The sequence below is a fragment of the Pollachius pollachius genome, assembly GCF_949987615.1.
Source record: "Pollachius pollachius genome assembly, chromosome: 6".
Lineage (NCBI taxonomy): Eukaryota > Metazoa > Chordata > Actinopteri > Gadiformes > Gadidae > Pollachius > Pollachius pollachius.
Window position 1 is genome coordinate 14,599,947 of NC_136939.1, and position 70,312 is coordinate 14,670,258.

The 70,312-nt window shown below is 45.5% G+C and overlaps 6 protein-coding genes across 17 annotated transcripts in view; all 6 read right to left on the reverse strand.

Annotated features, from left to right (window-relative positions):
* Positions 1-3,263: 3,263 nt before the first annotated feature.
* Positions 3,264-11,575, reverse strand: LOC307077331 (uncharacterized protein). Its single transcript, XM_079738718.1, is given in 7 exon segments — positions 3,264-3,546; positions 3,549-4,268; positions 7,077-7,140; positions 7,325-7,605; positions 9,583-9,646; positions 9,770-9,907; positions 11,462-11,575. Coding segments are annotated over 7 exon segments (1,443 nt in total). The 5' UTR covers positions 11,465-11,575; the 3' UTR covers positions 3,264-3,373.
* A 1,220-nt stretch (positions 11,576-12,795) lies between these two features.
* Positions 12,796-21,471, reverse strand: LOC307076905 (uncharacterized protein). Of its 6 annotated transcripts, none has more exons than XM_079738129.1 (6): positions 21,092-21,471; positions 17,360-17,454; positions 17,173-17,236; positions 15,361-15,626; positions 15,121-15,184; positions 12,796-14,576 (listed from the first exon to the last, which is right to left on the reverse strand). In XM_079738129.1, the coding sequence occupies exons 1-6, from the start codon at positions 21,396-21,398 to the stop codon at positions 14,023-14,025; spliced, it is 1,350 nt and encodes a 449-aa protein (XP_079594255.1). In that variant the 5' UTR covers positions 21,399-21,471; the 3' UTR covers positions 12,796-14,022. The 6 variants fall into 6 exon arrangements, 4 of the variants coding, with proteins under 4 accessions (XP_079594255.1, XP_079594254.1, XP_079594257.1 ...); XM_079738128.1 differs by having other exon boundaries at positions 15,121-15,187; XM_079738131.1 differs by having other exon boundaries at positions 15,121-15,187; positions 17,173-17,270.
* Positions 21,472-23,816: 2,345 nt separating this feature from the next.
* Positions 23,817-27,088, reverse strand: LOC307076679 (uncharacterized protein; the record flags this gene model as incomplete). Of its 3 annotated transcripts, none has more annotated exons than XM_079737762.1 (6): positions 26,427-27,088; positions 26,096-26,190; positions 25,909-25,969; positions 25,074-25,357; positions 24,827-24,890; positions 23,817-24,292 (listed from the first exon to the last, which is right to left on the reverse strand). In XM_079737762.1, exons 1-6 carry the CDS (start codon positions 26,719-26,721, stop codon positions 23,817-23,819), a joined length of 1,275 nt encoding a protein of 424 aa, XP_079593888.1. In that variant the 5' UTR covers positions 26,722-27,088. The 3 variants fall into 3 exon arrangements, with proteins under 3 accessions (XP_079593888.1, XP_079593889.1, XP_079593887.1); XM_079737763.1 differs by having other exon boundaries at positions 24,827-24,887; positions 25,909-25,972; XM_079737761.1 differs by having other exon boundaries at positions 25,909-25,972.
* A 1,956-nt stretch (positions 27,089-29,044) lies between these two features.
* On the reverse strand, positions 29,045-32,693 carry LOC307076607 (uncharacterized protein). Of its 3 annotated transcripts, none has more exons than XM_079737660.1 (6): positions 32,412-32,693; positions 32,070-32,164; positions 31,883-31,943; positions 31,035-31,318; positions 30,799-30,856; positions 29,045-30,307 (listed from the first exon to the last, which is right to left on the reverse strand). In XM_079737660.1, exons 1-6 carry the CDS (start codon positions 32,647-32,649, stop codon positions 29,508-29,510), a joined length of 1,536 nt encoding a protein of 511 aa, XP_079593786.1. In that variant the 5' UTR covers positions 32,650-32,693; the 3' UTR covers positions 29,045-29,507. The 3 variants fall into 3 exon arrangements, with proteins under 3 accessions (XP_079593786.1, XP_079593785.1, XP_079593787.1); XM_079737659.1 differs by having other exon boundaries at positions 31,883-31,946; XM_079737661.1 differs by lacking the exon at positions 32,412-32,693 and adding an exon at positions 32,343-32,402 and having other exon boundaries at positions 31,883-31,946.
* A 6,596-nt stretch (positions 32,694-39,289) lies between these two features.
* On the reverse strand, positions 39,290-51,154 carry LOC307077396 (uncharacterized protein). 2 transcript variants are annotated; one of them, XM_079738811.1, is made up of 10 exons: positions 50,774-51,154; positions 50,449-50,543; positions 50,262-50,322; positions 49,435-49,718; positions 49,171-49,234; positions 43,960-44,054; positions 43,434-43,500; positions 42,612-42,895; positions 42,365-42,428; positions 39,290-41,841 (listed from the first exon to the last, which is right to left on the reverse strand). In XM_079738811.1, exons 1-10 carry the CDS (start codon positions 51,066-51,068, stop codon positions 41,291-41,293), a joined length of 1,860 nt encoding a protein of 619 aa, XP_079594937.1. In that variant the 5' UTR covers positions 51,069-51,154; the 3' UTR covers positions 39,290-41,290. The 2 variants fall into 2 exon arrangements, with proteins under 2 accessions (XP_079594937.1, XP_079594936.1); XM_079738810.1 differs by having other exon boundaries at positions 42,365-42,431.
* Positions 51,155-69,491: 18,337 nt separating this feature from the next.
* The window catches only part of LOC307077326 (uncharacterized protein), a 4,182-nt gene continuing 3,361 nt past the window's right edge, over positions 69,492-70,312 (reverse strand). For both annotated transcript variants that reach the window (XM_079738712.1, XM_079738711.1), the window contains exon 4: positions 69,492-70,312. This exon is cut by the window's right edge and continues 1,918 nt beyond it. The gene's annotated coding sequence lies outside the window, so the exon portion shown is untranslated.

Below are 70,312 nucleotides of genomic sequence, written 5' to 3' on the forward strand. Positions count from 1 at the left end.
TTTGCGTTCCCACATACAGCCCCTCAGGATGTAATCCGGAGGATGTCCAGTTTACAGTGCATGTGTGAAAGGGCTACCTGTCAGTTGATCAACTAACATTTACTATTTATTTATTGTTTGAAAATTTATTTGCTTATTATTTATATTATTTGAAAATGATAAAACAGCACACGTGGCATCCGGCTTGATAACCTTCTGGGCTCTTAGGTGTTTCCATCTTTGAAATGTTCTCAGGTTTTTCTCGTGTTTTAGCAGGGCTCTGGTCGTTTCAAAAGAGGTCCAGGCATTTCAGCGCAGGAAGAATCGAGGACATTCTCAGTGGATCCAGGTCGTTTGCTTGCTTGCATGGCTGCAACGGTTATTACTTACCTACAGGGGGCATGCATCCACCAATATCCTCTTCCTCTTTTTTGGCGTCTGGGGTCTCCTGCTTTTCCACACACAAGAGGGAAACACACACAACATATTCATATTCTACAGAAAAGTTGTCAATACCCACTACGACAAATTGAATCATAAAGGTGTTTGATCTCTATGGAATGTGCTGGAGTTGTAACAGAGTAAGCCTTACTTTTGGATGGTGAATGAGAATGGGAAATTTCAACTGCACAGCCAGCTGCTTGCGGCAATCCAACCGCTCGCCACAGTCCAGGCTCTTGGCCAAAAAGGTATTGTACAAGTCAACTAAACTATTAAAAAATACAATATGTAACATTGACACAGAGGGCTTAAACTAGGTAGTACTACAGATTACACAACACACAAATTCACAGTTTAGGAGGGAGATGTCTCCTCCAGCCCCCTCCTCCCTAGACTTGAAGCTCAAGCGGGTGTCAAGGTCGAGGTCACTGAACGAACACCAGCGCAAAATGAGCTGAGCACAACATTACATGTGAGACAATTATTGTATATTGACAATAACAAGAGACTACGTGAAAGAGGATCAGCCTTCTAAAAGCAGGTACAATCTAGTCGGCAGCCTAGACTCTATGCTGCAATATGTATGTCTCACCTGCTGGCCTGAATCCACTGATATCCTCTTCAATCTTGATTAAAATTATTCCAGGGGTCTCCTTCTTGTCGTAAAGAGGGAAACACACACAAGACATATTCTTGCATTTGCACGGAAAAGTTGTCCACCCCCATTCTAGACACATTGAATCATAAAGGTGTGTTCTTTCCATGTGTGTGTTGTGCTTACCTCTGCTGGACTTGTAACGGACAAAGCCTCACTTTTGGATGGTGAATGAAAAGGGGGATGTACAACCACCTTGTGGTCCATCAGGGGCTTTAGGCCTGATGATGATGATGATGACGATGAGGAAGAATACATTACATCCAAGCCCATTCAGAGTTCAAAAAGAGGGCATATCGTCAAATTGCATTAGGCATGTGTTAAATATGTGCTAAATAACTTCTTGTTTGAAGCCGCAGAGAAAACAGCTCACTCCTCATCTCCCTCATCCTCGTCCTCAGCGCTTGGTTTTCTTTGCGGCTCTGAGTTATTTGTAAGCGAAGAGAAGCCGACCCTTCCGAGAACAGTTGGCTAATTTCAGATACAGCCGCTTTCGCAAGTACGTCCATTATGGACGAAAGCTGTTCTTGCAAAGTTGAGCCGCACGGTGTCATGTTTATTAACATATTTAACTCGAATACCGGCGAGAGGTAACTGTTACTGATATCAACATGAACCCTGTGATGTCGATTTTGCCCAGAACGGCATGCGCCCAATGGCCTTTTCCGGCATATTGCCAAAACTACTGGAAAACAACATCGATGAGCAAATGGGATGCGAGTGTGAGTGCTGCAGGGGGTACTTCTAAGAAAAAAAGAAAAAAAAGAAGCTAACAATCATATTTATTTTCACCCTGAGCAAGTTGTTGGCGTTTGAAATGTAAATCTGAAAACAAGGAGAAAGGAGAACCTGTGAAAAAGAAACCGCATCCAAGATCAAAATGTCGTCAGTTTAAGGAAGAATTTATTTGAATAGGATTCACCTCTACATGCTGTCACTATATCCCCTGGCGCTGTGCTTCTTTTGTGGGGAGAATTAAGTCAACAGTTTAATGAAGCACAGGCACATGTTTTTCACTAAATTGTGAGTATTTTCACCCTGTCATTGCTCATGTTTACACTGCCAAATAGAACGCACACACATTATTTATGTTCATTAAAATAAAAAAAACACCCAAAAATGTTTTGTGCTTGTTAAGAGGGTCCTCAGCTGAAAAAATACCATAGAAGGGTTACATTTGTAGAAAAGCTTTGAGAAACACTGAGCTAGACTATTTAGGTGGAACAGGAGAGGACAAAACTAGTCAGGGGGGCCACGGGAAATAGACAATCCTATCATATATATATATATATATATATAGATGTAAACACTGCTCAGATGAGTTTTATAACCTTAATAGAGCGCTTAATTTATTTAACAATTTAAGGTTGAATAAGCCTGCTTTTACAACGAACCATAGCGCACTTATTGGTATAACGTGCGACAGCTGAGCTGCCGTACATTGTTTTGTTTTTGTCGTAAACAAGGTTCCACTGTCGAGACGCATTAAGGTGCGCAAGACAGAACAGCAAGCTGCGTTTTTATATGCAATTAATAGTTTTGCAAATAATCTCTAATTAGGGAATGTGGAATCTGCCTGAATTATTTAAATTATCAACCACATTATTCTTACTGTCTGAGAAGACGTAAGAGTCTAGTATGCGTTTAAATTGTGTGCGTTTGTGCATGTGTTCCCCTTTTGTGTGTACTTAACATATATTAACCTTGTTTATATAATTACTAGTCAATGTACAAGGAACCGTTTAAATTCCTTCCTTCCTCTCCCTAACAGAGATGTTAAGATAGTTTAAATTGCATTCCAACTGTAGCCACAAAGTCTAATACTAAGGCCCTGGCAATCAACCTAATTCTTTGTTGTGTACATTCCTTTAACTGTCGTGCAGCCATGTCCATTGACCCAAAGTGTATTGCAATTTAACTCGGTCTCTCCCACCGTGGCTGACTTCAGCCATGGCAAATCCTGAATTCCCCGTAATGGTCACTCCCCCCCACCTTTGTTTCCTTTGTATTAACCTACGATGTGAACGTTTCCCAACAAGAAACATTTAAAGCCATCGTCTCATTGAATGTATGCTTGGTAAAAATAAAAAAAATGTAAAGTAAAAAAAAAAAGAAATTCTTCACAAAGACATCAACATTAATAACAGTTTATTTTTATGAATAGCAAAAAGCTGGAAAGCGTCTTTAATTGTGATAAAATCCTTAAATCCTTAAATTGTGATAAAATCCTTAAAAAGTCATTTCATCACATACAGGATAAAGGTGTCAAATTCAATAGAAGCTTCCTGTTGCCCCATGTCAAAGCACCCCTTTTCCCTTGTTCTTGATCATGTGGCGACGCAAACTGCTGGCGCGACTGTAGCTGATGTTGCAGTGGTGGCAAACACAGGGCTTCTCCCTGGATTGAATCCTCATGTGGATCTTCAGGCTAGAGCTCCGGCAGAAGCCCATCATGCATTGGTCACACCTTAGGGCATCTTCCCGGAGTGAGTCCTCATGTGGATCTTCAGGTCGTAGCTCCGTCTGAAGCCCTTGATGCATTGGTCACACTTGTAGGGCTTCTCCCTGGAGTGAATCCTCATGTGGATCTTCAGGTCGTAGCTCCGTCTGAAGCCCTTGATGCATCGGTCACAATTGTAGGGCCTCTCCCTGGAGTGAATCCACATGTGGATCTTCAGGTCGCAGCTCCGTCTGAAGCCCTTCATGCATTGGTCACACTTGTAGGGCATCTCCCCGGAGTGAATCCTCATGTGGATCTTCAGGTCGTAGCTCCGTCTGAAGCGCTTCATGCATTGGTCGCACCTGTGGGGCTTCTCGCTGGTGTGGGTACGCATGTGGATGGTCATCTTGGAATCGTTGGGAAAAACCTTGCCACACAAGACACAGGGCCGGCCCTTGCGGCCACCCCAAGGCCCAGTCAGCTCCTCAGTGCGGACAAGCATCTCGCCACAATCCAGGCTCTTGGCCACACTGTGGTCCACGGACAGCGAGCTGAGGGCCTCGACTTCGGACGCGCTGAAGAAGGTGTCATGGCCATCCACCACCAGTTGGCCCCCCTCATGTCCGTGGACACTCAGGATCCGCAGCTCCCTGTTGGGACTGGACATGTGGGAGGAGCCAGGGGCGTCGGGAGGCAGACTATCCGAGGTGGCGCTGCGTTGTGTGCTGCACTCTCTCATGTCATTGCAGTCTTCTGCAGAGAGGAAAACAAAGACAGAGACAAAGTAATTTCATTAATTCATTATTTGCACAAAAGGATACAGTACGTGCTTTGTACACACTTAACATCAAGTGTTTAGAAGGTGTACTGCAGTCAACAACACGCCCTCTCGCTCGTTATAAATTCTCCAGCTCTCCTTTACACTAGGGGCCTGGGTGGGTAAACTCCAGAGGGACAGATTCTGGCATTTGCGTTCCCACGTACTGCCCCTCAGGGTGTAATCCGGAGGATGTCCGGCTTACAGTGCATGTGTTTATGGGCTACCTGTAAGTTGATCAGCTAACATTTATACGTACATAATTTGATTGTTTGAAAATCATAAAACAGCATATGTGGCACCCGCCTTGATAACCTTCTAGGTGTTACATTCTTTGAATTCTCTCAGGTTTTACTCGTGTTTTAGCAGGGATCTGGTCGTTTCAAGAGCGCCGTAAGAATCAAGTAAATTCTCAGTGGATCCAGGTCATTTGCTTGCTTCAGGGATGCAAACACATGTATGACAAAAAAGAGAGAGCTACCCGAAGTCTGAAAAAAATATGACGGCGTTATATCCTATTAAAGCCTATTAAAGGCCTGTGCTATATGCCTTAATAAATAGGTAATTATATATAGTATATATAGCAGGTGATTGGCAGTGATGAAAAGGTCCTTGCAAAGAATAGCATTTTAAGCCTACTCCTACTACCTTTCATTGGTCAGCCTGAAGGCTGCTTTTTACTACTCCGTAAAGTGCTGTACGTCGACACAGAGAGTCCTCTCCGTCGTCGGAGATGTGCGCATCCAAAATATTTTAACTATCCGTAGACACAAAGGAGACAGACGGAGACGGCAAGGGCATCACTTCTCCTTGCACCTGTTTGCTTTGCACCTTACAAATAAGACACCAAATAAAATTTGAAAAGGTTTGGAAGTTTATTTACAACACTATTAACATGGTTAGTAGCAGTGTTGGGCAAGATACTTAAAGGGGACATACTATGAAAACAACACTTTTCCTGGGATTTGGGGTGTTGTTTTGGGTCTCTGGTGCTCCCACACGCATACAAACTTTGAAAAAAGTCTGTACAATATTTTTTGAGCATTGCATTTCTGAAGGTACCGCGCCTACAGTTACCAAACGAGCTAGTCAGTTTCGGCGCCCCCTCCTACGTAGGAAGGGGGCACACTTGAATATTACCTCCCACTTCCCCACTCATAGCTAAGATTTTGTGGACCAGCGGACGAGCAGCTCCGGCGGGGGGAACTCTGCGGCAGCCCTGCAGCTAAGCTCCAGGAGTACAATCCCTTTCTCTGCCGTACTGCCGCCGAAGCTCGAAGCCGTCCGGCCGCCTTCAGCGGCGGCAGTCCGGCAGAGTAATCCGGGAGCTGAACTCTTTTTATCGCTCTCCATAACTTTCATATAATGTGAATGATTTTTGAACAAGAATAGTGGTGCGTTCCAGGCAACCCGTAACCCGTATTTTCACAACCTTCTACCTGTGAAAATGCCCTGGAACGGAAGACAAACCCGCAACTCTCTACCCGTGAACTCGTACTAGACCGATTCACTTCCAGTTCCAGCTCGTAACTTACGGGCTAAAGACTGTCCCTGGAACGCAGCATGAGGTGTAGAGAAATGCTTGTCTTTATTTGAAGCACAATATAAAATTAAAAATAAAGTGTTTTAAGTTTTTCACTGAGCTGAAATGGAACATTTCAAACTAAAAAATTAAGCAAAATAAAAAAAATACAAATAAAAGGGCTTATGCGGGTAATTCCGACTCTCTGAATAACTACTCTCAGTAGTAGGGCAGGTTGGAACAGTAGGCTTAGTTTTTTTGAATGAAAAAACATTCTATGTTTTTACCTTGCTTAATTTTCCCCCTCTTTTGTCGCTTTTATTTTCTTTATCCGTTTCAGTTACTCTGGCGCTCAGGTCGTTCGCAATTTTAAAAAAAAACACAAGCAGTGAACAGGACCAGAGCCAATCAGAGGCAAAGAACTGACCGAGCTCTTTCTCTTATTGGTTTAGACCACAATATGATCCTACCATGAGTGTGAGTCTGATTACAGGAGAACACAGAGAGATGATGCGATTGCGAAGGAAATTCATTTTTTCACCCAGGCAGCGTCAGGTGCACCAGTGCGACCTACAAAAAATATTAGACGAACCCTTATATATTTTGGTCGCACTCTGGAGCCCTAAATTTGGATATAACGCGGAGCTCGGAGACTGTTCGCGAGTTCTTTGCAAATCAACTTGGATGATGTTGTTACTCTCTGCAGTCGCATTGAAGCCTTGATCATTCAACCCTAGTCCTTCTCGACCTCTTGTAATTTGAGTATTAGAGCGTGGGTTTTATCCACGTCACTCACTTGTGACGTTGTGTGTCCGACTATGCGTGCTTTCGAGTTTGTGTAAACAACACCCGCCCAACTCTACCTCTGATTGGCTTACCGTGACATGTTTCTCTACCTCAGCCAATCGTCATTAATACGATTGTCTCATGCCCACTAACCAAGGAAGAACAGTAAAGAGAGAGATCTAGTTGGTCTGATGAAAGAACTGGTTAAATTTTAGTAACGCACTGCATTTGGAGGTAACGGCAACGGTATTATAATGATGGGAAGATATTAGATTACCCAGGCACCTATCGACCCCCCCCCCCCCCCAAAAGAAAAATCTTCGGATGTGCACGAACCACACAGGTCCCCAAAATCGATGATGAAAAAGAGACTCGCGCAAAAAAGCATGCCGTTTGCATGTCTGTTGCTTGCATGGCTGCAATGGGTATTACTTACCTACAGGTGGGATGCATCCACCAATATCCTCTTCCTCCTTGATCAAAATGGTGTCTGGGGTCTCCTGCTTTCCACATTAAGAGGGACACACACACACACAACATATTCTTGCATTTGCACAGAAAAGTTGTCAATCCCCACGAACGACAAATTGAATCATAAAGGTGTTTGCTCTCTATGGTATGTGCTGGAGTTGTAACAGAGTAAGCCTTACTTTTGGATCTTTAATGAGAAGGGGAATTTTCAACCTGAATAGCCAGCTCCTTGCAGCAATCCAACCGCTCGCCACAGTCCAGGCTCTTGGCCACGCTGCAGTCCGCAGACAGCGAGTTCAGGGCCTCCACTTCGGAAGCGGTGAAGAGGGTGTCATGGCCTTCCACCACCAGTTTCCCCCCGCCTTGTCCAATGACACTCAGGATCCGCAGCTCCACGTTTTGACTGGAAACGTGGGAGGAGCCAGGGGTGTCCACATGGAGACTCTCCAAGGTGGCTGCGCTCTGCGTGTTGTGGTCTCCAAAGGCATCGGAGTCTTCCGCAAAAAGGAAAAATAAAGACACAAAGCTATTATTTGAACAGAACTGTACTTTGTACAAGTCAACAAAACTATTTAAAAATACAATTTGTAACATTGACAGAGGGCTTAAAATATGTACTGCAGACTAGAGATGGGCGATATGGCCTAAAATCCATATTGCGATATACATTGCAGCCTCTTGCGATAACGATATATATCACGATATAAGATCACAAAATAACCGTTTCAGAACAGGTTACATAGACCCTAAGGAAAGCCAAACTGCTAAATGTATTTAAAAAAAAGAGAAATATAGTATGTCATTTCAAGAACATTTATTGTGAAACACTGTAATCATACAACATAATGTTGCAAATAAATAAAATTAGTTTCTTTCCTTTAGTGCAAACCATTCTAAAATGCACTACACTTAGTTTAAGTCCTTGGTTCTTAAATGCCACCCAAGATGCAGAGAACAGGAAAAACGGGTGTCTTTCTAGATAAGGAACAGACACTGTACTGACAATTAGGGATGGGCATGATTAATTGATGATCGATCATTGATTGTTAAGATTTTTGTTGATTACGTGATATTTTTAACCATCAAAAAGGAGGTTGACCCAGCCGGAGAGGTGGTCTCGGAGACGTTGCTCAACATGGAGCAAAGAGGAGACGGGACGTCTTTTGGATACTTGGGTCCGATATCCAAAAGACATTCCGTCTCCTCTTTGCTCCATGTTGAGCCACCACCCGACGGTCCGACAAAAGCAAGTAAAAAGTATGCTGGAAAACATAACTTAAAAATGCCGATGCATTTAACAAATTCCGAGTCAGGATGAGGGAGAAGGAGTTGGACCAGTCCGCAGATCAATGTATATCACGCTGGATATCCATGATTGTTTACTTTCACCGGTGCTTCTTCCCCCCACCCCCCCCTTTTTCTTTAACGCTTTACAACGCCCCAGACCTTTTTGTCCAATGATTTAAGGTTCTTTGCACACATGCAGGTTTGTTGACGAATTCTGGCACTGTTGCGAAAATTGCAATGTGAAAAGGAATTGCACCAAACCAAAAATTAAACATTGTATTTTGCAACATCAACATGCATTATCGTGATAGAGCGATAGAATTAAAATCTCTATTGTAGGCCATTTTTTTAATCGTTTATATCGTATATCGTTTATATCGCGCATTACTACTGCAGACACTAATTCACAGTTTTCGGAGAGAGACGTCTCCTCCAGCCCCTCCTCCCTAGACTTGAAGCTCAAGCGGGTGTCAAGGTCGAAGACACTGAACGAACACCAGCGCAAAATGAGCTTTACAACAATACATGTGAGACAATTATTGTATATTGACAATGACAAGAGACAACAAGCCATTCCCTGTAAGCTGATGATCTAACATTTACATTTTTAATAGTTTTAAATTTATTTATGTTTGAGAATGATAATAATAATTATGCATTTTATTTACACTGCCCTTTTCGTCCAAAGATCTTAAAGGGCTACAGATTAAAAAAACAAGGAGAATAAAACCATCAAACTTTGGGGTAAGCGAAATAACTAAGATAATCAGTTTTGTTAAAAATAGAAAGGTTTAAAAAAACAAACATCTAGGAGGGGGAACAAAGACATTTATTTAATGGATCCAGAATACTATGCACCCTGATTAAGTCACCTACGTTTTGAATTAAAATAGCCCCAAATCATCACATACCCTTGACCATACCTAGAGATTGGCGTGGTTTTATTTCAGTGAGCCTATTAGCCGGTTTGATTTGCATTGAGAAATCATTAGGCTAACTAACATCTATTAGGCAAACTGAAAAGAACCATGCCAATCTCTAGGTATGGTGAAGGGTATGTGATGATGTGGGGCTATTTTAATTCCAAAGGCCTAGGTGACTTTATCAGGATGCATAGTCTCCTGGATCCATGAAATAAATGGCCCTTAAAAATAAAAATCTATGCTGCAATATGTATGACTCACCTGCTGGCCTGCATCCACTGATATCCTCTTCAATCTTGATTGAAATTATGTGGGGGGTCTCCTGCTTGTCATAAAGAGGGAAACACACAAGACACATTCTTGCATTTGCACAGAAAGGTTGTCAACCCCCATTCTAGACACATTGAATCATGAAGGTGTGTTCTTTCTATGTGTGTGTTGTGCCTACCTCTGCTGGACTTGTAACAGAGGAAGCCTCACTTTTGGATGGTGAATGAAAAGGGGAATGTACAACCGCCTTGTGGTCCATCAGGGGCTTTAGGCCTGATGATGATGATGATGAGGAAGAATACATTACATCCAAGCCCTTTCAGAGTTCAGGAAATGGGAATTCGTCAATTTATATTAGGCATGTGCTGTGAAATAACCTGCTTGTCCAATCATTATTAATTGTAAATTATGAATCCTGATTATTATAACTATTTCCTTTTGCTACAAATGTAACAATTAATAGTACCCCCTGAACTGTCCTGTTTTCCACCCAGGCGCATAATTTGCGGGGGGGTTAGGGGGGTCATGACCCCCTCAAAAACCAGATTCAGCTAATATAACCCCCCAATATCATAACACATATTTCAGATGAACAAAAATATGAAATATTCTGAATGAATAACTTGTTTGTTTTCTTCATTAATTTAATTTGCCAGCAAGATAGTATCATGTTTTAATCATCTGTAATGTACCCCCCCCCCCCCCCCCCCCCCCCCCCCTCCCCGCCTGCCCACTGACTACTTGGTGTTACCCAACCCATTTCTCTACCAAACCAAACTATTTCCCGCAGTCGCTGGGATGAATAGTTGGAGAAAGACAGGCTCATGCTAACTGAATGTGGGGATGAAAAGGTTACTGAAAGGCAGCCAGACAACAATTTTTCATTGTTGGTCGCCACCAGCCAAAAAGAGTAAAGATCCTGACGAAAAGGAGGTACATACCCCTATTGTTATACCATGGTCTGGGGGAATACTCGATTCTGATTGGCTGCAGGGTGTGCATTAACCCCTTGTTTATTTGAATGGAAAAAAATGTTAAAAATCTACTTTGACCCTCGGGAACGAATAATCGAATAATTGGATATTCTGACCCATCCCTAGTAGATAACTGAATATACTAGATAAATGGGAACATGTAGATAGTGTACATAGCTGATAGCTGAGGTTTGTACCTGGGTCAATGTGAGGTGTGCACCTGCCTGGATGAGGGGTTAGGTGTTTTCCTGGGTCAATGTGAGGTTTGTACCATAGTCTGCTAGTAGTGCTATAGTTGCTGGCAGAATAGAGGTCAGTATAGCATCCTGTTTCTTTTAGTCAAATACTTGGTATGGTATGTGTGATAAGTCTTTTGTATTTACATGCTTTTGTTTAGATTTTGTTAGTTTGAACTGGTGATGCCCACCAATATGTGAAATCAGTTTGCCATGTTCAGAATAGAGGTGCAAGCTGCACTCCAGTGTGCCACCCTGTATTGTGTGATGCATTGAGAGTTGAATAGTGCATACTACATTTGCTGCATGTAGGTGCCAATACAGTGATGCAATTGATCAATCTTAAGTTCTTGCGATTTTTTTTTCATAAGATAGTGAACACACACACAAAAAAATCAATTAAGTGTAAGCTGCCACTGCTGGCTAGTGCTTAAACACTGAATTTAACTACTGTGTCATTATGGCTTAAATAGTCAAAAAAGTAGCCAAAATCAGTAAAAGTATCGCAATGTATTTCTAATACAAGAACAGATAATTGGCATGTTACCTTTTACACAAGAAAATGATAAAATAAATAAATAAACAAAAAATAAATAAATAAATATGCCGCGAGTTCAACCCCCCCCCAATGGTAAACCCATTAGTCGGAACTCAACTCACCATTTCCCATTGATGTAGTCCGTGGTTTGCAGCGGTTGGCTCGAATCAGGGGAAAACGACTTGCCGCACGCGATGCATTCGATCTGGTTTGAAGCCGCAGAGAAAAGAGTTCACTCCTCATCACCTTCATCCTCGTCCTCAGCGCTTGGTTTTCTTTGCGGCTCTGAGTTATTTGTAACTGAAGAGTAGCCGATCCGTCCGAGAACAGTTCGCTAATTTCAGATACAGCCGCTTTCGAAAGTACCTCCATTATGGACGAAAGCTGTTCTTGCAAAGTTGAGCCGCACGGTGACATGTTTATTGACATATTTTACTCGAATACCGGCGAGAGTTTACAGTTACTGACATCAAAATGAACCTTATCCTGTTGATTTATCAGAGAACGGCATGGGCCCAATGGCCTCTTCCGGTATATTACCGTAACTACTGGAAAACAACATCGATGTGCAAATGGGAGTTGGCCAACCCCTAGAGGTACTTTGGAGTACTGCAGAAGGTAATTCTAAATAAAACGGCTAACTATAATATTTTTTTCACCCTGAGCAGTGGTGGTTGAAATATAAATCTGAAAACAAGGAGAAGGAAAATCTGTGGAAAAATAAACCGCATCAGTTTAAGGAAGAATATATTTTAATATGATCCACCTCTACATGCTCCACCATCCCCTGGCGTTGTGCTTATTTTGTGGGGAGAATTTTGCAGTTAATGAAGAACAGGCAAATGCTAAAGAGAACGTGCAGACATCATTTATGTTACGTACTTATTGCTATGACGTGCGACAGCTGAGCTGCCGTACTTTGTTTTGTTTTGGTCGTGAACTATGTTCTACTGGCTAGGAAAGAGACATTAAGGTGCGCCAGCAGTAGGTCTGCCCGACGTGAGTCAGACAGTACGATTAGTATTTTCTTTCCTTCTAAAACAAAGTTACAACTGCATGTTCATCACCCTGATTTACCCGTCTTAAAAGGACTAACTTCTGGGCTACAATCCTGAATGTTTTCAATTGCTAGCGACGCCCCAGAGTATTGACATTTTCTTTGTTGAGTGCAATTATCATGGCACGCTGCATATTTATATGCAATTAATTGTTTCTGAATAGTCTCTAAAGATGGAATGTGGAGTCTACCTGAATTATCTAAATTATCAACCACATTATTCTCACTGTCTAGACGTGGAGGTACGCGCTACGAGCGTATCAGGCTCACTTCAATAATGGAAATAATATAAAAACGATACATTATAAGAGGAACACAAGAAAAGTCACAAGAAAAGTTATCAACAAAAGTAGTGCAAAGACACAGTGCATTTACAGTGGTTTAATTTCATGTGTTCGGAGGAAATAACATGACTCGTATAGCCTAAGTAATTAAATATGACAAAAGAAATAAATATTATACAATAGATATTTTTTTATTATCCTATTCTGGAAATATATAAAGTCCCAGCCATAACGGGTCCAAGGAGCGGGGGTTGGAAATCGCTGATCTAGAGGTCTAGCACACTTGGGAATGAGCTGACAGTGTCGTGGAAATACTAATAACTATAATATACAATTAAACACATTAACCTTGTTCTAGTCAATTTACAAGGAACTGTTTAAATTCCTTGGACCTATAGATACCTCCCTTCCTCTCCCTGAGAGTTGTTAAGATAGTTTACATTTGCATTCCTGTTGTTGCCACGAAGTCTAATACTAAGGCCATGCGATCAACTGAATTCTTCGTTGTGTAGATTCCTTTAACTGTCTTGCAGCCATGTCCCCCCCACCTGATCCATAGCGTATTGCAATTTAACTTGGTCTCTCCCACCGTGCCTGACTTCAGCCATGGCCAATCCTAAATTGTATTAACCCACGATGTGAAAGTTTCCCATAAGAAACATGTAAAGCCATCTTCTAATTGAATGTATGCTTGGTATCTTTGCTGCCTGTATTTTCCCATGATCATGCTTTAAAATTTAATCAAATATTTTGATATCCGAAGTGTCCAAAAAATAAGAAATTCACAGAGAGCAATTTATAACAATAAGAGTTTATTTTTATAAATAGCAAAAAACTGGAAAGCGTCTTTAATCTTCATAAGATTAAAGACATTTGGGTCGGCTTAGCTCAGGAGGTAGAGCGGTTGTCTTGTAACCGATAGTTCGATCCCCAGCTCCGCCAAGCTGGGTGTTGATGTGTCCCTGAGCAAGACACTTAACCCTAACTGCTCCTGACGAGCTGGCTGTCGCCTTACATGGTTGACTCTGCCGTCGGTGTGTATTAACCGATTTAAGTCGCTTTGGATAAAAGCGTCTGCTAAATGCCCTAATTGTAATTGTAATTGATGAAAACCTTTAATCGTAAAGCCCTAACAGCAGTAATATCAAATACAGGATAGAATTGTCAATCAAAGCGTCCTGTTGCCCCGTGTCAAAGCACCCCTTTGCCCTTGACGAAAACTGCTGCCGCGACAACTGATGTTGCACTGGTGACATACGCAGGGCTTCTCCCCGGATTGAATCCTTATGTGGATCTTCAGGCAAGAGCTCCGGCTGAAGGCCATCATGCATTGGTCACACCTTTAGGGCATCTCCCTGGTGTGAATCCTCATGTGAATCTTCAGGTCATATCTCCGTCTGAAGCCCTTCATGCATTGGTCACATTTGTAGGGCTTCTCCCTGGAGTGAATACTCATGTGGATCTTCAGGTGGCACCTCTGAGTGAAGCGCTTCATGCATTGGTCACACCTGTAAGGCTTCTCGCTGGTGTGGGTACGCATATGGATGGTCATCTTGGAAGCGTTGGGAAAAACCTTGCCACAGAAGACACAGGGCTGGCCCTTGCGGCCGCCCCGAGGCCCAGTTTGCTCTTCACTAGGGACGAGCCGCTTGCTGCAGTCCACGCTCTTGGCCACACTGTGGTCCACGGACAGCGAGCTAAGGGCTTCCACTTCGGATGCGGTGAAGAGGGTGTCATGTCTGTCCAGCCCCAGCTGGCCCACCCCTTGTCCACAGACACTCAGGATCCGCAGCTCCCCATTGTGCCTAGACATGTGGGAGGAGCCAGGGGTGTCCGGATGAAGACTATCCGAGGTGGCGCTGCGTTGTGTGCTGCTGTATCTAATGTCATTGCAGTCTTTTGCAGAGAGGAAAAAAAAGTAACTTTATTAACTCATTATTTGCACAAAGGGATACAGTATGTACCTTGTACACACTTATCATCAAAGGTTTAGAAGGTGTACTGCAGTCATCAACAAGGCCATCTTCCTCGTTATGAATTATCCAGCTCTCCTTTACACTAGGGGCCTGGGTGGGTAAACTCCAGAGGCGCAGATTCTGGCATTTGTGTGCCCACATACAGCCCCTCAGGGTGCAATCCGGAGGGTGTCCGGCTTACAGGGCATGTGTGAAAGGGCTACCTGTAAGTTGATCAGCTAACATTTATACGTTCTCAATTTATTTATTGTTTGAAAATGTAAAAACAGCACACGTGGCCTCCATCTTGATAACCTTCTAGGCTCTAAGGTGTTACCTTCTTTGTAACGCTCTCAGGTTTTACTCGTGTTTTAGCAGGGCCCTGGTTGATTAAAAAGTGGTCCATGCTTTTTAGCGCAGGAAGAATCAAGTAAATTCTCAGTGGATCCAGGTTGTTTGCTTGGCTGAAATGGTTATTTACTTACCTACAGGGGGCATGCATCCACCAATATCCTCTTCCTCCTTGATCAAAATGGTGTCAGGGCTCTCCTGCTTTCCACATTAAGCGTGAAACACACATAACATTCTTGCATTTGCACGGAAAAGTTGTCAATCCTCACTGACAAATTGAATCATAAAGGTGTGTGCTTTCTATGGTTGTTTGCTGGAGATGCAACAGAGTAAGCCTCATTTTTGGATGGTAAATGATAAAGGAAAATTTCAACCTGCACAGCCAGCTCTTTGCGGCAATCCATCCGCTCGCCACAGTCCAGGCTCTTCGCCACGCTGCAGTCCACAGACAGCGAGTTCAGGGCCTCCACTTCGGAAGCGGTGAAGAGGGTGTCATGGCCTTCCACCACCAGTTGCCCCCCCCCTTGCCCGTGGTCACTCAGGATCCGCAGCTCTGCGTTTTGACTGGACACGTGGGAGGAGCCAGGGGCGTCCACATGGAGACTCTCCAAGGTGGCTGCGCTCTGTGTGCTGCGGTCTCCTAAGGCAGGAAAAACAAAGTCAGAAAGTAATTAATACTTTCGAATAATAATACTGAACGAATACCAGCACAAATCTAGCTGAGCATAACATTACATGAGAGACAAGTATTGAATATTGACAATAACAAGAGAAAACATGCCATTCCCTGTAAGATGATCATCTAACATTTACATTTGTAAAAGTCTGACATTTATTTATGTTGGAGAACGATAATACATTTTATTCATACTGCCCTTTTAATCCAAAGATCTCAAAGGGCTACAGGTAATAAAAAAAAAGAAGTAAAAATATCCAATTCTGGAGTAAGTCAAATAACTAAAATAAGTTTTGTTAAAAATAGAAAGGTTTAAAAAGATAAAAGCATTTAAGAGGGGGAACAAAAAAAAAATCAGCTAAAAATAAATGCCTTAAGATCTTTTTTGAAACAGTCAGTGGATTGTGGTGCCCTCAAGGTGTCCCGGAGGGCATTCCACCGGCTTGGGGCAGCAGCACAGAAGGCCTATCTCCCATGGTCCTGAGTTTTGTTCTGGGTATGTGGAGGAGATTTGAGTGAGTGGAGTGTAGGTCCATAGATACATTGGTTTGTGAGGAGGGAAACCTTATACTCAATCCTGTTGAAAAAGGGAAGCCAGTGAAGTGAGTGGATGATAGGCTTAATGTGCTAATTTCTTTGCATCATCAGGATCCTAGCTGCAGAGTTTTGGGTGCATTGGAGTCTCTGCAGGCTCTTGTTAGGGATCCCGATGAGAAGTGTGCTGCAGTAGTCCATTCTGGAGGAGAAAAAGGCATGGACCAGTTTTTCGGCATCTGAGAGGGAGAGAATGGGGTGAAGTTTGGAAATGTTGTGGTGATAGAAGGAGGTCTTGCAGAGGTGTTTGATATGGGATTCAAAGGTGAGTTGGGGGTCAATTTTCACACCAAGATTTGTGACTGCTGATGAGAGAGGGAAATCTGAACCAGAAAAGGTGATGCTGGTTATGAATGATGATTTGGTCTGGTGGGGGGTGCCAACTTGGATGGCTTCGTTTTTGAGCTGTTGATTTGGAGGAAGTTTTGCTCCAGTCATACCTTTATCTCCTCCAGACACGTGGTGAGTTTTGATGGGGACGACGGTGATGATGAGGGTGGGGTTGCAGCTGAAATAGAGCTGTGTGTCATTGGCGTAGCAGTGGAATGAAAAACAATGGCAGCTGATGACCTGACTAAGGGGAATGAGGGATGGAGAGGATGGGGCCAAGGACTGACCCCTGGGGGACACCACAAGCGACTGTTTGTGGGTTTGATTTGGAGTGTCCCAGGGAGATGTATTCTGTCCTGTTTGTGAGGTATGACTGGAACCAACTGATGAACCAGGTCATGTGGCATCCGTCTTGAACCCCTTCTGGCCTCTTGACTGTTTCCATCTTTAAAATGCAACTCCCAAGTTGTACTTGTGTTTTATCAGGGCTCTGGTCATGATGCGTTTTCAAAAGAGGACCAGCCTTTTAGCGCAGGTAGAATCCAGTATGACGCCTAGACTGAAGGCTGCAATATGTATGACTCACCTGCTGTCCTGCGTCCACTGATATCGTCTTCAATCTTGATTAAAATGATATCGGGGGTCTCCTGCTTCTCGTAAAGAGGGAAACACGCAAGACATATTCTTGCATTTGCACAGAAAGGTTGTCAACCCCCATTCTAGAAACATTGAATCATAAAGGTGTGTTATTTCTATGTGTACGTTGTGCCTACCTCTGCTGGACTTGTAACAGAGGAAGCATCACTTTTGGTTGGTGAATGAAAAGGGGAATGTCCAACCACCTTGTGTTCCATCAGGGGCTTTAGGCCTAATGATGATGATGAGGAAGAATACATTACATCCAAGCCTATTCAGAGTTCAGGAAATGGGCATATCCAGCCACGGAGCAGGGGGGTGGCTTTCGGGACTGAAGCCCCGAATCTCACTTCAAAAGCCCCAGATCTTTTTAAAGCTTTTGAAGTTATGACAACCCTGACACCATGTTCCCTAACACTCAATTAAGCCTTATTACTGGGAAAATAATAGCCAACAACAAAAACCTTCATTCCCTTAGACTATTTCAACACACCACAACAAGAAAAATTGAATTCTGCCAACACTAGAAGTCCGCCAACTCAACAATGGTCTACATTCTTGAGTTTTCATTGCCATCTAGTGGAAAGGACATGCAACAGCATGGATAATACTTCGCTACGAAATCATGGGCCTATTGTTGGCTAAGGCCAGTGGGCATACCACTTCTAAAATACAAAAAAGCTAACAAACAAACAAAACAATCCATCTCTGCAATCCTACTTTGAATCTACTGAAAATTTGGTATGATAACGAGTTAGAACCTTCATTTTGGAGCACAAAAAACGCATATAGACGTATTCTTCAGTTGGCTGTTTTTAGCCGATTCTATCAAAACACTATAAACTTGGAACGATAGGGGCATGTGTTATGGTAAAAACTAAATTGCTATTTTAAACCACTTAAAAGGCTAGAAGTAGCCCGACCCAGCTTTGGTAGTATAATAAGGCTCTTAACATTTGAAACGAGGCATTAATAACTTTGTAAGTGTACAGATTGTTTATTAAAAAGTTCATTTTATACACACAATACCATCAGTAGATCACCCATCAACGTCATCTTGTTTTTAAGACTCGATAGGTAGATTGACGAACACAGAGATTGTGACATCTGTCAGCAACATGCAAGCTCCAGGGCTCCAGACTTACTTTATGCGTTGGTTGCACTGGTGTGCCTAACTTTTTTTATTTTATTTTATTATTTATTTTTTTTAGGTGCACCAGCACAAAATTTAGGTGCACCAAATTTTTCATTGTGTCGCCTTTAACGCCATAAGGTCACCTTTTTATCGCTCTCCATAACTTTCATATAATGTGAATGATTTTTGAACAAGAATAATGGTGCGTTCCAGGCTACCCGTAACCCGTGTTTTCACAACCTTCTACCTGTGAAAATGCCCTGGAACGGCAGAGAAACCCGCAACTCACTACCCGTGAACTTGTACCAGACCGATTCACTCCCAGTTCCAGCTCGTAACTTACGGGCTAAAAAGTGTCCCTGGAATGCAGCATGAGGTGTAGAGCAATGCATGTCTTTATTTGAAGCACAATTATATATCAAAATAAAAATAAAGTGTTTCAAGTTTTTCACTGAGCTTAAATGGAACATTTAAAACTAAAAAATTAAGCAAAATCAAACATTTCCAAATATAAGGGCTTGTGCATGTAATTCAGACTCTTAATAACTACTCTCAGTAATAGGGTAGGTTGGAACAGTAGGCTTAGTTTTTAACATTCTATGTTTTTACCTTGCTTAATTTTCCCCCTTTTTTGTCGCGTTTATTTTTTTTATCCATTTCAGTTACTCTGGCGCTCGCAATTTAAAAAAAAAACACAAGCAGTGAACAGGACAAGAGTCAATCAGAGGCAAAGAACCGACCGAGCTCTTTCTCTTATTGGTTTAGACCACGATATGATCCTACCATGAGTAGGGATGGGAATCATTAATATTTATTGATATCGATACCATTTGATACTCCTTAACGATCCAAGTGTTTATCGATACCACTATCGATACTTTTCTATTAATTGGTGGAAATACAAAGCGTTTTTAGTGATGAGGAATATATTTAGGAAATAAATTATTGCATTTTAAATTAAATATGTAATTCTTAATAAATATTGACATCAGTAGTTTTAGTTATATAAACTAGAATGATTAGAGCACTATACAACTGTATTAGTAATACAGAAACATGAGTAATACAATATTACCATGTTTTTCACCAAAAACTCAATTTACCGTTTCTTTATGTTACATTTGAACGCATCATGATAAACTAACAGTCGGTTTACTGAGCCAACCTCAACACATCATCACGCAGCACATCTGAAACTTTATTTATTTTTTAAGATAACTTGCTTGTATGCTGCTGATTACAACACCGATTTCACAATTGGATTACTATTTTTAATTGACGGGGCTAGCTACAATGTCTGTGTGTGCGATTACCACTCGCAGTTTGAGTGGATGATTAAGACGGGCCCGTCTGTGGTGCGACAGGAGAAGGAGGAGACAAAGTCTTTTCAACTCGGAGACAGTCGAAGGTACTGCATTTGGTCTTTATTTGATGCACAATGCTAATGTGCTTGGCCATTGAGGTTGTGTTCCCCCTTTACAATAAATGATTTTCGCCCTTTTCGCCCGTTCTGCCATCGTCGCGAGCAAAGTTAACTACCAGACTTCACTTGTTTTACTTGTAATACCCGTTTGGTAACAATTCCATTCAAAAACATTGGTGGACACGCTGTAGTGATTGGATTGATTTGATTTAAATGCCGTAACGCGACTTGAGGGACACATTACGTTACAGGACCTACAAGACAAAAAAGATAATAAATGAACGATGGGACTCGATGATTTTCGGGTTTTGAAAAAAGTGGATCGGGGTTCTTGATAGAACCAGGTTACGATCCCCATCCCTAACCATGAGTGTGAGTTTGATTACAGGAGAACACAGAGAGATGATGCGATTGCGACCCGGGCAGCGTCAGGTGCACCAGTGCGACCAATAAAAAAATATTAGTCGCACCCTTTAATATTTTGGTTGCATGTGCACTCTGGAGCCCTGAAGCTCTGTGTTCGGCAATCTACTTATCGAGTCTTAAAAACAAGATGGCGTTGTCGGGTGAACTACTGATGGTATTGTATGTATAAAATGTCCTTTTTAATAAACAATCTGTACACTTAAAGTTATCAATGCCTTGTTGTATATGTTAAGACCCTTATAATACTACAAAAGAAGTGTCGGGCTACTTCTAGCCTTTTAAGTGGTTTAAAATAGCGATTTAGTTTTTACCATAACAAATGCCCCCATCGTTCCAAGTTTATAGCATTTTGGTAGAATCGGCTAAAAACAGCCAACTTAAGAATGCGTCTATGCGCACTTTTTTGCTCCAAAACGAACATTCCAACTCGTTATCATATTAAACATATCCCAGATCCATTTTACACCGGATTTGTCCTTTAATATCTCTAGAAGTCAATAGTTAAGTGGTTATTGTTTCTTTCCATTAAATAGTATTGTCTTGATCAGGCCCCGCAACTGAAAATGTAGGCTATGATTAGAAGGGATTTGCCACTGTCCCGCAGGTCACCCTAAAATGGACTAGAATGCAGGAAATCGCGTCTTATAAATTCAACATTTTTTGGGGCAGACCCCCCTCAGGGCTAAGCCCCGGATGTACACAAAGTCTGGCTTCGCCCCTGGGCATATCGTCAAATGATATAAGCCATGTGTTGTGAAATAACATGCTCATTATTAATTCTTAATTATGAATCATGATTATTATAACTACTTCCTTTTACTACAAATGTAACAATTAATATATCCCCCTGAACTGTCCTGTTTTCCACCCCTGAACTCCACTCACCATGTCCCAGTGATGTAGTCCGTGGTTTGCAGAGGTTGGCTCGAGCCAGGGCAAAACGACTTGGCGCACGCGATGCATTCGATCTTGTTTGAAGCCGCAAAGAAAACAGCTCACTCCTCATCACCTTCATCCTCGTCCTCAGCGCTTCGTTTTCTTCACGGCTCTGAGTTATTTGTAACTGAAGAGTAGCCGACCCTTCCGAGAACAGTTGGCTAATTTCAGATACAGCCGCTTTCGCAAGCACGTCCATTATGGACGAAAGGTGTTCTTCCAAAGTTGAGCCACACGGTGACATGTTTATTGACATATTTTACTCGAATACCGGCAAGAGAAACAGTTACTGACATCAAAATGAACCCTGTGATGTTAATTTATCAGAGAACGGCATGGGCCCAATGGCCTCTTCCGGTACATTACCGTAACTACTGGAATACAACATCGATGAGCAAATGGGAGTACGTATACCCCTGGGGGTACTTTGGAGTACTGCAGGGGGTACTTCTAAGAAGAAAAAATAAACAGCTAACTATCATATTATTTTCACCCTGAGCAAGTTGGTGGTGTCAATCTGAAAACAAGGATAAAGGAAAATATGTGAAAAAGAAACCACATCGTCGTCAGTTTCAGGAAGAATATATTTAAATAGAATTCACCTCTACATGCTCTCACCCTCCCATGGCGTTGTGCTTCTTTTGTGGGGAGAATTTAGCCAACATAAAAATGAAGCACAGGCACATGTTTTCACTAAATTGTGAGTATTTGCACCCTGTTATCGTTCATGTTTAAACTGCCAAATTGAACGCACATACATTATTGATGTTCATTCAAAAGGAAACCTCCCAAAAATGTTTTGTGCTTGTGAAAGGGGTACTCAGCTGAAAAACATATCTCAGAAGGGTTACACTTTTAGAAAGAGATTGAGAAACACTGAGCTAGACTATTGAGGTGGAACAGGAGGGGACCAAGAATCAGTCAGGGGGGCCATGGGGTATAAGACAATTTTATCATATATATATATATATATATATATATATATATATATATATATATATATATATATATATATATATATATATATATATATATATATATAAGCATATCAATGTAAGCACTGCTCAGATGAGTTATTATAACCTTAATAGAGCACTTAATTAATTTAACAATTTAAGGATGAATAAGCCTGCTTTTACAGCAAACAATCGCGCACTTATTGCTATAACGTACGACAGCTGAGCTGCCGTACATTGTTTTGTTTTTGTCTTAAACAAGGTTCCACTGGCTAGGAAAGAGACGCATTAAGGTGCGCAAGACAGAACAGCGCCTCTTTGAGTTCAATCGAGGCAATGACCTCCCTCAAGTGTGAGAGGTTATTCTTTATGCAGTGACTTGAGTATTGACATTTTCTGTTGTTGAGTGCAATTATCATGGCAAGCTACATATTTAAATGCAATTAATAGTTTTGTAAATAATCTCTAAAGATGGAATGTGGAATCTGCCTGAATTATCCAAATTATCAACCACATTATTCTCACTGTCTGAGAAGCCGTAAGTCTAGTATGCACTTAAATTGTGTTTGTGTGTTCCCTTATTGTGTGTTTGTCCAGGGACAGTCCACTGACAGCCAGTGCGCAAATTGTAGGGTGGGCACTGGGGCCTGTTATACTCACGTAGACCACTTCTATGGTAATGAGGGCATTCAACACTTCTAAAGTTATATGTTTGGAGGGTCTAGCCCACCCAGAAGTAATGGAATTGGTGGGTGATCTAGGGGTCTAGCACACTTGGGAATCAGCTGAAGTCAGTGTCGTGGTAATATCAATTATAACTATTATCTACAATTAAACATATATTAACCTTGTTTATATAATTACTAGTCAATTTATAAAGAACTGTATAAATTCCTTGGACTTAAAGATACCTGCCTTCCTCTCCCTGAGATGTTCAACGTCCCATGACATGCCACCAGGTGTGGGCTGATTAACCGTTTCAAGCCATTTTGGAAATATGTCCCTTATGACATCACAGGTGGGCGTGTCCACCTAGATGTGTGCTGGATAGATCAGTCTACAACCCAGTGGAATGTAGCAAACGTTGCTCATCTATCCGTCACACATCTAGGTGGACACGGCCACCTGTGATGTTGTAAGGGACAGATTTCCAAAATGCCTTGTAATGGCTTATCAACCCACACCTGGTGGCATGTCATGGGACCTTTAAGATAGTTACCAATTCCATTCCCACTGTAGACACAAAGTCTAATACTAAGGCCATGCCAATCAACTGACTTCGTCATTGTGTAGATTCCTTTAACTGTCTTGCAGCCATGTCCACTCCACCCATAGTGTATTGCATTTTAACTGGTCCCTCCCACCATGGCCAATCCTAAATTCTCCACGATGGTCACCCCCCCTCACCGTTGTTTCCTTTGTATTAACCCACGATGTGAAAGTTTCCCAATAAGAAGCATGGAAAGTCATCGTCTCATTGAATGTATGCTTGGTAACTTTGCTGCCTATATCTTCCCATGACCATGCTTTCAAATTTAATAAAATATTTTGCTATCCGAAGTTTTCTAAAAATAAGTAGTTCATCACAGAGACATCAATTATTAACAATAAAAACAGAAATATATATTTTATATACAAATATCAAAAGGTTTGAAAGCGTCTTTAATCGTGATTAAAAACCTCAATGCATTCATTTCATCACATACAGGATTAAAGTGTCAAAGCACCCCTTTGCCCTTGTGCTGCTTGGACATGTGGCGACGCAAACTGCTGGCGCGACTGTAGCTGACGTTGCACTGGTGACACACACAGGGCTTCTCCCCGGAGTGAATCCTCTTGTGGATCTTCAGGCTACAGCTCTGACTGAAGCGCTTCGTGCATTGGTCACACCTGTAAGGCTTCTCCCCTGAGTGAATACTCATGTGCTGCTTCAGGTCGTAGCTCCGTCTGAAGCCCTTCATGCATTGGTCACACCTGTAGGGCTTCTCCCCAGAATGAATCCTCATGTGGATCTTCAGGCTAAAGCCCGAACTGTAGACCTTCATGCATTCGTCACACCTGTAGGACTTCTTCCTGGATTGAACTGGACTGAATTTGTGACTGGACATGTGGGAAGAGCCAGGAGCGTCCGGATAAAGACTATCCGAGGTGGCGCCGTGCTGTGTGCTGCAGTCTTTAATGTCATTGCAGTCTTCTGCAGAGAGGAAAACAAAGACAGAGTTAGGAATTTTATTAATTCATTATTAGTTTGTATAAACTTACCATCAAGGGTTTAGAATGTGTACTGCAATCAACCAAACGCCCACTCGCTCGTTAAATTCTCCGGCTCTCCTTTACACTAGGGGCCTGGGTGGGTAAACTCCAGAGGGGCAGATTCTGGCAGTTACGTTCCTACATACTGCCCCTCAGGGTGTAATCCGGAGGATGTCTGGCTTAAAGTGCATGTGAGAGAGGGCTACCTGTAAGTTGATCAGCTAACAATTATACGTTTTCAATTTATTTATTATTTGAAAATGATAAAACACCACATGTGGCCTCCGTCTTGATAACCTATTGGGCACTGAGGTGTTTTTTCATTTTTGAAATGCTCTCAAATTTTACTCATGTTTTGGCAGGGCTCTGGTCGTTTCAAAAGAGGTCCAGGCTTTCAGCGCAGGAAGAATCGAGTACATCCACAGAAGATCCAGATTGTTTGCTTGCTTGCATGGCTGCAATGGTTATTACTTACCTACAGGTGGGATGCATCCACCAATATCCGCTTCGTCCTTGATCAAAATGTTGTCTGGAATCTCCTGCTTTCCACATTAAGAGGGAAAACACACACACACACAACATATTCTTGCATTTGCACAGAAAAGTTGCCAATCCCCACGACAAATTGAATCATAAAGGTGTTTGCTCTCTATGGTATGTGCTGGAGTTGTAACAGAGTAAGCCTCACTTTTGGATGGTAAATGAGAAGGGGAATTTTCAACCTGAACAGCCAGCTCCTTGCGGCAATCCAACCTCTCGCCACAGTCCAGGCTCTTGGCCACGCTGTTATGTGCAGACAGAGAGTTCAGGGCCTCCAGTTCGGATGCGGTGAAAAGGGTGTCATGGTCTTCCACCACTAGTTGCCCCCCCCCTTGTCGGTGGACACTCAGGATCCGCAACTCCGCGTTTTGACTGGACACGTGGGAGGAGCCAGGGGCATCCACATGGAGACTCTCCAAGGTGGCTCTGCTTTGCGAGATGCGGTCTCCAAAGGCATTGCAGTCTTCTGAAAAAAGGAAAAATAAAGACACAAAGTCATTATTTGAACAAAACTGTACAAGTCTTTGTACAAGTCTGTGGTACTATTTAAAAATAGAATATGTAACGTTGACAGGCTTCAGGTTTAAAATATGAACTTCAGACACAAATTCACAGTTTCGGAGAGAGACGTCTCCTCCAGCCCCCTCCTCCCTAGACTTGAAGCTCAAGCGGGTGTCAAGGTCGAGGACACTGAACGAACACCAGTGCAAAATGAGCTGAGCACAAAATTACAAGTAAGACATGAGACAACGTGCCATTCCCTGTAAGCTGATCATCGAACATATATACATTTTGAACTAATTTATGTTTGAGAATGAAAAACCAGGTCATGTGGCCTCCGTCTTGAACCCCTTCTGTCCTCTTGACTGTTTCCAACTTTGAAATGTAACTCTCAAGTTTTACTTGTGTTTAATCAGGGCTCTGGTCATGATGCATTTCCAAAAGAGGACCAGCCTTTTAGTGCAGATAGAATCTAGTAGGCAGCCTAGACTCTATGCTGCAATATATATGACTCACCTGCTGGCCTGAATCCACTGATATCCTCTTCAATCTTGATTAAAATTATTCCAGGGGTCTCCTGCTTGTCATAAAGAGGGAAACACACACAAGATATTCTTGCATTTGCATGGAAAAGTTGTCCACCCCCATTCTAGACACATTGAATCATTAAGGTGTGTTCTTTCCATGTGTATGTTGTGCCTACCTCTGCTGGGCTTGTAACTGACAAAGCCTCACTTTTGGATGGTGAATGAAAAGGGGAATGTCCAACCGCCTTGTGGTCCATCAGGGGCTTTAGGCCTGATGATGAAGAATACATTCTTGATCAAGACAATTCAGAATTCATGAAATGGGCATAGCGTCAAATTAAATTAGGCATGTGTTGTGAAATAACCTGCTTCTCCGATATAAATCTTTATTAATAGTTCATTATGAATCATGACTATTATACCCATTTCCTTTTAATACAAATGTCACAATTAATAGTACCCCCCGAACTGTCCTGTTTTCCACCCATTATTCGGAACACATCTCACCATTTTCCATTAATTTAGTCCGTAGTTTGCTGATGTTGGCTCGAGCCAGGGCAAAACGACTTGCCGCACGCGAGGCATTCGATCTTGTTTGAAGCCGCAAAGAAAACAGTTCACTCCTCATCACCTTCATCCTCGTCCTCAGCAATTCGTTTTCTTTGCGGCTCTGAGTTATTTGTAAGCGAAGAGAAGCCGACCCTTCCGAGAACAGTTGGCTAATTTCAGATACAGCCGATTTCGCAAGTACGTCCATTATGGACGACAGCTGTTCTTCCAAAGTTGAACCGCACGGTGACATGTTTATTAACCTATTTTTACCTGACTACCGGCGAGAGGTAACAGTTACTGATATCAAACGGAACCCTGTGATGTCGCTTGATCCTAGAACGGCAAGCGTCCAATGGCCTCTTCCTGTATATTACCGGAAATACTGGAAAAACAATATCGATGAGTAAATGGGAGTACGCGTACCCGTAGGGGTACTTTAGAGTACTGCAGGGGGTAATCCTAAGAAAAAAGGGGAGAAATTAGCACAGGCCCGTTTTTCACTAAATTGTTTGTTTTTGTAGCCTGTTAATGTTAATGTTTACACTGCCAAATAGAACGCACATGCATTATTTATGGTCATTAAAAAATAAGATCTCCCAAAAATATTTAGTGCTTGTTAAGGGGGTACTCAGCCGAAAAAATGGGGGGGGGGGGGGGGGTACATGTACATATAGGCCCATATATAAATCTGTATAAGCATATCAGTGGAAGCACTGCTGGGATGAGTTATTATTTACATTTACATTTAGGGCATTCAGCAGACGCTTTTATCCAAAGCGACTTACAATAAGTGCATTTGTTACAATAAGTACATTTGTCATAAGAAGTGAAACAATATATCGCTGTCGGTACAGTAAAGATGTTCATAGAACCAAGTGCAAGTATTACAATCGCTAGGCTAACCCATTCCCCGTGTAAAGCAATGATAGCAGCTACTGTAGATGCTACACAATTAAGTACCTTGAATAAGTGCAATGTACAAGTGCCAGGACGTAAAACATTCAATGGTGGCTGTGCATTGGTTTCTATGCAGAGTCGAGGTGAACTCTGAACAGGTGAGTTTTGAGTCTTTTGCGGAAGCTGGTGAGCGACTCTGCGGTCCTGACATCGGTAGGGAGCTCGTTCCACCACTGAGGTCCCAAAACAGAGAAAAGTTGTGACTTCGCTGATCGACCTTTGCTTGCTCTTAGCGATGGCGGTACCAGACGTCCAGCTGAGGTAGTTGAGCGGAGGGGTCGAGCTGGGGTGTGAGGCTTTACTAATGCTTGGAGGTAGGCAGGGGCAGTTCCATCGACTGCCTTGTATGCCAGTACCATCATCTTGAATCTGATGCGAGCTATTACGAGAGCCAGTGGAGGTCTCGGGAGAGGGGGGTTACATGTGAGAACTTTGGTAGGTTGAACACGAGGCGCGCTGCCGCATTCTGGATGCGCTGCAAGGGTTTAATCGCAGAGGCAGGGAGTCCAGCCAGGAGCGAGTTGCAGTATTCGAGGCGGGAGATGACCAGTGATTGGACTAGAACCTGAGCTGCTTCCCTTGTGAGGAAGGGCCGGATCCTGCGGATGTTGTAAAGTGCAAATCTGCAGGATCGGGCCACCGCAGTGATGTTTGCGGTGCAGCATAGCTGAATGTCCAACACTACACCAAGGTTTTTGGCAGTTGGAGAAGGAGATACAGTGATGTTCTCAACAGTGACCAGTAAGTCCATGTGTGGGCAATCTTTTCCTGGTATTAGGAGGAGCTCAGTCTTGTTGAGGTAATTATCACCTTAATAGAGGTATTCATTAATTTAACAATTTAAAGATGAATAAGCCTGCTTTTAGAAAAAACAGCGAACTTATTTCTTTAACGTGCGACGTGAGACAGCTGAGCTACCGTACATTGATTTGTTTTTGTCGTAAACTAGGTTCTACTGGCTGGGAAAGACACATTAAGGTGCGCAAGGCAGAACAGCACCTCCGCGAGTCCCACCGAGGCAATGACCCCCCTCATGTGTGAGAGGTTATTCTTTATGCAGTGAGTATTGACATTTTCTGTTGTTGATTGCAATTGCATGGCAAGCTGCATATTTATATGCAATAAATATTTTTCGAAATAATCTCTAAAGATGGAATGTGGAATCTACCAGAATTATCTAAATAATCAACCACAATATTCCTAGTGACTGAGAAGACGGCGTCTATGCTCTTAAATTGTGTGTGTCCAGGGTCAAGTTACCGCAGTCCACAGGTGACAGCCAGGCCGCAAATTGTAGGGCAGGTGGGGGGCTGTTGTACTCATCTTGACCAATTTTATGGTAATGAGGGCATTCAACTCTTCTGAGGTAATATGTTTGGAGGCTCGAACCCAACCAGAAGTTGGGTAATCGAAAGATGTTAAGATAGTTTATATTTGGATTCCCACTATAGCCACAAAGACAAATACTAAGGCCTTGGCAATCAACTGAATTCTTCGTTGTGTAGATCCTTTAACTGTCCAGTTGACCCATAGTTTATTGCAATTTAACTTGGTCTCTCCCACTGTGGCTGACTTCAGCCATGGCCAATCCTAAATTCTCCACGATGGTCCCTCCCCCTCACTATTGTTTCCTTTGTATTAACCCACAATGTGAAAGTTTCCCAATAAGGAACATGTATAGCCATGGTCTCATTGAATGTAAGCTTGATAACTTTGTGTGTCAAAAAATTATTATTGATGTCTGTGTGATGAGTGAAAATATATGTATATATATATTTTTTATTACATACAGGATGAAGGTGTCAATCAAAGTGTCCCGGTGACCCATGTCAAAGCTCCCGATTGCCCGTGTGCATTGATCATGTGCCCACGCAAATGTCTCGGGTCGCTGAAGCTGGCCTTGCACTTAAGACACATGCAGGGCTTCTCCCCGGAGTGAATCCTCATGTGAATCTTAAGGTCGTAGCTCTGTCTGAATTCTTTCATTCATTGGTCACACCTGTAGGGCTCTTCCGTGGAGTGAATCCTCATGTGGACTTTCAGGCTAGAGCTCCATCGGAAGGCCTTCCAGCATTGATCTCACTTGTAGGGCTTCTCCCCAGAGTGAATCCTCATGTGGGTCTTCAGGTCGGAGCTCCGTTTGAAGCCCTTGATGCATTGGTCACACCTGTAAGGCTTCTCCCTGGAGTGAATCCTCATATGGGTCTTCAGGGAGCAGCTCTGACTGAAGCCCTTCATGCATTGGTCACACCTGTAGGGCTTCTCCCTGGAGTGAATCCTCATGTGGGTCTTCAGGCTAATGCTCTGACTGAAGCACTTCATGCATTGGTCACACCTGTAGGGCTTCTCCCCGGAGTGAACCCTCATGTGGATCTTCAGGTCGTAGCTCCGTTTGAAGCCCTTCATGCATTGGTCACAGCTGTAGGGCTTCTCAGTGGAGTGAATGCTCATGTGGGTCTTCAGGCTAAAGCTCTGACTGAAGCGCTTCATGCATTGGTCACACCTATAGGGCTTCTCCCCAGAGTGAATCCTCATGTGCATCTTCAGACTACAGCTCTGACTGAAGCCCTTCATGCATTGGTCACACCTGTAGGGCTTCTCCCTGGAGTGAATCCTCATGTGAATCTTCAGGTGGCCGCTCTGACTGAAGTGCTTCATGCATTGGTCACACTTGTAGGGCTTCTCCCCAGAGTGAATCCTCATGTGGGTCTTCAGTTCGCTTCTCCGTTTGAAGCCCTTCATGCATTTCTCACACCTGTAGGGCTTCTCCCTGGAGTGAACTGGACTGAACATGTGGGAGGAGCCAGGGGCATCGGGATGCAGACTATCCGGGGTGGCGCCGTGCTGTGTGCTGCAGTCTCTAATGTCACTGCAGTCTTCTGCAGAGAGAAAAACAAAGACACAGATAAAGTAATTGTATTAATTCATTATTACTTTGTACACACTCATCAAGGGTTAAAAAGGTGTACTGCAGGCAACAACACGCCCACTCGCTCATAAATTCTCTGGCTCTCCTTTACACTAGGGGCCTGGGTGGGTAAACTCCAGAGGGGCAGATTCTGGCAGTTAGGTTCCCACATACTGCCCCTCAGGGTGTAATCTTAAAGTGCATGTGTGAAAGGGCTACCTGTAAATTTTTAATTTATTTATTATTTGAAAATGATAAAACAGCACTTGTGGCATCCATCTGGATAACCTATTGGGCACTGAGGTCCAATCTTTGAAATGCTCTCAAGTTTTACTTATGTTTTAGCAGGGCTCTGGTCGTTTCAAAAGAGGTCCAGGCATTTCAGCGCAGGAAGAATCGAGTACATCCACAGAAGATCCAGGTTGTTTGCTTGCTTGCATGGCTACAATGGTTAGTACTTACCTACAGGGGGGATGCATCCACTAATATCCTCTTCCTCCTTGATGTTGTCTTGGGTCTCCTGCTTTCCACATTAAGATGGAAACACACACACAACATATTCTTGCGTTTGCACAGAAAAGTTGTCAATCACCACTAAGGACAAATCATAAAAGGTGTTTGCTCTCTATGGTATGTGCTGGAGTTGTAACAGAGTAAGCCTCACTTTTGTATGGTAAATGAGAAGGGGAATTTTCAACCTGAACAGCCAGCTCCTTGCGGCAATCCAACCACTCGCCACAGTCAAGGATCTTCGCCACGCTGCAGTCCACAGACAGCGAGTTCAGGGCCTCCACTTCGGAAGCGGTGAAGAGGGTGTCATGGCCTTCCACCACCAGTTGCCCCCCCCCTTGTGCGTGGACACTCAGGATCCGCAGCTCTGTGTTTTGACTGGACACGTGGGAGGAGCCAGGGGCATCCACATGGAGACTCTCCAAGGTGGCTGCACTCTGCGTGCTGCGGTCTCCAAAGGCATCGCAGTCTTCTGAAAAAAGGAAAAATAAAGACAAAGTCATTATTTGAACAAAACTGTACTTTGTTCAAGTCAACAAAACTATTTAAAAATACAATATGTAACATTGACAGTTAGGGTTCAAAATATGTACTGCAAACACAAATTCACAGTTTCGGAGGGAGACGTCTCCTCCAGCCCCCTCCTCCCTAGACTTGAAGCTCAAGCGGGTGTCAAGGTCGAGGACACTGAACGAATACCAGCGCAAAATGAGCTGAGCACAACACTACATGTGAGACAATTATTGTATTTGAACAATAACAAGGGACAACGTGCAATTCCCTGTAAACTGATCATTGAACATATATACGATTTGAATTTATTCATGTTTGAGAATGATAAACCAGGTCACGTGGCATCCTTCCTGAACTCCTTTGGCGTCTTGACTGTTTCCATCTTTGAAATGTAACTCTCAAGTTTTACTTGTGTTTAATCAGGGCTCTGGTCATGATGCGTTTCCAAAAGAGGACCAGCCTTTTAGTGCAGGTAGAATCTAGTAGGCAGCCTAGACTCTATGCTGCAATATATATGACTCACCTGCTGGCCTGCATCCACTGATATCCTCTTCAATCTTGTTTAAAATTATGTTTGGGGTCTCCTGCTTGTCGTAAAGAGGGAAACACAAAAGACATATTCTTGCACTTTCACGGAAAAGTTGTCAACCCCCATTCTAGACACATTGAATCATAAAGGTATGTGCTTGCTATGTGTATGTTGCGCCTACCTCTGCTGTTCTTGTAACAGAGGAAGCCTCACTTTTGGATGGTGAATGAAAAGGGGAATGTCCAACCGCCTTGTGGTCCATCAGGGGTTTTAGGCCTGATGATGATGAGGAAGAATACATCACATCCAAGCCTATTCAGTGTTTAGGAAATGGTAATATCGTCAAATTATGAATCATGATTATTATGACTATTTCCTTTTGCTACAAATGTAACAATTAATAGTACCCCCTGAACAGTCCTGTTTTCCACCCATTTGTCGGAACTCAACCCACTATTTCCCTGTGATGTAGTTCGTGGTTTGCAGATGTTGTCTCGAGTCAGGGCAAAACGACTTGCCGTACCCGATGCTTTCGATCTTGTTTGAAGCCGCAGAGAAAACAGCTCACTCCTCATCTCCCTCATCATCGTCCTCAGCGCTTCGTTTTCTTCGCGGCTCTGAGTAATTTGTAACTGAAGAGTAGCCGATCCGTCCGAGAACAGTTGGCTAATTTCAGATACAGCCGCTTTCGCAAGTACGTCCATTATGGATGAAAGCTTTTCTTCCATAGTTGAGCCGCACGGTGACATGTTTATTAACATATTTAACTCGACTACCGGCAAGTGGTAACTGATATAAAAATAAATCCTGTGACGTCGATTTATCCCAGAACGGCATGCGCCCAATGGCCACTTCCGGTATATTACCGTAATGTCTGGAAAACAACATCGAAGAGGAAATGGGGGTACGCGTTCTGCAGTTTAATGAAGCACAGGCCCATGTTTTACACTATATTGCGAGTATTCAAACGCATATACATTATTTATGTTGATCAAAAATTTTTTTTTTTTCGTGCTTATGGAACCCTCGGGCAGCAGTAGAGTCAGATATGGATGAGTGTTCGTAAGGAGGGTAAAAATAAAGTGACAACACAGTGATTAACTGGAGGAGCCACGGGTCACTTTTAGATTGACTATATTGAACTATGTAGAAATAAATAAAATAGATTTGAGTTCAGTGCAATCAAGAATATTCAGCATTTTTCACAGTATAGACCATAACATTAGGTCAGAAAACAACTCTCTTTAAACACCATTTAATGTCGGACGAATAAAAATAAGAAAATAAATTCCTTGGAAATATTCCTTTAAGATTAGTTTTCCTTTAAGTTCAGTTTTTGTTCATTTATGGTGCGGTCCGTTCAGCATGCGTTAACAAAATGGGAGTGTCAGCTTCAGTGGTCAAAAATCAAGGGCCCTCTACGAATAGTCGAATATGATTTTCCGAAGATGGACTACAATAAACGCTCTTTCGATTCATGCGTTCTTATCGTATTGATTTCAGTCAGGTTGTCGCCAACAGTGAGAATCACTTAGGTCGGACTTGGCCAACGGGCAGTGTTGGGAAGGATACTTTTAAAATGTATCCAGTTACAGAACACATGCCCAAAAATGTAATGTGTCACGTATTCCGTTACATCACTCAATCTGAGTATTGTATTCTGAATACTTGGATTACTTCCACATTGAATTGCATTTTATACGTTTAGGAATGCGGCATCAAATCCTGCTACCTAAACAGGCCTATTCTGTTCTATTGTGTTCTCTGGTGTGTGCGAAAGATATTTGCTATTACATCAACAAAAAAAAACACTGAGCTAAGTGCATAGATGTAGCCTATAAAATCACCTTAAAATAACCAGCGGGCTGCACTCGTTGTGATATTGATTTGTTTCATACAGTTGTGGACCAGTTTAACTCCTTTTCCCTCATCCTGGTGCTGAATGTGTTAAATGCTTGAGCATTTTTATTTGTGTTTTCCAGCATACGTTTTATGTGGGTGTCATTTTCACCCGACGGTCCGACAATGTGCTGCTAGTCTTGGAGTTACCGCTAATCAAACAATAATTCCCATAATGAGCGGGTGCCTGTTACGTCCAAACCCCGTACCAGGGTTCGTTTTGAAGCAAACCGAGACCAGCTCTTCTGGGAGGTCTCGGCCGGCTGATTTGGTTCCCATCAAAGTAAGGTGGTTGCATTCACACCAACGCAAACGTACCGAACCAAGGGACCAAATTCGTTTAGTGCGCACTAAATGCTGTCGGTGGGAAAGCACGAATAAACTCGTGAAACAGAAGTATCGTCATGTAATCTATTGGCTTCAACATTGTAACTGTATTCTAAATACCAACAATTTAAATTGTAACTTTAACGGAATACAGTGAGTTATAATTTATATTCTGAATATGTAACGCCGGTACATGTGTTCCGTTACTCCCCAACACTGCCAACGGGCATGTTGCACACTTGAATCACATGGGAAAAAAAGAGGCTGCACTTAGATGTTGAAATTAATAGCCCCCGGTAGTCTTTCTTAAATGTGAGGTTTGCCTTTTATTTTCTTATGGGGTAAATAATGGGCTTACTAACCAGCAGTAAATGAAATTAAAATTTCTATTCAAATAATTCTGTTTCTGGAATGGGTATCCATTCGTATACATTTTCTTTCCTTCTCCTCTCTTCTGCTTTACCGCGTCTCTAATGCGTCTTTGCGTAGTCTGTGAACATTCGTCTGTGGCATGTTGCTTTAAATATTGCCACCGTAAAGGATTATGGGTTACAAACATCTCCTTTCCTTTCGTAAAGGTTGGTCAGGAGTAACCTATGCTAAAGTTTGGTTAAAGGTTGCATCAAGGGACCTTTTCTAAGCATTATTTGAATTCAAACAACCTTACCTCCAAGTATTTCCGGTTTATCCGGAAATACTTGGGAAAGGAAATTTCCTAAGCAATAAACACAATCTGTAGGGGCCTCTGTAGACTCGGTCCACTCCTTTGGATCAGGAGGTATGTTCACTAGCTCGCCACCCCTTCGTCAAGGGGAATTCGATCCATATTAGAGAGAGAGTTTCCAAGGACTCCAAAAAACGATTTTTAGGATATTATAACTCTAGTTCTATGATTGTAGGCGTAGCCGTCTAGGCTTCGCCTTATGGGCTTGTCCCGTGCACGTGCTCGCGCGCACTGAAGATTTCAACTATGCACCAATCAACGTGGGCAACGCCTGCATTTCCCACGGCACCGTGTATATAACGCGGCGCATACGGCCGCTCATCCTCCACGCTATTCTTTCAGCATTTGGAGGGTACAGCACGTGGGAAAATAGACGGCTATGCCTACAATCATAGAACTAGAGTAATAATATCATTACTATTGTTCTATTTCATGCAGGCTACGACGTCTAGGCTTCGCCTTATGGGCTAAGGCAAAGCTGCAAGCGGAACCCAATCAATGAACTCCTGCTGGACCCCAGTCAAAAAACTTAAGTCACCAGGGCACATCAGACTCAAAGTAGCCGAGGATGTGCAAAACACAACAGCTTAATAAAAAACGAATTCCTCCTAGATCAAGCAAGGCGATGATCAAGAGGAAAAAGTGAGCCTGTAAAAACTCTGGCTCAATCCGTGCTTCATGGAATCCATGAAAAGGAAAAGAAAAACAGTAATGCAGTTTCGACTAGGTCCGCTACCGCCGGGGGCGGAGCTATGGAGTCCAAGTCTCCAATAAGGAACTACTCTTGTCCGTTTCTTATTTGAAAAAACGGCGGGAGTGCTATACTGGCAGACGAATCCAACTCGTCAACTGGCGATACAATAGGAACCCCTCTAGTCCGCTTTTCATTCGAAAAACGGCGGGAGAGAAATACTGGCAGTCAAATCCAACTCGCCAGCCGGCGAGAGGATATTAATGATGCCGCTTAAAAGAACATGACTATATTCTTAAGCTGTAGAAGGGGCCCCGGACTCCAAGACAGAGTGGACATGTAAAAACGGACAAAGGGGCCAAGGGAAGACCAAGACGCAGATGTCTTCCACCGAAACGCCTCTGAGTAGAGCCGTTGAAGCGGCCACGCCCCGTGTCGAGTGAGCTTTAACGCCCAGCGGAGGCGCTAAGCCCTGCCGAGAGTAGGCTAAGCAAACGCCCTCACATATCCAGCGAGAAAACCGCTGTTTAGAGAGAGCGCGGCCCCTGCCAGCGTCGCTATAACACACAAACAACTGTTGTGTGGAGCGGAACGCAGCCGAGCGTTTCACGTACATAGCCAGCGCCCGTACCGGGCACAGGAGATGCAAATCCCCCTCCGCCTCACTAGAATGAGGCGGGGGGTGAAAAGCCTTAAGCACAATATCTCTCGACCGCAAACAACTGTTAATGTTCTTTGGGAGGAACGCAGGATTAGGTCTGAGCAGCGCAAAGGAGCTGTCCTCGTTAAGTAACTAGCAGCTTGGGCTGACAGACAGAGCGGTCAACTCACCGGCCCGCTTGGCAGAGACCAAAGCCAATAAGATCGCCGCCTTAAAGGACAGGGCACCCAAAGGGGCCTGAGGCAGATGCTCGAAAAGGTCCCTGGACAACCCGCGCAACACGGTGGGGAGATCCCAGCGCGGTGTAAGCACGCGCGAAACAGGACTAACACGTCTAGACCCACGCAAGAATCTCTTGACCAGTTGACCAGACTGAAGATTGGTCTACCATCACAGCCTGCATGGCCAGTCGAAACGGCTGCCGCATAGACCTCGATAGTGGAGAAGGCCAAACCTTTTTCCTTTAAGTACTGCACCAACGCAAGCACGCTTCCCACCTCGCATTGAGATGGGACAGCGTGGTCACATCAATTAAAGAAAGCGCCCCACTTCGCCACATAGAGGGAAGAAGTAGAAGGTGCACGAGCACTCTGGATAGTGTTGATAACCGCTTCAGGCAAACCTTTGCCCTGCAGGATCAACCACTGAGGAGCCAAATCAACAGCGGTCCGATACATCGGGTGGGTGGTGCACTGTCCCGTGGGCCTGTGAAAGCGCATCCGATCTGAACGGTAACGGCCACGGCGCCGTCCGTGAGAGCGCCGCTAGCTCTGGAAACCACAGAGCTGAGCGGTTCTCCGGAGCCACCATAATAAGGGACAATCTCTCCTCTCTGACCCGTTCCAGAAGAGGAAGGATCAGCAGGAGCGGGGGAAATGCATACAAGAGAGCCTGCGGCCAAGGTGTGTGTGCCAACGCATCCACCCCTGACGCGGGAAGATCCCGAGGGTTGAGAGAGAACCACCACCTGCAGTGTGTGTTCTCCCTGGACGCGAACAGGTCCACCTGAGCCGTCCCGAACCTCTGCCAGATCAGTCTGACAATGTCGGGATGTAACCGCCACTCGTCTCGGTGGGGACCCCAGCAAGACATGAGGTCCGCCTCGAAGTTCTGGGCGCCGCGATATGCAGGGCTCTTAGACTGAGGAGATACTGAGATACCAGAGCTCAACCGCCTTTCGGTGGAGAGCAGAGGAGCGCACTCACCCCTGTCTGTTTATGTAGGCTACGCCGCCACCGACACGCTGTCTGTCCTGATCAGAACGTGGCGGCCACGTACCAGGTGAAAGAAATGCAACAGCACTTTCCTCACAGCGGCGAGTTCCAACACTTTTATGTTTGCTGTGGGGGGCGTAAGCCACTCGCCTCTGACTGAGTGGGAGACGCACGTTACTCCCCAACCCGTCAACGAGGCGTCCATGAAGACCACTACGTAGGACGTCACTCTGCCCAGGGGAACACCCCTGAGAAGGGCGGGGGGGGGGTTCCCAATATCCCAGGTCTGATTACAGCGAACGGGGTACGAGGAGCACCCTGAGCTTGTGTCGCATGGGGTCCAACCGTTGGCGAGCAAACCACCGCTGGAGTCTGCGCATAAAGAGCAGACCCAGGGGAACCACGGGATGAGGGGCTGCCATCAGCCCTAACAGGCGCATGGTGGACAGTGCGCTCACGTTTCTGCAAAAGCAAAAAGCGGGAGAGTGCCAACAGGATGGCGTCTCGTCGAGGAGGCGAGAGCATCGCTGTTATGGTGGCTGAGTCTAGGCAAAGCCCCAAGAAGACTATCTGCCTGCTGGGGAGCGGGGAGCTCTTTTCCCAGTTGCTGGCAAAACCCAGGAAAGAGAGATGGTTTATCACAGTCATGGTGTCCCTTCTCGCAGCTTCCTCTGAATTGCTCAGAATAAGAAGGTCGTCGAGGTAGAAGAGAACCCTCTTCACTGACACCTTAGCGGTCCCAACGCCGTTTCCACACACTCTGAGAAGGTGCGCCGGGCCATGGAGTAGACGAATGGCAGGCGCATGTACTCGTACGCCACCCCCATAAAGGCAAGGCGGAGAAACTTCCTGTGCACCTGCCGAACAGGGACGTGGAAGTAAGCATCCTTGAGATCCAGGGATGTGAACCAGTCGCCCTCTCTCACACATCGGAGCAGCGCTCAGATAGTGGGCATTCTGAATTTCCTCGCGGCAACAAATCTGTTGAACACGCGAAGATCCAGGATAGGTCTCTTCTACCCTGACATCTTGGAAACCAGGTAGTAGCGGGAGTAAAACCCTAGGTGTAACTCATGGGGGGAGGGGTAGTGATGGCCCCCTTCTCCAAGAGACGGGCCACCTCTGCTGCCAGAGCTGTGCTTGCCGCTGGGTCCCGTAGCCTGGTCTCTACCAAACCCATAAAGGGTGGGGGACGGCGCTTGAACTGGATCATGGTCGTCTGGGCCATATGCCGTCTGGCCGAAACGGCTATCGGCTGGCATTGCTGGAGGATGGCACTGGAGAAGCGGGAAACCGCCAGCCATTTTGCGGCTTCCTCCAGGCCGTAAGCCTCCCTGCCAGCCGACAAGGAAACCAGGGGAGACGAGAGCAGGGCGAGGTTGTTGACCGCCACCGCAGATTGTGAGGCACAGACAAATCTGCTTCTGGAGGCAGTGGCTTCTCGTTAGGACGTCATCCGGCGCCCGGACAGAGAAGCGCTGCCAGGGGAGGCTCCAGGCGAGGGATCCCCCTTGCCTGAGTATCAGTCCACCCCTCCACCTCCGTGAAGTCGGAGAAGGCCTTCACCGGTGCCTTCAATGTAGAAGGGTCCCCACCCGCAGCGGTGAAAAAATGCTGAATGGGTGGGAACAGGGGGCACTGGGTAGCCCGCCAGGAGGAAGACAGGGTGCAAAAAGCACTCGCCCTGCATGGCATCCGACATGGGGCGAGAGGCGGGGCTCCAATTCAATTACACTACCACCTAGACAAACCCCAACCCTATACCCCACTCAATGTCTCTGCGGCAAAGGACCTAGGAGGGCACCAAAGGTCAGACTGTCGGTAATCTAAACCCCCCAGGTCCTTTACGGCACACTGAACATTGCGACCACGCCCACGGTCGCTATAATATATATGTTATATCAATATGTAAGCACCGCTAAGATTTGTTACTATCACCCTATTAGAGCACTTCATTAATTGAGTCATTTATAGATAAATACGACTGCTTTTACAACAAACCATAGATAGTGCAGTTATTGATATCACAAGTTTATTCTCCTTTGTTTTCGTCCTAAACTAGGTCCCACTGGCTAGGAAAGCGAGACAAATACACATGTGCACCAGACAGAAAAGCACGTCCACGATTGCCACCGCAATGGACCCCCTCATGTGTGAGATGTTATTCTTTGTGCAGTCGCTGTTTTACACTAAATTGTGAGTATTTGCAGCCTGTTAATGTTCATGTTTACTGCCAAATAGAACGCACACACATTATTTGTTTGTAAAGGGGGTACTCGGATGAAAAAATATCTTAGAAGGGTTACACTTTTAGAAAAGGTTTGAGAAACACTGAGCTAGACTATTGAGGTGGAACAAGAGGGGATCAAGAACCAGTTAGGTTATTGATCCCACAATTCTGTCAGATATATAGGCCTACATATAGATGTAAGCATATCAATGTAAGCGCTGCTCAGATGAGTTATTATCACCTCAATAGAGCACTTCATCAATTGAACAATTTAAAGATGAATAAGCCTGATTTTTCAACAACCCATAACGCACTTATTGCTATAACCTGCGACAGCTGAGCTGCTGTAGGCCTACATTTTGTTTTTGTCGTTAACTAGGTTATACCTTTATTCTTTAATAGGTCCATGGGTTATGCTGGCTAGGAAAGACACATTAAGGTGCGCAAGACAGAACAGCGCCTCCCCGAGTGCCGCCGAGGAAATGACCCCCCTCATGTGTGACGAGGTTATTCTTTATGCAGCCAGTGAGTAATGACATTTTCTGTTATTGAGTGCATCATGGCAAGCTGCACATTTATATGAAATTAGTAGTTTTTAAGGATGGAATGTGGAATTTACATGGGTGTCTGAGAAGACAGATTCTATGTGCTTAAATTGTGTTTCTGGGTGTGTGTATGTCCAGGGCCAAGTTACCGTGGAAATATTAATCCTAACCATAATATACAATTAAAGATATATTGACCTTGTCTGTATAATTAGTCAATTTACAAGAAACTGTCTAAATTGCTTGGACCTAAAAGGTACCTCCCTTCCTCTCCCTAACCGAGATGTTAAGATAGTTTACATTTGCATTCCCACTGTAGCAACAAAGTCTAATACTAATGCCATTCCAATGAACTGAATTATTCGTTGTGTAGATCCTTTAAATGTCTTGCAGCCATGTCCACTTGACCCATAGTGTATTGCAATTTAGCTGTTCTCTCCCACCTGGCTGACTTCAGCCATGGACAATCCTAAATTCTCCTCGATGGTCACCTTGTTTCCTTTGTATTAACCCATGATGTGAACATTTCCCAATAAGAAACATGTAAAGCCATTGTTTCATTGAATGTATGCTTGGTAACTTTGCTGCCTGGATCTTACCATGATCATGCTTTTATATGTAATCAATTATTTTGCAATCTGAAGTATCCTAAAAATTATTATTGATGTCTGTGTGAAGATTTCTTAATAAAAACAGAAATATATGTATATTATTTATAAATATCAAAAAGCTGGAAAGAGTTTTTTTCTAAAGCAGTAATTTTATCACATACAGGATAAAGGTGTCAAAGCACCCGATTGCCCGTGTGCATTGATCATGTGCACACGCAAATGTCTCGGGTCGCTGAAGCTGGCCTTGCACTTGAGACACACGCAGGGCTTCTCCCCGGAGTGCATCCTCATGTGGATCTCCAGGAAGTAGCTCTTTCTGAATTCCTTCATGCATTGGTCACACCTGTAGGGCTCTTCCGTGGAGTGAATCCTCATGTGGACTTTCAGGCTAGAGCTCCGTCTGAAGCCCTTCCAGCATTGGTCTGTAGGACTTCTCCCCGGAGTGAATCCTCATATGGGTCTTCAGGTCAGAGCTCCGTTTGAAGCCCTTGATGCATTGGTCACACCTGTAGGGCGTGACCAATGGAGTGAATCCTCATGTGGATCTTCAGGTGGCAGCTCTGACTGAAGCTCTTCATGCATTGGTCACACCTGTACGGCTTCTCCCTGGAGTGAATCCTCATGTGGATCTTCAGGCTAAAACTCTGACTGAAGCGCTTCATGCATTGGTCACACCTGTAGGGCTTCTCCCCGGAGTGAACCCTCATGTGGATCTTCAGGTCGTAGCTCCGTTTGAAGCCCTTCATGCATTGGTCACACCTGTAGGGCTTCTCAGTGGAGTGAATCCTCATGTGGATCTTCAGGTTGAAGCTCTGACTGAAGCGCTTCATGCATTGGTCACACCTGTAGGGCTTCTCCCCGGAGTGAATCCTCATGTGGGTCTTCAGTTCGTAGCTTCGTTTGAAGGCCTTCATGCATTGGTCACACCTGTAGGGTTTCTCCTTGGAGTGAACTGGACTGAACATGTGGGAGGAGCCAGGGGCATCGGGATGCAGACTATCCGGGGTGGCGCCAGGCTGTGTGCTGCAGTCTCTAATGTCACTGCAGTCTTCTGCAGAGAGGAAAACAAAGACATAGAAAGTAATTGCAGTAATTCATTATTACTTTTTAGACACTTGACATCGAGGGTTAAGAAGGTGTACTGCAGAAAACAACACGCCCACTCGCTCATTATAAATTCTCCGGCTCTCCTTTACACTACGGGTAAACTCCAGAGGGGCAGATTCTGGCCGTTAGGTTCCTACATACTGCCCCTCAGGGTGTAATCCGGAGGATGTCTGGCTTAAAGTGCATGTGTGAAAGGGCTACCTGTAAGTTGATCAGCTAACATTTATACATTTTCAATTCATTTATTATTTGAAAATGATAAAACAGCACATGTGGCCTCCGTCATCATAACCTATTTGGTTCTTAGGTGTTTCCATCTTTGAAATGCTCAAATTTTACTCGTGTTTTAGCAGGGCTCTAGTCGTTTCAAAGGAGGTCCAGGCATTTTAGCACAGGAAGAATCGAGTACATCCACAGAAGATCCAGGTCTTTTGCTTGCTTACATGGCTGCAATAGTTATTACTTACCTACAGGTGGGATGCATCCACTAATATCCTCTTCCTCCTCATTCAAAATGGTGTCTTGGGTCTCCTGCTTTCCATATTAGGAGGGAAACACACACACCCACACGACATATTCTTGCATTTGTACAAAAATTGTTTTAATCCCTCCTAACGACAAGTCATAAAGGTGTTTGCTCTCTTTGGTATGTGCTGGAGTTGTAACAGAGTAAGCCTCACTTTTGGATGGTAAATGAGAAGGGGAATTTTCAACCTGCACAGCCAGCTGCTTGCGGCAATCCATCCGCTCGCCACAGTCCAGGCTCTTGGCCACGCTGCAGTCCGCAGACAGCGGGTTCAGGGCCTCCACTTCGGAAGCGGTGAAGAGGGTGTCATGGCCTTCCACCATCAGTTTGCCCCTCCCTTGTCTTTGGACATTCAGGATCTGCAGTTCCGTGTTTTGACAGGACACATGGGAGGAGCCAGGGGCGTCCACATGGAGACTCTCCAAGGTGGCTGCGCTCTGTGTGCTGCGGTCTCCAAAGGCATCGTAGACATCTGAAAAAGGAAAAACAAAGACAGAAAGTAATTATTTGCACAAAGCTGTACTTTGTACAAGTCGACAAAACTATTTAAAAATACAATGTAACATTTTAAACAGATGGTTTTAAAAATATGTACTGCACACACAGATTCATAGTGTCGGAGAGAGACGTCTCCTCCAGCCCCTCCTCCCTAGACTTGAAGCTCAATCGGGTGTCCAGGTTGAGGTCACTGAACGAATACCATCACAAATCGAACTGAGCACAACATTACATGTGAGACAAGTATTTTGACAACAAAAGACAACGTGCCATTCCTTGTAAGCTGATCATCTAACATTTACACAAATTTATTTATGTTTGAGAATGATAAATAAGGTTATGTGGCACCCGTCTTGAAACCCTTCTAGGCTCTTGACTGTTTCTTTGCAACTCCCAAGTTTTACTTGTGTTTTATCAGGGCTCTGGTCATGATGATTTTTCAAAGGAGGACCAGCCTTTTAAAGCAATCTAGTAGGTAGCCTAGACTCAAGGCTGCAATATGTATGACTCACCTGCTGGCCTGCATCCACTGAAATCCTCTTCAACCTTGATTAAAATGATGTCGGGGGTCTCCTGCTCCTGTCGTAAAGAAGGAAAAACACACAAGACATATTTTTGCATATGCACAGAAAAGTTGTCAACCCCTTGACTGGGTAGCCCCGCCCATTCTGCCGGCAATTTGAATTCGCCCTGCAGAAGGGTCTGGAGAAGAGCAATACATTTCGTTCTGCTTCCGATACGATTTTGCGGGAGCCAATCACCAAGCTGGCTTCTCCCCCCCCCCCAGCGCGCTATCGGCTGGTTTAACAAGACGACAGGGAAGCGGCGGCAGGCAGCCAATGGTGTACAGAGTCAATTGAAATAGGCCCGATGATCACACCTTTTGAGTTGAAGAAAATGACAGCAGCTTCCCCAGACCAACGTGCAATCTACGATTGAGCTAGGTCTGGCAATAGTCAGGCTACTCAACCCCCGTTCTAGACACATTGAATCACAAAGACGTATGCTTCTATGTGTATTGTATATTGTTGTGCCTACCTCTGCTGGAATTGGACCTGACGAAGCCTCACTTTTGAATGGTGAATGACAAGGGGAATGTCCAACCGCCTTGTGGGCCATCAGGGGCTTCATGCCTGATGATGAGGAAGAAGAACACATTACATCAAAGTCCATTCAGAGTTCAGGAAATGGCCATATCGTCAAATTATATTGTTTTTATTATATATGTTTCTCCGATATAAATTATAAATTAATTGTTAATTATGAATCATGATTATTATAACTACTTCCTTTTACTACAAATGTAACAATTAATAGCACCACCTGAACACTCAGACCTTCCTGTTTTTCACCCATTAGTCGGAACTCAACCCATTTCACAGTGATTTAGTCTGTGGTTTGCAGATGTTGGCTCGAGCAAGGGCAAAACGACTTGCCGCACGCAATGCATTTACTCAATTGAACTCACTGGATATCACAGGAAGCTTATCGTGCTCTTGTAGGGAATGTTGCCCTTTTTAGCCTACCTTAACTACCGGTTTTGGTATTGCTTGGGTATAGATTTTGTTTTTAATCTATCTTGGCTTATTATCCCTGAACCGATTGTCGGTTTATCCAGAGCTTGTCGAGACGGTTCTTGAAGGTGTTCAGGGTGGGTGCAGAGACTACTTCTTTTGTGAGGGAGTTCCATGTCTACCACTCTGTTAGCGAAGCTGTGAGCTTGTTGTGCTGTTCTGCAGTATCGCTTCTCCAGTTTCAGGCTATTTCCGTGGATTCCTCCTGGTACGGCTAGTCTAAGGGGTTCAGGGTTTGGAGTGTCGACTTCGCCGGTCAGGATCTTGAACGTCTAAATCTTGTCCCCACGACTAAGCCTGTAGAATAGGGACGGCAGATTCAGCGATCTGATCCTCTCACCATAGGGTTGGTTCCTGAGTTCTGGTATCAGCTTGCTAGCTCTTCGCTCTACTCTGTCCAGCATGTCCATATCTGCAGCCTTGCTAGGAGACCAGACTGACACTGCATACTCAAGATGTCCTTGTATCATGCTCTTGTACAGCTGGGTCAGCATCTGCTTGTCCATGTATCGGAATGACCTACGGATAAGTCCCAGTGAAGAGTACCTCTACGTCTTTTTCTTCGGTTACCACCTGGAGTTCCTGCAGGTTTTCCCCCATGGTGTAGCTGTGCTCAGGGTTGTTGTGTCCGCAGTGCATAACCTTACACTTCTGGGTCTTTCATTTCATTGATCGGCGAGTACACCTTGGTATCGTCTGCAAAGAGCATTGCGAAACTGGACATGATGTCTGGCAGGTCATTGACGAATACTATGAATAGTAACGGTCCTAAAACACTTCCTTGTGGGATGCAGCTCAGTACCTCAATCCAGCTGGAAGGCCACCCATTCACTACAACCCGCTTTCTTCGTCCGTTGAGAAATGTCTTGATCCACTTTAGCACCTTTCCTTTGATTCCGTAGGCTTCTAGTTTCTGGATCAGCTTCTGGGACAGTGTTGAAGGCCTTCTGGAAGTCTCGATACAGAGCATCTAGGTTTGATCCTTCATCCAGGAGTTCCGCCCAATGGTTGAGTACCTTCAGTAGCTGTAAGGTGGTGGACCGCTTAGCTCTGAAGCAATACTGTGTGTCTGAGAGAAGTCTGTTATGCTGTAGATGGTTCATCAGGTGTCGTGTCATTACTTTCTCCAGGAGTTTGCACACTGTTGACGTCAAGCTCAAAGGTCTGTAATTTATCGCCTGCGATTTCTGGCCCTTCTTGACAATTGAAGTAACGTTGGCTATTTTCCAGTCTTCCGGTACTGTAGATTCTCTCATGATTTTGTTGAAAAGTTCTGTTAGTGGTTTCCCCAGCTCTTTGTGGCATTCCTTCAGTACTCTGGGGTGGAAGCCATCATATCCTACAGATTTGTCAGTGTTCTGCTCCCTCATCAGTTTCATAACTTCTTCCTCCGTAATTGCCATGTCTGTGAGGGTTTGCTTGACTTCTCTGGTCTCAAATTCTGGTATTCTCACTGATGAAAACAGTACCAAAATAGCTGTTCAGTGTTTCTGCCTTCTCTTTGTCACTGTTTGTCAACTCCCCACTAACCTTCTTCTATGGTGTTACGTTGTCTTTGGTTTTCAGCTGGCTCTTAACATATCTCCCAAAGGGTTTCGGTCTCATCTTGGATTCCTTTGCTATTAGATACTCAAAGTCTCTTCTCAGTTATAGCTTCATGTTCTCTGACACGTTCCGCTTCCTGGTGTATTTCTCATAGTCTTCTTGTCTGCCTGTGTATGCATACCTCTTCCATGCCCAGTATTCTTCTTGCTGCTCTTCCTGGCCTGGCCATTCAACCACAGCGGCCTGGTCCATTTCACACTGCTCTGTGTGCATCGTCGGACATATTCTTCAACAGCTTGCTGGTACTTGTCCTTGATGTAGTTCCATGTATCTTTAACATTTAGGCACTGCATAACTTCCCAGTTTGTGTCAAAGAACTTCCTCAGCTTTGCATAGTCACCTCGGTTCATACTGTGATTTGATCTTGTTTGAAGCCGCAAAGAAAACAGCTCACTGCTTATCACCTTCATCCTCAGCTCTTCGTTTTCTTTGCAGCTGAGTTTTTTATAACTGTCGACCCTTCAGAGAAAAGTCAGCTAATTTCCGATACAACCGCTTTCGCAAGTACATCCATTATGGACGAAAGCTGTTCTTCCAAAGTTGAGCCGCACGGTGACATGTTGATTAACATTTTACTTGACTACCGGCGAGAGGTAACAGTTACTGAAAACAACATTAACCCTGTGATTTTGATTTATCCGAGAACGGCATGCGCCCAATGCCTCCACGGTATATTACCGTTACTAGTGGAAAACAAAATCAATGTTATTGGGAGTACACAAACTTTGGAGTACTGCAGGGGTACTAATATTTTTTCACCCTGAACAAGTTCCAATTCTGAAAGATAAACAATAGAAAAACGAGAAAATGGACAAGTGGCTGAAATATAAATCTGAAAACAAGGAGAAAGGATAATCCGTGAAAAAGAAACTGCATACAGAAAGACCAAAATGTCGTCAGTATAAGGAAGAATATATTTTAACAGGATTCACCTCTACATACTCTCACCGTTCGAAGCACAGGCCCATGATTTTCACTTTAAAGATGAACTGAACTGATATTTGAAGTCAAGTTGATATAACAGATGTATTGTCTGCCTTCTCATTGGTACAATAACTAAAAATGGCTGAACTTGCTAAAAGGGATTAAATTGTACAGTGAAAGTGTTACAGGGCGCTGCCATGTTGGATTTCAACAGTCAGATACGTCACTGGCATGGTAACCTACTCCTACTCTGTGGCTCTAGCAGCCATGGCAGGTAATGAGTGAATGGCTAAGGAAAAGCAAACAAACAGGTCTACAGGAGGATCATCTTATTGCATTGCCCCTGGCTGCAGTAATGAATTATATAGGGCCAAGGCAGCTGGGGTAATCAATTTCCACAGGCTACCTTTGAATAGGAAACCAGCCCTTAATACATGGCTGGCAGCCTTAAAACTGACTAACCCTCCGATAGCCCATGTCATGTCAATCTCCACCAGCTAGCACTCCGACCATAAAGTGTATAAACTATTACTCAGACGACATCACAGATCTATGTTTCCAAGCAGCTAATTAAACCACGGTGGGTCTGTAAACAGAAGTTCCACAAATGTCCCTTTCTACTCACCCTGATGTTCGCCGACTAGCCGATTGCTGATGCAGAGGGAGTTAAACTCGAAGTAGTTTCATAGTAAGATGTATCTGTGCAATATCCATCTGTGCAATATCCATCAACACGCACCAGAAAGTAAACCTCCAACATCCACCTAAAGTAAACGTGACACTCGTGAATCCGCCTCGCGTCTATGCTCATCATCAGGTGTATCTCCCAAAGTGCATCTAACATGTCTCTCAGGTCCCGTCCACCCGGAGCCGTTTTTTTTGTGAAACCATGTCTTTAATAACCATGTCATTAGGCAGATAATAAACCATGTTCTTTAATTGGTCCGTGGTCCCAGGGTGGTTTCAAATAAAACCGGACCTATGTGGTTTCGTGTTAGGATTCGTGTGGACGCCTGAAGCGACGTTAAGAGTTGCGTTGAAAGTTAGGGTTTTTTTTGTATTATTTTTGTAGCTTTAAATACAGCCCCTTGGTACATTTAATTACTAACTGTACATTAAAAAGTCTTTCTACTCAATTTAAAAGGTTAAACAACTGCTATCTCCTCCTCGACTTGAATGTTTTTATACAGCGCGCAGGCTGGATGCGCGCAGGCTTGATGCGCTCCACTTTTTTTGTGGAGAATCAGCGACTTGAATATGTAGGTACTACAGCGCTTGTACAGCTCGTTGCGTTTCCGCAATGAGTCCGTCTTTACGGAGATATTCCTGAAACGCATCAAAAGAAAACGGAGGGGGAATGATCGTTTTCGCCTTGTTACTTCGTTGCTATTTATGGGGCGCTCCAGTGTCCCTGCACAGACGTCCCTTAGAGAGAGCATGCACCTCTCTCTCGCCGCACAGCATCCGAAATGCCCTATGCATGGTTATGCAACCTAATCCCACCATTAGATGGTCAAGGTTGACTGGGACCTCTCGACAGCAGACCGATTCAATGGCAGTGTCCATGCTCCGGCAGCACCCACACGCACTCACACAATTCGAAGGGGGAGCTGGAGCCTGAAATTGATCCCTCTCCACCGGGTGGCAGTCGGACACTACAGGCATGTCCCTCACAGGCTCAAACGCGTAACCAGCCATATTAAAATCACTATTTTCCGCCGTGGAGTTTAGAAGAGGATCGCGTGTCTGCAGCAACAACCTAGTCCTACCATGCCAGTGACGTCATCGGCGCTCTAATACTAAACGACACATTTTTTTTGTTGCTAAAAAAAGCTAGATATTGATTTTTAAATTTTTTTTTTAGTGTCATTTTTTATTTTATTAATGGTCATAACTAACACGTTATCGATGTTGATTATTTCAGTTCAGTTCATCTTTAATGTCAGTATTTGCACCCTTTTGCTGTTCTTGTTTACACTGCCAAATATAACGGCCACATAATATTAGTTATTTTTCTAGTTTAAGAAGGGCTGTGGTCGTTATGCTTTTTCAAAAGAGGTCCAGGCTTTTGAGTGCAGGTAGAATTGCGTACAATCTCAGTTGATCCAGGTAATTTGCTTGCATGGCTGCAAAGGTTATTACTTACCTACAGGTGGCATGCATCCACCAATATCCTCTTCCCCCTTGATCAAAATGGTGTCTGGGGTCTCCTGCATTCCACATTAGGAAGGACACACACACACACACACACACACACACACACACACACACACACACACACACACACACACACACACACAACTAATGACAAATTGAATCATAAAGATGTGTGCTTTCTATGGTTGTGTGCTGGAGTTGTAACAGAGTAAGCCTCACTTTTGGATGGTGAATGAGAAGGGGAATTTTCAACCTGAACAGCCAGCTCTTTGCGGCAATCTAACCGCTCGCCACAGTCCAGGCTCTTGGCCACGCTGCAGTCCGCAGACGGCGAGTTCAGGGCCTCCACTTCGGCAGCGGTGAAGAGGGTGTCATGGCCTGCCACCACTAGTTGCCCCCCCCCTTGTGCGTGGACACTCAGGATCCGCAGCTCTGTGTTTTGACTGGACACGTGGGAGGAGCCAGGGGCGTCCACATGGAGACTCTCCAAGGTGGCTGCGCTCTGCGTGCTGCGGTCTCCAAAGGCATCGCAGTCTTCTGAAAAAAGGAAAAATAAAGACAAAGTAATTATTTGCAGACGAAACTATTTAAAAATACAATATGTAACATTGACACAAAGGGCTTAAAATATGTAGCCTACTGCAGACACAAATTCACAGTTTCGGAGGGAGACGTCTCCTCCAGCCCCCTCCTCCCTAGACTTGAAGCTCAAGCGGGTGTCCAGGTCTAGGTCACTGAACGAAGACCAGCGCAAATCGAGCTGAGCACAACATTACATTTGAGACAATTATTGTATATGGATAATAACAAGAGACTACGTGACATTCCCTGTAAGCTGATCATTGAACATATTTTGAATTTATTTATGTTTGAGAATGATAAACCAGGTCATTTGGCATCCGTCTTGACTCGAACCCCTTCTGGCCTCTTGACTGTTTCCATCTTTGAAATGCTCCCAAGTTTTACTTGTGTTTAATCAGGGCTCTGGTCATGATGCGTTTCCAAAAGAGGACCAGCCTTTTAGTGCAGGTAGAATCTAGTAGGCAGCCTAGACTCTATGCTGCAATATATATGACTCACCTGCTGGCCTGCATCCACTGATATCCTCTTCTATCTTGATTAAAATGATTTTGGGGGTCTCCTGCTTGTCGTAGAGAGGGAAACACACACAAGACATTCTTGCATTTTCAGGGAAAAGATGTCAACCCCCATTCTAGACACATGGAATCATAAAGGTGTGTGCTTGTCATGTGTATGTTGTGCCTACCTCAGCTGGACTTGTAACTGACGAAGCCTCACTTTTGGATTGTGAATGAAAAGGGGAATGTCCAACCACCTTATGGTCCATCAGGGGCTTTAGATCTGATGATGAAGAATACAGTCTTGATCAAGACAATTCAGAATTCAGGAAATGGGCATATCGTCAAAATATATTAGACATGTGTTGTGAAATAACCTGCTTCTCCGATATATTATTAATAATAGTTAATTATGAATTATGATTTAACCATTTCCTTTTAATACAAATGTAACAATTAATAGTAACCCCCAAACTGTCCTGTATTCCGCCCATTATTCGGAACACATCTCACCATTTCCCAGTGATTTAGTCCGTGGTTTGCTGATGTTGGCTCGAGCCAGGGCAAAACGACTTGCCGCACGCGAGGCATTCGATCTTGTTTGAAGCCGTAAAGAAAACAGTTCACTCCTCATCACCTTCATCCTCGTCCTCAGCAATTCGTTTTCTTTGCGGCTCTGAGTTATTTGTAAGCGAAGAGAAGCCGACCCTTCCGAGAACAGTTGGCTAATTTCAGATACAGCCGATTTCGCAAGTACGTCCATTATGGACGACAGCTGTTCTTCCAAAGTTGAACCGCACGGTGACATGTTTATTAACCTATTTTACTCAACTACCAGCGAGAGGTAACAGTTACTGACATCAAACTGAACCCTGTGATGGAGATTTATCCCAAAGCGGCATGCGCCCAATGGCCTCTTCCGGTATGTATGTTACCGTAACTGCTGGAAAACAACATCGATGAGCACATTGGAGTACGCGTACCCCTAGGGGTACTTTAGAGCACTGCAGGGGGTATGTATGTATCGCTCAGCAATGTTATGCTCAGGATGAGCAATACATTCATACATATACAATTGTGCGCCACACAGAATAGCTTCTCCCCGATTTCCACCGAGGCAATGACTCCCCTCATGTGTAAGAGGTTATTCTTTATGCAGTGTGTATTGACTTTTTGTTGTTGAGTGGAATTACCATGACAAGCTGCATATTTATATGCAATTAATAGTTTTCTAAATAATTTATAAAGATATAATGTGGACTCTATCTGAATCAGGGCCAAAGGACTGGGGATGTAGGTGGACAGGCTTCGGGGGGCCCAAGGCAGAGGGGGGCCCATGAGAAGTTTCGATATTATTATTTAAAAAAATTAAGTATCTTTTTGATTGTTCAAATAGTTTAATAACATCACTTAATGTCATGATGAATATCGATCTAAATGCAAGCTTAGCGTATTGGTTTAATAAATTGGTATACTATTGTTAAAAGTAAAGACTGCTGTGACTACTCCGTGAACACCCCTTGCAAAAAGCTCAAAATGGTTCAGCCCACATAGCTGATTTCACAGTTGTGTCTTTTTTTATCTGGATGGAGATTCGGCAATTTGTCACTCACAGCCACTGTTAAAGAAATTTAAATCTGGCTCTCAGAAGAGAAAGGTGAAAAAAGACAGGAAGAGAAGACACAATGAAGGAAGTCTTTCTTCTTTTCTAAGAAAGGTGAGCACAACGTTTAAACACACAAGATGAAACCATTCTTAACTACCTCCGTTATCTTTGCTAAAACGAACAGACAACCCAAAGCAAGAGCAGACAATAGGCTACACTTTCAAATGATGAGGCCTTGGTTATTAAGGTAATGGATGAATAAAGTGTACGGTAATATTGCAACAGCAGGCTACTGATTTGAATCCCGACCAGAATCTTTGCATCCCTGCCGTTGAGCCACAGAGAGGATGATAATTGCGATCTACCAGATGGATCCAGCGCCCCGCGACCAACCATGAGTCTATCGGATATCGCCGCCTCCGCAACGCGTACCAGGGTATGCCGCTGCTAGTCTGCTCTCAGCGGAGGTGTCTCTGTACATTGCCTCCCCGTTAACACGACCAGGGGATGGGGCCTGACGGAGCACTATTCAATTGTGGTGATTTGGTGGAAGAGGACATCGACATTGACCTCATTCAGGCCCGGCTAGCTGCTCAAAAGGAAGAACGCTACCAATGCCCAAATCTTTGCCTCTACGCGCAGCGCAGGTATCCTGCCTTTGATACTATGATAAGAGAAGAACATGCTTCCAAGCCTACATCTGACTGCCTACGTCCAGAATGCCTCCAAAAACACATCCACCTTTTTACAACAGGGACCTTGACCGCGATCCTGGTGGGGTCGAGCCCGTGCTATGTACTCCAGAGCGTTCTCTAGAGATTAGACAGCAGGTACAGCGCTTGGACCACCATAACCCTGACGACAAGGGGAAGATGACCCATCAAGCCAACTCCCCCCCCCCCCTCCACGACCTAGGCGACAGAGCAAAAGACCAGACCTGTTGTCCGCAGAGGTCTTCTATCTCTGCGGAGAACCAGGACACATCGCATGCTATTGCCAGCCCCCGTCTGCGCAATACCTGGGACCCCAGCCGTCGTTATACTAGAAAAGGGCAGCGCAATGAGGACCGCTGCCCACCTACACCGGCGCTCTCACAAACCCCCAACAGCGGCTTGGCCTGCTAGGCCTAGCACGCGTCCGGAACCTGGATTGCAAGTTGAAGGGCAACCCCTGCAGAGCTGTGGTGGATATGTGGTCCATCACATATCTACCTAACCATCCTTGGTCAGCCCTCGAACCATACCTGGTACCGCTGTCCGTAGGTTATGTAGGTGGAGACCCACCAACGTTTGCATTGCGACAGTCACTGGTGAATGAGCTAGAATGCTCGGGAAGGGGATCTCTGTGTCAGTTGTTGCCAACAGCACGGACCACCGGTTCTGGCTGGCCAACATCCAGGACCCTTTCATCATTGGACTGGTCCTGTTGACCAAGCGGGAGGCTCTGGTGGACGTTCCCAGGTCCAAGCTTTACCTAGGCACAGGGGCAGTGACAATCCACACCATTAGTTGTGTGCAACAGATTGCCATGTCGCCGCCAGCTACCCGGTAGTCCGCATGGTCCGCAGCAGCCCATAGTCCCTCAACGCCGCCACCAGCTGACCAGGAACCCTCCACATCGTCACCAGCAGCAGTGGCTACTGGCAGGGGGAGATAACACCAGAAGCCCATCCCAAAATTGCCTTCTCCATCGGCCAGGGTCTTTGGCAGTTCAAGGTGATGCCTTTCGGCCTGTGCAGCGCTCCGGTTACCTTTGAACGCCTCAGGGAAAGAGTCCTGGCTGACGCCCCTAGAAGCCGCTGCGTGGTCTACCTCGACGACTGAATTGTCCACGCTACAGAGTTCGAGGGTGCCGTAGGTACCCTAGAACTCTGAACCCTCGTACCCTCGAGCTGGCCTGTTGGTGCCGTCCAACAGGCCAGCTTACGCCTTCACCCAAGTAAGTGCCACCCTTTTCCGGCAGTTGTCAGTGGTGAGGGGGTGGCCACGGTCACTGAAAAAGTCACATTAGAAAGAGACTGGCCTGTCCCTCAGAACATTGTGGAACTGAAGCTTCCTGGGCCTAGCCTCATACTATCAACGGTTCGTCAAGGACTTTGACACTGTCGCCGGGTCTCTGCACCGACTTACCCAGAAAGGCCAGTTGTTTCAGTGGGGAGAGGACTGTGCTACTGTCTTTGTCACGCTGTATGTCTTGGTGCGGTACAGTCTCAGGAGGGAGAGCACGGTGAGCAGGTTGACACCTACTATAGATGCTCTCTCAGCTGACCAGAGGGGAACTACTGCGTGACCCGCCTCGAGCTGTGCCGTCATTCTGAGGCTTCGCCACTTTCGTCCCTACCTCTATGGGAGAAAGTTACTCCTGCACACTGACAAGGCTTCCCTCGTCTGGCTAATCTACAGGACTACGACTTCGAGATCCGCCACCGGGCTGGTTGTCTCCACACAAACTCAGACACCCTTTCCCGACGCCCCTGCAAGGAAGAGGAGTGCAGACACACTGCCAGTGTGTCGAGGTGTTGCGTGATAGCGGGCCCTTCGGTGGAGGCCCTGCGTACAATTCCAGCAGGTGGAAGCACCCCCCCCTATCCGGCAGTGGCAATGGCTCCCAGGTTCTACAAAGTGATGACAGCCTGGAGTCACTCGACCTCCAGCAGCTCCGCCAGGAAGAGAGCCAAGACCCCGTCCTCATCCGGCCTGGATGGAGGCGGGACGACAAGCATTGGCAGAGGTTTCAGCACTAGACCCAGAGACCATGGCCCACTATGCCCAAAGTTCCAGCCTCACCATCCGAGACAACCTCCTATCAACGCTGGCAGGTACCTGTTTGCACCCGGGGCCCAGGTGTGGGTATATTGTCCGGAGAGGAAAAAGGGCATCTCCCCCAAGCTGTTGAGCCAGTGGGCGGGCCCTTGCACTATTTAACCAGTGACCATAAGTTGATAACCTAACTGTAAAACTATTATTGCCTATTGTGATAAAATCCAATATAAGAACTAGAAAATGATGGCAGTAGAGAGAAGAAAGGAAACAGGAAATCAAAACTAGAGGTAGGTGGCATTATGCACACAGAATGAAAAGGTAAGTGAAATAAACACAATCATGTGTAATGTGGGGTTCAGTTGTAGTAGTCTATTCCACAAATGAACTTTGCAGGTAATGTGTAATAACAAAAAGGTAAAATAAAAGTGTTGTGGAAATATCAATCGTAACTGTAATATACAATTAGATACAAATGATATGAACCCTGTTTATATAATTACTACTCGATTTACAGGAATTTCTATACATTCTCCTTGGACCTAGAGATACCTCCCATCCTCTCTAATTAAAAAGATAGTTTTCATTTGAACTGAACTAAACTCTCCACAATTGTCACTCCACCTTAACTTTGTATTAACCCACGATGTGAAAGTGGTCATCACACCTGTAGGGCCTCTCCCCAGAGTGAATCCTCATGTGGATCTTCAGGTCATTGCTCCGTTTGAAGCCCTTCATGCATTGGTCACACCTGTAGGGCTTCTCCCTGGAGTGAGTACTCATGTGGATCTTTAGGTTGCAGCTCTGACTGAAGCGCTTCATGCATTGGGCACACCTGTAGGACTTCTCGCTGGTGTGGGTACGCATGTGGATGGTCATCTTGGAATTGTTGGGAAAAACCTTGCCACACAAGACGCAGGGCCGGCCCTTGCGGCCGCCCCGAGACCCAGTTTGCTCTTCACAGTAGACAATCTGCTCGCCGCAGTCCAGGCTCTTGGCTACACTGTGGTCCACTTCGGACGCGGTGAAGAGGGTGTCATGGCCTTCCACCACCAGTTGCCCTCCCCCTTGTCCGTGGACATTCAGGATCCGCAGCTCCCTGTTATGACTGGACATATGTAAGGAGCCAGGGGCGGCCGGATGCAGACTATCTGAAGTTGTGCTGCGTTGTGTGGTGCAGTCTCTAATGTCATTGCAGACTTCTGCAGAGAGGAAAACAAAGACAGAGAAAGTAATTGTATTAATTCGTTATTTACAGAAAGGGATATAGTGTGTACTTTGTACACACTTCTCAAAATTATATTTTGTTATTCTTTCTTTCTAACTTCCATTGGTTGATTATGCCTTTTCCTTGTCCCCCTTTGGGTGGTCAAGGGTCAAAGGGTCCAGCTGCGAAAGCACCGGTACGTGTCCCTCTTTTAAGCATGTGGGGAGGTCATAAAGACACAACCCATGTCATTCTACTATAAACTGCATAGGTAGATTGGCGGGTATTTCAGGACAACTTCAATCGTTTTCTGTGTAAACCGTGTAGAATTGAGTCATCCAAACTTATAACAATTCTGGTCATATATTTGGGTAATAACGGTACAATAACATAGAACAAACAATGAAACAAACATACAATACAATTATTCGAGATCTCAGATGGGATTTCACCCTTTTTCTCTCTATTAGCTTCGCAAGGAGAAGTCCACTTCATTGGCTAAAGCCAGGAGTTCTTACGGGCGTTGTAGGGCAACTGTGCCCCCAAATTAAACTGAAGCATTTGGTTAAACAGATAGTAATCTATCGATTGAAGCTCCTCAGGGTGTCATAAAATGGGGTTGCGGCCGTGCCCTATCAGTTGGATCCCTGGCCTGCCGACCTCCCCCCGGGAGAGGGGGGGGGGGGGTCAGGAAAACAGCCTCTAAACACATCTCCCGAAGGTGTCACTAAAATAGGCACATTCCAACAACAAATGTTGCTAAGAGAAACGGTGACAGTTATGGCGCTTTTCCCCCGGCGGGGACGCTTTGGACCCAGCACGCCTCAGCCCAGTAGTGAGGGTGGGGTATAGCCAAGCTCAGTTACTACTCGCGTTTCCACCACCAACAGTACCCTTATGATAGGGCGGGGTTTAAGCCGGATGGCGATAGCCGGGGCAGCTACGCATCGTGACCTCATCGCAGCCCGATACAGTGTAGCCTGCTATTAAATCCAAGGAAAAGAAGAACGCAACACAATACAAGAGCAACAACGTAGGGCGTCCAAGAAGGACGTCAAACTTTTCTTCAATAAACCAAGCTTTCGCCTTTATACAGAAATACCTTGTGGGTACTGCGTTTGTTTGTTATTAGGCGTGTTTCAGATCAAGCATTCATGGTATTGCCTCGCATAACATAATGCAATCTTCGATAAAATCGTCAGAAATGCTGGTGATCTTTCCTATGCGACATGTCACATGGCTGTAAAAACTTGCAGGAGCTCAAGGGTAACTCCCTCCGTCTGCTTTTCTGTGCTTATGGTCTCAAATAAATGAGGAGATATGGAATTTCCCACATGAGAAATGACATAATTCCTTTCAAAGAGGCGTGCCCTCTCCCAAACTATGCTTATTAAAAATACGACTTTGTAAACTTTCGCTTCGTCACTCATCATGTTATTTTTTTATGAGGGAAAGGGGCTTCAGACTGTTTTAAATGAAACTACAGTAGGTGAAGAAAATCCCTTGGCTGCACTGGGTGAGCCATCTTCTTTGTTCGAACTACGAGAAGTGCACCTGTGTCCGACTTGACGGGATGGGAACTTGACGTGTTTCTGACTAGTTCCGGCGGATCTTCAAGTCTCGTGCATGCATGCGCTCAAATGTAAGCAATCTGAAATGCAGCCATCATCCCCCCCGACTGCGAGCGGGTACGGCCCAATATGGCTCAGTCCGGGTCACGCCCACTTTTGGCGGTGGAAACGCGACCTGTGCTGCACCTTTGCTGACTGAACTGACCCGCACCCTCCAGTGGAAATGTGCCTTTAGGGAAACCTCACATGTGGGAGAACAGAATTTTCCCATTACAGTGGTCCTCGTGTTTAAGCAGGGCTCTGGTCATGGTGTGCTTTCAAATGAGGTCCCGGCTTTTTAGCGCAGGAAGAATCGAGAACATTCAGGCCTCGACATTAACGGTTGCCCGCTTGCCCGGGGCAGGTGAACTCTGTGATCGGGCAACTTAAAGGAGACATATTATGGTGTTTTCCCAACAAGTAATCATAGTATTTGAGTTCTAGAAAAGATGTTTTTGAAGCCGTTTGCTGGAAAAAGTTTCCGGTGCAAATGAGCTGCTGCCCATTGACCAATGAGCTGTCAGACTGACCCACAGTAGGTAGGAGAAGGGATTGTTGCCGTTTGCAGACGGCAACAATTACCCATTATAAATACCCATTATATATGGGTATTTATTTATTTATGTGCGCCTCGGATGATATTATGAATCATAAAGACTATGTCTGACGTCTCTGGCACTTCCACAACAAGTAAAGTCTCGTAGTGGGGGATATCTCGGCCACGGTTGAGAGGAATTGGGGGAAAGGAACTTTGGCCTTGACTCTCTGAAGTCCATTAACCGCGACATGAAGGAGAAAGGGATTGTACTCCGGGAGCTGAGCTGCCGGGACCTACCCCCGCCGGTCCTGCCAGCTTCGGCGGCAGTTCAGCTCCTGGAGTACACCCGCTGGAGCAGCCGGGAAGCTTCACCCGCAGTTCATCTCCCGGAGTACACCGCCGGCCTGCTGCCGAAGCTTCCGGACTCCGGCAGAGAAAGGGATCCGGGTACTCCCTGAGCTTAGCTGCAGGGCTGCCGCCGAGTTCCCCCCGCCGGAGCTGCTCGTCCGCTGGTCCACAAAATTTTAGTTATGCTCTGATTGGAGGGGAGTAGGAAAGTGGGAGGTAATATTCAACTGTGCCCCCTTCCTACGTAGGAGGGGGCGCCGAAAGACTCGCTGGTTTGGTAACTGTAGGCGGGGTACTTGCATATCTCACTTTTTTCAAAGTTTGTATGTGTGTGGGAGCACCAGAGACCCCAAACAACACCCCAAATCCCAAGAAAAGTGTTGTTTTCATAATATGTCCCCTTTGAATGTTACATAGAGTTGCCTGTAAGGGCAAGTGATTTATTTTTTTGAAAATACACCTCATATGCCCACAAAATAAACCTCTATCGCGGGAGCGGAACTTTCCAAAGCACTGTGCGTCGGTTGTTGGTAAAACAGGAGAATAAGATTCATACCAATAATTTGTGTTCAGTCCAGAGTTTCTGTTGTCCGGTAATTACCAGTCATTGACCGGAAAAGAATTAGGAGGACCGAAAATTCTAAACGTCTCCAGTCAGAATGACCAATGGAAATAATTTTCTCTGCATAATTTGAATTGTGTTTAAATATGCTACAGTGGTAATTTGTTTAGCCAATTCATGTAAAACAATGAGGGTTTTGATTGACCTGACCGGCCAATATTTCCCACCACTATCCTCGAGCCGGGTCGGGCTGGGCCTTTGATGGAGCGTTTTTTTTTTTTTTAATCATTGCTTTATTGGCCTAATCTGAGGAGAAATCTATGCCATAAACAGAAATATTATAGGCCTTTATAACACAGGTCTTCTCAATGCCGTGGAACGCTCCGTTCACTTGCATGGGTAGTAAGTAGTCCGGTAACTTGTCAACCCCAGCTTCTTCGGTTGCCAAGCGACGTCAACGTCTTTGGCTGACTATTTCACTGCTGATCAACACTACGAATGCTGGTAACGAATAAATTGTAAAAAGACACCAAGCGAAGGTCATTTTTTTGTTTCGGCAAGTAGCCATGTTATAAGCGGGATAATGTATAGAACGTCGCCGGTCATTATCGAAAATAAGCCCCTTCAGGGCGAAGCAAGAAGGGGTCCTGTTCGCCCTGTCGGGGCTTATTTTCCCGATAATGACTGGCGTTCTATACATTATTCCTTACATAAATATTTAGCAGAGTAGTCCTAAGTAACAAATGTGTACAAAGTTACACATGTATTAAAAAAAAATATCGGGTTGAAATCGGGCTCAGGCTCACAATTACAGTTAATGTGTCAGGCCGGGCCGGGCTCGGACAGAACGTGCACGGGCTCGGGTCGGGTCGGGCTTGATTTTCTGGGCCCGATCTAAAAACGTTAAAATGAACCCTTCCAGGTCACATGACCGGCACCAATTTTTTCTGGCAGAAACACTGGTTCAGTCACTCCCATATAGCCAACCGGCACATACGGAATAGAAGAAAAAGAAGAGTCACTTTCATTATGTTCCTTCAGCCTCCGAAAACTTGTGCAAGGTAAATGTAACGGAAATAAATAAATAACACCTGAAAACGAGACGCCGCCAGGATATGAAAAATTTAAAGGAAGTTTCCGTGAGTCCGTCTTGACAGCGGATAAAAGTTAACTGATTGTGGTTTTGACTACCCTGCAATCGGAGTCATCAACACAATTTCACTACATTACGGGTGTAGTATATTGAGGACAGTTTAGGACACCGTATCGACCAAAATCACAACAACATGTTGCTATCGATATCTGTGCGAGAACAGCACTTAAATCTACATTCAGGTGTTCTGCCAATTTCTGCTCCCTTGTCAGATTTTGCTACCTAGTGGTTCTGTGAATGCGCATGAAGATTGACTATTGATCCGCGGTGTGGTATTGGTGTAAAATACACATATAATGTACCCCTGAAATCTCCAATAAAGACGTTATAAAGTATCAGAGTCATGCTACCCTATAGAAAAGTGCTACCTTATGTGTTTGGTAGAGTATTTAATCTGTAGACCAATTGCCTATATTAAGCAAGGCTCCCACTACAGAATCATGATTTTTACACCACTACTCGCCCCATGTACACTAAGAATATGGGGAGCAGATTTTGATACTGTATTATAACGTCTTTTGGAGATTTCAACGGTACAGTATGTGTATTTTACACCAATACTCAATAGCGTCGTGCCGTCGTCATGCGCATGCGCAGAACCAATAGGTAGCAAAATCTGATGGGTAGCAGAAATTGGCAGAACACCAGCTGCTATCTGTTTTAGGGGCCGTCTACAAATTACACCCCACAGACTTCATGTGGAATTGTTTCAGGAAAGAAATCATCACAAAACATTTTCCATTTTTGGCAAGTATGTTTTGCTATTGGGCAAGTGGCTTACAAAGCTTAAAGTCAAGGCCCGACATTCTCAGTGGATCCAGGTTGTTTGCTTGCTTGCATGGCTGCAATGGTTGCAATGGTTATTACTTAGCTACAGTGGGCAGGCCTCCACCAATATCTTCTTCATCCTTGATTAAAATGGTGTCTGGGGTCTGCTGCTTTCCACATAAAGGGGGAAACGCACGCAAGACATATTGCATTTGCGCAGATGTTGTTATCCCCACTAACGATACATTGAAACATAAAAGGTGTGTGCTTTCTATGGGTGTTGCTGGAGTTGTAACAGAATAAGCCTTACTTTTGGATGATGAATGAAAAGATGATTTCCAATCTTCACAGTCACCTCCATGCGGCGGACCAGCTGCTTGTCAACGTCCAGGCTCTTGGCCACGCTGTAATGCGCAGACGGCGAGTTCAGTGCTTCCAGTTTGGATGTGATGAAGAGGGTGTCATGGCCGTCCACTGCCAGTGGCCCCTAACCTTGTCCGTGGACACTGAGGATCCGCATCTGCCTGTTGTGACTGGACACATGGGAGGAGCCAGGGGGGTCCACATGCAGACTATCCAACCATTCTGGGCTCTTGACTGTTTCCACTTTTGAAATGCAACTTCCTTGTTTCACTTGTGTTTTTCTCCGGGCTCTGGTCATGATGCTTGTGATGACGCGGCTATTGGCGCGTCCTCACGCGTCCGTATTGAGGCCGCACCGGGGCATTTATCTTGCATGCAAGAGTAATCGAGAGTAATCACGTTTCTGCATTATCTTTGGGGTTTGATGTATTATGCGATTGTGGGGCGGGTTTGCGTATTGAGTGGTAAAAAAAACAACAACTGCTCACCGCCGTTGTCAGCTGTGCGTTCTATGCGGCTTCTAAGAAGTGCGCCCCCGGCTGGGGACAGATATATGCTGCGGGGGCGTGTGCGAGTGACGCCGCTGCGTCTCCGTGAAATCAATTATCTTTATTTGAACATGTACTTTGTAAGTAGTGGCGTGTGTCCACGCAAAAATAATAACTACGGTCTGATGTAGTTTAATTTATTATAGGTAAGTTGGTTTTGACCAGTTTGATGCATATTTAGTTGATTGATATGTAAACAACCCCGGCGATATTTCATCGATTGGTATGTACCAATCTCGGGTGACCTGATGAGCAGATATAAGGGAGGCGTGTCAGTCCCGAGGGGGGAAGGTAGAAGGCGGAAGCTATGCCATGTGCTGCCTGTGTATTCTCAGTTGTATGAAAGAAAAAATGGATTAAAATGGATTCGAAGTAATTTTTGCTTCACTGCTGCCTTTTTGTGCTGAACCTAAGACTCTCGACATTCTACCCTTTGACAATGCTTTGCAAGAGGAAACAAGAGGATTTGAATCATGATTATTATTTTAACTATTTCCCTTTACAGCAAATGTAAAAGTTAATAGTACCCCCTGAACACTTGTAGCGTCCTTCTTTCCAACCATTAGTTGGAACTCAACTCACCATTTCCCAGTGATATAGTCTGTGGTGTGCAGATGTTGGCTCGAGCCAGGACAAAACGACTTGCCGCACGCAATGCAATCTTTCTTGTTTGAAGCCGCAAAAAAACCAGCTCACTCCTCATCTCCTTCATCCTCATCCTCATCCTCAGCGCTTCGTTTTCTTTGCGGCTCGGAGTTATTTGTAAGCGAAGAGTAGCCGACCCATCAGAGAACGAAAGTTACGAATGTAACTACGGTTCTATGAATCCTGGATGGCCGCCAGAAGTGGTGCTTAAAGCACTGGATATCTCCACCTCGCGCATGCGCATTTCGAGTACCTAATACCAACATAGTCACCTGTGACCCTCACGTGACACCGGGAAGGCTATATCTTCCAGTGTCGTCAGAGGATCTGTTCCTAGAATCTCTCGCGAGAACACAAGGATTCTGAGTGACTAAACGCTCTGGCGGTCATCTAGGATTCATAGAACCGTAGTTACATTCGTAACTTTTGTTCTATTTCATCCCTACTAACCAACAGAGGTGGTGCTTAAAGCACTGGATGACCCATACCAAAAAGGTCACAAAGAATCCAACACCCACCTCACTCATTGGAGGTAGCAGAGCTTGGCAGTAGGACCACACCCATCGGATGGGGACTGGCGACGTTGACGCGGTAAAACCTCGTGAAGGTGCCCGGCGACGTCCATGATGCCGCGGCACAGATCGACTCTAGGGGTACACCTCTTAGTGCAGCCCATGATGTCGACACGCTTCTGGTGGAGTGGCACCTCAACCCAGATGGTGGGGGGCGGCCACTGGCCACATAGGCATGTTTAATGGTGTCGACGACCCAGTGGGACAACCTCTATTTGAACAAGGCACAACCTCTGTTAGGGCCACTGTGACACACGTTGCTCAGACTGCCGTATACCGGCCATAGCAGCAATGTAAGCCCTAAGCGCCCGTACCTGGCACAGCATCTCGGACTCATTATCCTCCGATGGGGAGTTAAAACGTGCAAGCTGGATAGGCTGGTTAAAATAGGTGCGTGAAAGCACCTTGGGCAGGAACGCCACATTGGGCCATAAAACCACACCTGAGCCATTAGGGTTCCACCGCAGGCATGTATCTGCCACGGATAGGGCGCGCAACTCCCCGACCGGCTTCGCAGTGGTAATGGCGAGCAGAAAAGCCACCTTCATGGACAGCCACTTCAACCCTATCTGGGTTAAAGGCTCAAAAGGAGGTGATGACATAGCCTCCAGCACCAGGGGCAGGTCCCAAGCTGGAGTCCTCAGAGTCCTAGGGGGACGCAGCCTCAGGGCCCCCCTAAGGAAGAGGGACACAAACCTGTGGCACCCCACTGTGGCTCCGTCAACCATCTCAACCATCTCTCATTGGAAGAAATAGCAGCCACATAGACCCTCAAGGTGGAATGAAAGGGACCACCATCCAGGAGGGACTGCAGAAACTCCAGAACATTGGCCATGGAGCAACATACTGGGTCTACTGCCTTACCCCTACACCAGTCAGAGAACAACTTCCATCTGTTGGCATACTGTGCTCTGGTAGATGGTGCCCCGGCACTCAGAATAGTATTCCTGATGGTCGCAGTGCAAACATTCAGCAGTGAGTCGGGCCCTGCAGTGGCCAAGCCCAGAGCTGGAGGCGACGGGGATCTGGCAAATCTGACCCCCCAGCTGCGAAAGGAGGTCTTTCCTGCAGGGGAGGCGCCATGGAGAGCTGCAGCAGAGCCTGCGCAGCATTGGAAACCAGAGTCTCCCTGGCAAGTAGGTGGCCACCAGAAGTAGCCTGTGGCCCCGCAGAAGCACCCTTTGGAGTATGGGAAGAATCAGGGGCAGTGGTGAGAAGGCATACAGAGGACTCTTTGGCCAGTCGTGAGCTAAGGCATCCTGTCCGAGGGGGCCGGTCACCTCCGTCCAGGAGAACCAGAGGGGGCAATGTGGGGATTCCTCTGAAGCAAAGAGGTCCACTCCCGCCCTACCAAAGAGACCCCATATCGTCTCCACCACCTCCGGATGAAGCCGCCACTCCCCCGGTGGGGACTTCTTCCGCGATAGGAAATCTGCGACCTGGTTCCGTTCCCCCGGTATGATCGCCCGTATGCTGGCCAGGCGGGGATATGCCCAGGTCAACAGGTTCCGAGATACCCGGAGTAGCCATGAAGACCGGGTTCCCCCTTGGTGGTTGATCTGGGCAACAGCCGACCTGTCTGATCGAACTAGCACATGCTTGCCTCTCAACTGAGGCAGAAAATGATTGAGTGCTAGCTGTACCGCTCTGAGCTCTAGCACATTGATGTGTGCGTGGTTCTGGGCCGGCCACTGCCCCTGGGCAGTCCTGCCCTGCCAAACCGCGCCCCATCCTGAGAGGCAGGCGTCTGTCGTGACCAGCTCCCGGCGGGATGGAATGGTGCCCATGGGTACACCCACAGATATGTACAACTTCTTTCTCCATGGGGACAGAGAGAAGAGGCATTGCCGAGACATCCTGACCTTTTGGTGCCTGTGCCACTTGGGGTCCAAATGGAGGCTGTTCAGCCACATCTGCATATGGCGCAGAAAGGGCAAGCCGAGAGGCACCACAGCTGAGGCAGCTGTCAGCTTGCCCAAGAGCTGAAGAAAAAAAAATGAATGGCACCATCCTGCCATACCCGAAGAGGGTGAGGCAGAGGAGGATGTCGGTTACACGCCGAGGTGACAGATAGGCCCTCATAGCGTCCGAGTCCAGGACCATCCCCAGGTATGTGACCTGTTGGGATGGGTCCAGGCGACTCTTCACAAAGTTTACCGTCAGGCCAAGCCTGGCCACGTGCAAGAGTAGCCGAGCCGTGTCCCAGGCCGCCTGAGACTGGGACGGTGCACAGATCAGCCAGTCGTCCAAATACGGCAGGACCTTCGTGCCCTGCTTCTGCAGGGGTGCGAGAGCTGCCGCCACCACCCTGGTGAATACCCTCGGGGAGAGGGAGAGACCAAAGGGAAGTACCCTGAATTGAAAATGACGGCCATGAAAGGCGAACCGAAGGAAGTGCTGATAGTGCGGTGCAATTGGGACGTGGAAGTATGCGTACTTCACGTCCACCGTGGTGAACCACTCTCCCCTTGTATATGTATCCTATGTATTCTTTTATATGAGAAAGTACCTTGAGTAGAACCCTCTGGGGTGCAGCAGAGAATCCACTGGCTCGATTGCCCCCTTGGCCAGGAGGGTGGAGACCTCCTTTACCAGAGCTAAGGCTTTGGCGGGTCGTTGATGACAGTCATTTTGACCCGGCTGAAGGCTAGGGGCCGGCGTCGGAACTGCAATTCGTACCCTTAGGTCAAGGTGGAAACCACCCAAGGGTCTGAAGTACAGGCAGCCCAGTAACTGAGCTGCTGATGGGAAAAACAACCGAAGACCGGCCCCATGGGCCTAGCGCCTGCCCCCCCGGCCTCCTGAGGCTCTGGGGGGGGCGCCGGTTGGATTGTGGGGCACGAGGCTGCCAGGAAGGTAGGGGTTCGGGGGCCCAAAAGCCATCCAGAGGCTGTTGAGCAGGCCGCTGAGACCTCCGTAGGCCACCGGAGTAATCAGGTGGCTGAGAGCCTCTGGGGGACAGCCGAGGGGCCCCCAGGCCTGCTAGGAGTGGACACACTCTTGTTTAGACCGGACAGCTGCTGCCTGGTCTGCCTAGCTCGGGCAGCCCCCTCCAGTGCTTCCAGGGCAGCTGACCCAAAAAGCTCCCCTGGTTCCACTGGCACCGCACGGAGAACTGTGCAAGCCACACCTGGCGGCGAGTCTGTACGAGGGTGGACATAGTGCGCCCTAACTCCCTTGACATGAGGGCAAAAGCCTGTAATGAGGCGTCACTCAGACACTGCAGCGACGGCTCAACCTGGGCCTGCTGCAGAGAGGTCGAAAGACCCAGCAACAGGTGGGAAAGGGAGTTCCCAATACGACCCATGCGTGCCGCTGCGTCGTAGGCTTTTGACAGGAGGTCGTCTGTGACCCTGCACTGTGGCCGAGGACACCTGGCATTAGGCCTCAGAGCCTCATCAGGAGCCAGAATTAGGGAGGCGATGGCAAGCTTGACTGGTGGCATGCGGCCCAGCCCAAACTGTGCCGCATTCTGCATGGCAGCCAAGGTCCGGGCATTCAACGTCGAGTGGGAAAGGGCCCTAGTGTCCCTCCAGCAAGCATGAAGCTCCTTCAAGTACTCCTCTGAAGGAGGGACAGCGATTATGGCTGGGGCAGGGTTGCGCCTAAAGAAAGCGCTGGCCTGGGCTGACTCCGTCTGCGCCTCATTGAGCTGCCCCATGCCCTCTTTTTGGGGGGGGGCACCCATAGCCGCAGCCCCATCATGCCGATGCCGCCCAGAACGACCGGGCTGATTGGGAGGGAGGCCCATTAAGGCAGAGGGGTTGTTGGCTGTTGCCCGATTCTCCATCTCTGCCAGCCTAGCCACTCTGAGCGCCCAAGGCAGGAGGCTGCAGTTCACGCAGGCGCTGTCCGTGAGGCTCTCCCTCAAATGCTCGAGACCGAGGCAAGGAGGGCAACTGTCGTGGCCGTCCTCAGGCTTGAGAGGAGCCGCACAGGCGACACATAGGTGGGCCATTATGGAGGCAGCCACAGGCAGCGTAACTGGAAGCGGAAGCAAGAGCAGTTCCCTTGCCAGTAAATTGAAAAACAGAAACAAATTAGCCTGAGCGTGATCGCTGCTACTAATTGTCAATCAAAAAAGGGCCAAATGCGGGGTTACCGGGAGCGGGAACGAGAACACTGCCTTCACCAGAAAATTAAATCAACCGATATTAATTAGCTTGAGCGTAAGCACTGCTGCTAAAAAAGGGGGAAGCCAAACTAAAACGTTACTGGGAGTGGGAGCGAGAGCACCACGTTCACCGGTAAGTTGTAAGAAAAATAAATTGATGGTTAGAACAGAGCAAAGCTAACGGCTAACACACCAAACAATGAGGCAAACGAGTGCTGGAAGCGGGAACGAGCACACTGCCCTCACCAAGAAACGCCAGCTACAACTCTTCTTATAGTTCTTCTATATATATATATATATATATATATATATATATATATATATATATATATATATATATATATATATATATATATATATATATATATATATCCAGGGTGCGATTTGCCGGTGGGGATTATCCCCCCCTCTGGTTTACACGTCCTACCCTCTGCTGAATTATTTTTATCCTCGGTGGGGATAAAAATACCCCCCCCACCCAAAGTATTTTCACCATTATATCGTAATAATTAACAACCAAAATACACAGGGTCCGTCTTCATTTTGAAACATTTTAAAATGTTTGTCAAAATTATCCCCCCCTCTATCTATCTATCTATCTATCTATCTATCTATCTATCTATCTATCTATCTATCTATCTATCTATATATATATATATATATATATATATATATATATAAGTTAGCCACAGCCTCTGGAGGACGGGTTACCCGCGGCTCCGACCTTGGTCACGAGGCTGCACGTAGCCAGCTGTAAACGAATTTCCTTCCTTTCTCCAAACAAAGGTTCAATACGGTACCTGCGCGGCGAGAAGATGTAAAGGAACAGATCCTCTGACGACACCGGAAGATATAGCCTTCCCGGTGTCACGTGGGGGTCACAGGTGACTATGTTGGTATTAGGAACTCAAAATGCGCATGCGCGAGGTGGACATATCCACTGCTTTAAGCACCACCTCTGGCGGTCAGTAGGGATGAAATAGAAGAGTTGGCTAATTTCAGATACAGCTGCTTTCGCAAGTACGTCTATTATGGACGAAAGCTGTTCTTCCAAAGTTCAGCCGCACGGTGACATGTTTATCAACATATTTTAATCGACTACCGGCGAGAGATAACAGTTACTGACATCAAACTGAACCCTGTGATGGTGATTTATCCCAGAACGGCATTCATCCAATGGCCTGTTCCGGTATATTACAGTAACTACTGAAAAACAACATCGATGAGCAAATAGTGGCGAAGTCACGCCCTTTCCGGTAGTGACATGCGTTCCAAGTGCGGGTGGTGACGTATATCATTCGCGTCGAGAGCAGCGAAGAGCTGTAGTTCACAAAGCGATCCTCACACAAAGCCTATCGTTATCAAACTTCTAAGCGAAAATTTTTAGATTTCTTTGCATGAAAAATTATCATTTATTTTATCTCAAAGGTCCCATGGGCTCTAGCGGAAGGGGCGTGACTTCACCACTCTATGGGAGTAAGCGTACCCCTAGCGGTACTTTGGTGTACTGCAGGGGATACTTCTAAAGGTACGGCCACACCAAACGCGTTACTCGCGTTGGATAACGCGTCTAACCTGCCGCTTGATCATTGTGTGTCACAAAAATGGTTCAACGTGCCTAACGCGCCTAGGCAGCCATCGCTGCGCTGTATTTAGGAGTATGAGGTAGGAAACCCAAACGCCGCCGTGTTTGGGTGCATGATGATCTTAGATCGGGTTAGATGAATTAATCTCGGATATAAATAACAGCAATCGGGTTAAATAACTTCACATGGTGTGTCTGGTGTGTTTCCAGCTTTCGTAGTGTTGATCAGCAGAGAAATAGTCCGCCAAAGATGTTCAGGTTGCTTAGCAACCAAAGACGCTGCCCATGCAAGTGAATGGAGCGTTCCCTCTTCGTCATAACTATCGTCATAACGTTAAAAGTTCAATTTTTTTTAACTCGGCGCGTTGGTGCGTTTACGTGCGTCTGCCGCTTCTAACGCCCCTAACGCGCCGCTTTAACGCGTGTAACGCGTCTACTCGCCTAAACCAATGGTTCCCTATGCAAAAATGCCGATTTTCGACGCCTCTAACGCGAGTAACGCGTTTGGTGTGGCCGTACCTTAAGAAAAAAATAACAGCCAACCATCTTCTTTTTTTTCACCCTGACCAGGTGAAAGGTGACCAATTCCGAAAGCTAAACAAAAGAGAATCTAGAAAATGGACATGTTGTTGAAAGATAAATCTGAAAACACGGAGAAAGGAGAATCTGTAATAATGAAAACTCATCCAAGACCAAACGTCATTTTCAGGGAGAATATATTTTAATAGGATTCACCTCTACATGCTCTCCCCATCCCCTGGCGTTGTGATTCTTTTGTGGGGAGAATTTAGCCAACAGCTTAATAAAGCACATGCACATGTTTATTACTGAATTGGGGGTATTTGCACCCTTTTGTTCATGTGTACACTGCCAAATAGAACGCACACACATTATTTATATTCATTAAACAAAAAAAACTCTTGCTTGTGAAGTGGGGGGGGGGTCCTCAGAAAAGTTTGAGAAACACTGAGCTAGACTATTGAGGTGGAACCGGAGAGGACCAAGAACAAGTCAGGGGGGCCATGGGAAATAATGGCGCATTTCCACTGTTGGGTATGCTTAGGCCCAGCACGCCTTGGCCCAGTAGTGAAGGTGCGGTTTTGCCCAGCTCAGTTATGGCTCCCGTTTCCACTGCCGACTGTAGCCTTACGGTAGGGCGTGGTTGACCTCATAGCAACCCGACACAGTATAGCCTGCTAATAAATCCAAGGAAAAATAAGAACGTGACAAAATAAACAAAGAGCAACACTGTAGGACATCCAAGAAAGATGGCAAACTTTTGCTCGACATCGTCTTCAATAATCGAAGCTTTCGCCGTTCTCCATAAATACCTTGCAGGTACTGTGTTTGTTATTATCCCCGTTGCACAGAAGTGACGATTCTGTCAACCAATCAACGGACGGCCTGTGTAGCTTGAACTTGTTGCCGCCCTTTCAGACATCTTGGTACCCCAACGGAGTACTCCACTCCAGCCCACCGAGGCAATGACCCCCCTAATGTGTTAAATTGTGCTTGTGTGTGTGCGTGTCTGTACGTCCAGGGCCGAATTACCGCGGTCCACAGGTGACAGCCAGGCCGCAAATTGTAGGGTGGGGCCTGTTGTACTCATAACCACTTTTATGGTAATGAGGGGATTAAACACTTCTAAAGTTATATGTTTGGAGTAGGGGTGTG

Bases quoted from the DNA above. Each gene is read 5' to 3' on its own strand.
- LOC307077396 (XM_079738810.1), bottom strand. From the start codon at position 51,068: ATGTCACCGTGCGGTTCAACTTTGGAAGAACAGCTGTCGTCCATAATG. The intron at 42,432-42,611 runs GTTGAAAATTCC...TAATATGGAAAG, and splicing joins GCAAGCAGCTGGCTGTGCAG to CAGGAGACCCAAGACACCAT. The intron at 41,842-42,364 runs GTAAGTAATAAC...TCCTCTCTGCAG, and splicing joins TGGATGCATCCCACCTGTAG to AAGACTGCAGTGACATTAGA.
- LOC307076607 (XM_079737659.1), bottom strand. From the start codon at position 32,649: ATGTTAATAAACATGTCACCGTGCGGCTCAACTATGGAAGAAAAGCTT. The intron at 32,165-32,411 runs GTACGGCAAGTC...CATCATCATCAG, and splicing joins AACAAGATCGAAAGCATCGG to GCCTAAAACCCCTGATGGAC. The intron at 31,319-31,882 runs GTGAGTCATATA...TCCTTTTTTCAG, and splicing joins CAGTGGATGCAGGCCAGCAG to AAGACTGCGATGCCTTTGGA.
- LOC307076905 (XM_079738128.1), bottom strand. From the start codon at position 21,398: ATGTCAATAAACATGTCACCGTGTGGCTCAACTTTGGAAGAACACCTT. The intron at 17,237-17,359 runs GTAGGCACAACG...CTTTACGAGAAG, and splicing joins CTGTTACAAGTCCAGCAGAG to CAGGAGACCCCCGATATCAT. The intron at 15,188-15,360 runs GTTGAAATTTTC...TAATGTGGAAAG, and splicing joins GCAAAGAGCTGGCTGTGCAG to CAGGAGAGCCCTGACACCAT.